We start from the raw sequence: 72,089 nt of genomic DNA on the forward strand, positions 1-72,089 counted from the left end.
GTGCATTGAGCTAGAATAAAGTGAAACAATAATAGTGCTGAATAAAGTGTAAAATCTACCAAAAACGGAAGTGCGGGTGAACAATAAAGTAGAAGATTAGAATGAGGTGAAGAATCTGTCTAATGGTTTCATTTCATTTTTAGAATCTTTTTATTGGTACATAATCTTCTACAACTATAAAATGATACAAAACTTCAACAAATTAATATGTATACAATTAATAAAGCCGAAGGGAAAAAAAAGCTGATCGTAATACATAAAAATGGGGAAAAAAAGTATATATAAGGAAAAGAAGGGAAAAAAAGAATCCCATCTAACTAAGAGAAAAAAACCCACTAACTACAAAAAAAAGGGAAAAAAACCATTAGGAATCAACCCCCCCGGAGCAATACGTCTTACCATCGTCTGTGTATATAAACGTCTGATGGTACAAGAGTCTGATAGAAGTTGGTCATGAGCCCGGTGGTACGTGCCTTTTGGGCTTTTGGACCTTCTGCTGAAGGGAGAGGGGAAAGGAAAGAATATCCAGGGTGGGTGGGTGGGTCTTTGATTTTGCTGGCTGTTTTAATCAGGCAGCAGGAAGTATAGAGAGAGTTCATGGACGTGAGGCTGGTTTCAATGATGTGCTGAGCTCCGTACACAACTCTGTAGCTTTTTGCAGTTACATTCTGAACAATTGCCATACCAAGCCATTATGCATCCTAACAGAACGTATTGAAAAATATTCTTAGAAGTCCGATGGGGACACGCCAAATTTCTTTAACATTCTGAGAAATTAAAGGCATTGGTGAGCTTTCTTGGCCAGGACAGGCTATTGCTGGTGTTCACAGCTAGGAACATGATGCTCTCAATCAGCTGATGTAGACAGGAGCATGTGCACTGCTCCCCTTTCTGAAATCAATGACCTTCTCTTCTGTTTTGTTGACATTGAGGAAAAGGTTGTCACTCAGCTCCTTATCTCCTTCCTGTACTCCAACTCATCATTCTTTGAGATGCAGCCATCTACAATGGTATCATCAGATTGAGTTGGAGCAGAATCTGGCCACAGAGTTACGAGTGTACAGTGAGTAGTGTAGAGGACTGAGGACACAAACTTGTGGAGCTACAGTGTTTAAAATAACCATGCTGGAGGTGTTCCTAACTAAGGCTCCAGATTGTGATGAAAGAGGAAAGATATAGCCTTCCTACCCCCAAAACCTTTGGACTTCCCTACCACAGGCCTTCTAGGACTCTCACCTCCAGCTTTATCCAAGGGTTGGGCAAGTCAGTCTTGGCCACATGGCTTTCCAAGACTGGCAGTTATTTCAAGTCCAGTCAATGTCAGAGATAAGCTGCGGTTCAAAATCATGGGGGCATCATACCACTGCAAGATGATAGAATACTGAATAAACCCATGATTTCCCACTAGAATCTCATTGATGATTAAATTTCACTTCCCAGCTCTAAGTACCAAACCTCTGCTTGATGTGGACACTGAACAGCTGCAAGATATCTTTGCGATCGCTTGTTCGCTACACAACCAAGCAAGACCACAGCTGTAGCTATCTAAATCTGTTTTGTTTCAACAGCAACTTTATTAATAAGTCAACCTGAAATACTGAGACCCATTTGATCCTTGCAGTTATGTCCTTTAACGTGAATGTCATTGAACTAAATAGAAACTGCCAAATGGAAAATGGCCATTTGGCCCAGCTAGTTTATGCTGGTATTCTATGTGCAATGTAAATTTGTTATCAAAGTATGTATCCTACCCTGAGATTCATTTTCTTGTGGGCATTCACAGTAGATACAATGAAATACAATAGAATCATTTAAAGACTACACACTAAAAGCAGACAAACAATCAATGTGGAAAAGTAAAGAACCTGTGCAGATACCAAAAAGAGAACAAATATTATAACACTTCTTCTATGTTAACCCTTCCATTCCTGGGATCATCCTCATGAACCTCCTCTGTACACTCTCCAATGCTAGCATATTTTTTCTTAGCTAAAGGGTCCAAAATTGCTCACAATACTCCAAGTGCAGTCTGACCAATGTCTTATAAAGCCTTAGCAATACATCCTCGTTTTTGTATTCTAGTCCTCTTGAAATGAATGCTAACATTGCATTTGTCTTCTTTACCCCCAACCTAACCTGCAAGTTAACATTTAGGGAATCCAAGGCTTCCAAGTCCCTCTGCACCTCTTATTTTTGAGTTTTCTCCCCACTTAGAAAATAAGTCATGTCTTTATTCCTACTGCCAAAATGCATGACTACAGTTCCCTACACTATATTCCATCTGCCACTTCTTTACCCATTCCTCAATCTGTCTGTTCCTCTGCAGAATCCCTGCTTCCTCAACAATGCCAGCCCCTCTTTCACCTCTTTTTAAGGATTTGATTTTGTTTTTCTAATCAATAGAACCATCCCACCCCCTCTGCTTAACTGCCTGTCCTTTGTACATAATGTGTATCTTTGGATGTTAAGTTCCCAATTATGACCTTCTTTTTCAGCCATGACTCAGAGATGGCCATTACATCATACCTGCCAATCTCTAACCGCACTTCAAGACCATCTCCCTTGTTCCATCTCCTGCGTCCTTTCAAATATAACCCCTTCAGTCCTGTATGCATCATCCTTTTTGATCTTGCTCACCACTCCCCCGGTTAAACTTAAACTCATCTCACTAACTGCAATTTCACCCTATCGTCTGCCTGTCCTTCCTCACAGTCTCACTGCACACTGCATCTAGTTTTACACCAACTGCCCCATCCTCAGCCCTATCAGTCTGGTTCCCATCCCCCTTGCCAAATGAGTTTAAACCCGAATTAGATTCTTGATTTGTCAGGGCATGAAGTGATATGGAGAGAAGGCAGGGGATTGGGGTTGACAGGAAAATGGATCAGCCATGATGAAATGGTGGAGCAGACTCAATGGACCAAATGGCCGAATTCTGTCCTGTGTCTTATGGTCTTATGTTCTCCCCAACAGCTCTAGCAACCCTGCCCACAAGGATATTGGTCCTTCTCAGGTTCAGGTGTAATCCATCCGTGTACAGGTCAAATCTCCCTCAGAAGATATCCCAATGATCCAGAAATTTGAAACCCTGCCCCCTGCAGTAATTCCTCAGCCACACATTCATCTGCTAAATCATCCTCTCACTAGCATGTTGCACCGGCAGCAATCCAGAGATTACTACTCTTTTTTCTCCTGTTCTGCCAAAGGGTTTCGGCCCAAAACATCAATTGTGCTTTTTTTCCATAGATGCTGCCTGGCCTGCTGAGTTCCTCCAGTGTTTTGTGTGTATTACTGCTCTGGAGGTCCTGTTTTTCAGCTTACTGCCTAACTCCCTATATTCTCTCTCAAGGACCTCCTCCCTTTTCAACTGACTATACGTCATTGGAACCAATAGGTACCAAACACTCCAACTGTTCTCCTTCCCCTTTAGAATGCTATGGACCCAACGGGAGACATCCCTGACCCTAGCACCTGGACGGCAACATACCATCCAAGCATTGTTAAGATTATCTTGAGGATAGTGAAGCAGTAAATCTCAGTGGTGTGCTGAAGCTTATGTGATTGGTTTAGAAGAACACATTATCCAAAATTTCCCCAAAACTAGCCACATACTTTTATCTTCACCAGCAAACTGCAGACCTGGGGGAGAGATGGCAGGTCAAATCAATAGAAGGATACATAATACCTGGAGGGAATGGACTTGATTATTGAAGTCCTTTCTTCCATCTGCTGTTTTAACATCATTTAACAGATACAATTAGAGACCATAAATTTAGGGTAACGAGGTAAGAGATTTGGAGAGGATCTGAGGGGGCACTTCTTCACCCAAAGTGTGCTTTCTGGAATACACGCCTGAGAGAGTGGTGGAAACAGGAACATTCAGCTGTCAAGATGAGCATTTAAATTAATTAAGTACACAATGCTAATGATCAATTACTGAAAGATGGGATTAATTAAAATGGTGCCCAATGGTCAGCATGAATATAATGGGTGGAATGGCCTGTTTCTTTGCTCTATGAATATCTGCTTTGGTTACAGAGAAAGTTTTACTTTGCAAAAGCATTCAATAAACTAATGACTGGAAATTGTTCTTCTCTCAGGAGCTGCTAATGGCACATTGATGAAAGAAAAATGGACGGCAATGTGGGAGGAAAGGGTTAGGCTACATCCACACTAGACCGGATAATTTTGAAAATGCAGGTTTCTCGTAAAAACGATAGGCGTCCACACTATACGTTTTTGAAAATATCTCTATCCACACTGAAACGGAGATTTTGGTGAATCTCCTCCTCCTGCGTATGCACAGGACACATCTACTGAAAACAAGCGACATGTTTGGTGTTGAATCTCGGTGTGAAAGTGTGCGTTTGTGTAGTTACAGACTAGAAAAATTTAAAACGACGGACAGCTGTTGGCTCTCATGCAGGAGAACTTAAAAGTAAAAAAAAACAAATAGTGGAGCGTACGGCAGCAACCGACGGACAGATTGACCCGGCTGACGAGGAACATTGAAAAACTGACTAACTCTGTTGCATTAATAAAGCACCTTGTTAAATGTATAAAACATGTCTGCATCAGTGTTGTATTTCCATACAATGTTACATTAGGCTGTTACACATCTATTATCAGAGAAGTACTTGCATAAATAGGTAAACCACCTTCATACGAGCAAAGACAGAAAACAGGGCAAAGTGAATACAGTATACTTATTTATTCAGTAAGTTATGGGTCAAAGTATTTGGTGAGTACATTTCTAACTCTTCTGTCTTCAGTCTCTTTGCCGTCTGTTCTGAAATTGTTAGGTTGCGTTCAAGAAAACAATGAAATAGCGTGCTGCCGTCTGATAGCGTTTTCAGAGGTCTCCAGTTACCCCGTCCACACTGATCTGCCCGAGCAGCATTTTCAAAAATACCCACCCTGGAAAGCGTTTCTGAAAAGCTCCGTTTTTGGGGGATGAAAACGCCGTTTTAGTGTGGACGGAGGGTAAAAACAAAGAGAAAAAGCTTTGGTTACGGATTTATCCAGCGTAGTGTGGATATAGCCTTAGATTGATGTCAAAGTAGGTTCAAGGGTCAGCACAATATCATGAGCTGAAGGACCTGTACTGTGCTGCACTTTCCTATGTTCTGTTTTTCACTATTTTCTGTTTCCAGCATCAACGGATTTATTTTGATTTTCAAGTCCAACACATGTTGAATTTAACTGAGAATGCATAGCCTGCATAGAGCCCATTGAAACCTTGGTTTGCACACTTTAATGTGCGTGATGTAGCTCCCCATGAAATGTACTGGACATACAGCAATGCCACTAGTCAATGCTCAACTGACGTAAGAACATAAGAAATAGGAGCAGGAATAGGCCATCTGGCCCATCAAGACTGCTCTGCCATTCAATAAGGTCATGGCTGATCTGGCCATGAACTCATCTCCACCAACCTGCCTTTCCCCCAAAACTTTTAATTCCCCTTCAATGCAAAAGTCTATCCAACCTTGCCTTAAATATGTTTCCTGAGGTAGCCTCCACTGCTTTGCTGCGACCTCATTGAATTATGGACATACATCAGCGAATCACTGTGCAACTGGAGGAACTCAGCGGGTCAGGCAGCATCTAGGGAACTGAATGAACAGTTGACATTTTGGGCCAAGACCCTTCAACAGGAAGCATATATGATCCAGGAACAGAAAATCAGGCCCAAAGAGGAGGAACGACACTACTGCTATGTGAATTGAAGGAACGGGTCACTGCTCCATCATGTTTTTTTCAGCAAGTATCGATAGCTTTAGCACAGATGCACTAATGAACGTTGGAGTCAGTGCGTTCCATCGGAGGTGGCGTGGCACAGCGTCCAAGCTGGGGTCAGTGCTGCCCTCCAGTGTTCACTCAGCAGAAGACAAGCCATACTGTGTTCAAGTGCAGCATTCATAGGATAAAGGGTCTTGGACTACATTTTTTTTGTGTGACTGTATTTTACTCATATCTTATATCTGCTGGCCTGCTGAGTTCCTCCGGCATTCTGGGTGTGTCTCTTATATGTTCTTGCTGCCTTATATGTGCTATATGTCCCTTGTGCTGTGTATGATTGCTGGTATTGTGTTTTGTACCTTGGCCCTGAGGAACGCTGTTTTGATGAGCTGTTTTTCACGTATGGTTGGATGATAATTGAACTTGAACTTGAACTTCAGTTTCTGATCCTTGTTCAGACAAGGGTTTCTGTATTCTTTTGAAGAGAGGTAATCTACTCTCCTCTCCAGATGAGTGTTCATGTCAACTGCCATGATCTCCAGTCCATGTTCTGGGGAGTAACAACGCTGTGCTCATGTGTGTCCTAACAGTGTTCATGATAGATCACGCCATGGCAGCCTGCATTCTGCATTCTGCATAGATCTACTGAAGACCAGCACTTTATCAGCTGTAATGGCATGTTCTGCTGTTAGTCAGAGGCTTACAAGTGAATCCTAAAAATATGTGTGTTTAATGTAGGCATCACTCATTTCAAATGTGAAAACTTACAGCAAAATCCTCCCCAGCAAACCTTGATCAAGCAGGAGTGATGTCAAAACTACACGATTTAGCTATATTTCTTAAAATGAAGACTAATTTCTGCACATTGAGGTAAAGACACTCTGGTTAAACCCAGAGATATTTGTATTTAGTTAATAGCTCACTTCTGGGCATATTATCAAATTTAGTGAAAATACTCTTACAGGTACACTATTTTAATTATGTCATAGATACCTCATCTGTTGTAATTTCTGTTTGTATTTTGTGTACAAATACCGAGCAGCTACACTCCACTTGCTGACAGCTGCTGCCTCAGCAGTCCTTCCATGATATGAATTGTGCAGGAGTGCTGGAGCCTTGCTGTGAAATTGCTTGCTATCATTTCTTTGTACCACAAAATCTTTATTCATATAGATAGTCATGTTATATAGATGTGATAGAAAGAAGAGTCTGTATTATTTGGAGATTATGTGTAATCCATAAATAATTAATACTACAGCCTGATCTCTGAAGAATGGGTTAACATCCAGCAATACTGGATGGTCTGCATCCTAGGGTACTAAAGGAGGTGGCCCTGGAAATTGCGGATGCATTGGTAATCATTTTCCAATGTTCCTTAGATTCAGGATCAGTTCCTGAGGATTGGAGAATGGCTAATGCTATCCCACTTTTTAAGAAAGGAGGGAGGGAGAAAACAGAGAACTATCGACCTGTCAGCCTAACATCAGTAGTGGGGAAGATGCTAGAGTCCATTATTATGGATGAAATAGTGGCATATCTAGATAGCAGTGATAGGATTGGGCCGAGCCAGCATGGATTTACCAAGGGTAAATCATGCTTGACTAATCTATTGGAGTTTTTCGAGGATGTAACCAGGAAGTTAGACGAGGGAGATCCAGTGGATGTAGTGTACCTCGATTTTCAGAAGGCATTTGATAAGGTCCCACATAGGAGATTGGTGGGTAAAATCAAAGCTCATGGCATTGGGGGGAAGACATTGACATGGATAGAAAACTGGTTGGCAGATAGAAAGCAAAGTGTAGCGGTGAATGGGTGTTTCTCGGAGTGGCAGGTGGTGACTCGTGGAGTGCCACAGGGATCGGTATTGGGACCACAGCTGCTTACAATTTACATCAACGATTTAGATGAAGGCATTGAGAATAACATCAGCAAGTTTGCTGATGATACTAAGCTGGGTGGCAGTGTGACATGTGATGAGGATGTTAGGAGAATTCAGGTTGACTTGGATAGGCTGGGTGAGTGGGCAGATACCTGGCAGATGATGTTTAATGTGAATAAGTGTGAGGTTATCCACTTTGGGAGTAAGAACAGAAAGGCAGATTATTATCTGAACGGTGTAAAGTTAGGTAATGGAGAAATACAAAGAGATCTAGGAGTCCTTGTTCATCAGTCACTGAAGGTGAATGAGCAAGTGCAGCAGGCAATGAAGAAGGCTAATGGAATGTTGGCCTTTATTACAAAGGGAATTGAGTACAAGAGCAAGGAAATCCTCTTGCATTTGTACAGAGCCCTGGTGAGACCACACCTGGAGTATTGTGTACAGTTTTGGTCTCCAGGGTTAAGGAAGGACATCCTGGCTGTAGAGGAAGTGCAGCGTAGATTCACGAGGTTAATTCCTGGGATGTCAGGACTGTCATACGCAGAGAGGTTAGAGAGACTGGGCTTGTACACGCTGGAATTAAGGAGATTGAGAGGGGATCCGATTGCAACATATAAGATTATTAAGGGATTGGACAAGTAGAGGCAGGAAATATGTTCCAGATGCTGGGAGAGTCCAGTACCAGAGGGCATGGTTTGAGAATAAGGGGTAGGTCATTTCGGACAGAGTTAAGGAAAAACTTCTTCTCCCAGAGAGTTGTGGGGGTCTGGAATGCACTGCCTAGGAAGGCAGTGGAGGCCAATTCTCTGGATGCTTTCAAGAAGGAGCTAGATAGGTATCTTATGGATAGGGGAATCAAGGGATATGGGGACAAGGCAGGAACCGGGTATTGATAGTAGATGATCAGCCATGATCTCAAAATGGTGGTGCAGGCTCAAAGGGCCGAATGGTCTACTTCTGCACCTATTGTCTATTGTCTATAATACATTTTTATCTGCTGTGAATGATGGCAACTTCCTTTTTGGGTCCTGCTATTGGCCTTGTTCAAGTCATAACCTGTTCAAACAAAATGGGGCTCGCAACACAGGGAAAGTGGACCATGGGACACTAAACAGAAAAATTAGAATTTAATTGTTTCTTGGGTCAGGCTTAGAAGGAAATGAAAAGAGTAAGTGATGAAGAACCATAATTACAAAGCATTTTTTAAAATTTCTAAATTGAAAGTTGTATCATTCATTAGGCCTGCATCAGCCTTCACTGTGGATAAAATAGCATGCCAGTCATCTCCTAATTTATTACTAAGTTATCAGAAAGTGAGGGTAAGTCAGTTTGTTTTATGACTTATGTATAATATGTAGCATCTTACCAGGTTCTAAACACCATATCTAATCAGAGATTTCCATTGAAAAAGTTCAAGTTCATGTTTATTGTCATTAAACTATACACTTGTGTACAGTTAAATGAAACAACGTTCCTCTGGGGTCAAAGTGCAAAAGACATTACATATAGCCACGTAAAGCTGGTGGGTAAACTGTTGTTGTTGAGTCTCAACGTCTCTCTCTGCAATTGGATCTGGACTTCTTCACAAAAAGACCACAGTCAGTCCATGCTGGCTGCAACATCTCTTGCTCCATTACGCTGAACACCCCTGCCCAATCTGCTGCTGTTCACTCCGCTGGCGCATGACTGCTAGATCCAGTTCCAACCAAAATAAGTTCATCAATGACACAATAGTGACTGGGCCATCGACGATGATGAGACAGCGTAGAGAGAGGAGGTAGGGCAGCTGGAGGAATGGTGCGACCATAACAAGTTGAATCACATTGTGGAAAAGACTAAAGAAATGACTCTGGATGTTATGTTTTGTAACTTCAAAACAGGAAACTAAAGGAAAGAAAAACACTAAGTTGAGAATAACGTGTACGCTTCTAGTGTTTTTACTTTCAGTGAGGCACACGTGTATAATGTGGTAGTTTGATGAAGTATGCCATTTAGTACTTTTAGGACTGGAATATAAAAGCAAGGATGTGGTGTTGAGGCTTTATAACACACTGGTAATGCCTCACTTGAAGTATTGTGAGCTGTTTTGGGCCCCTTATCTAAGAAAGGGTGTGCTGACAAAGTAAATTGGAAGGAGCTGCTATCAGGGATGTCAACAGAACAGCAATGGTGTGCGTTTCTGGGAAAAATGAGGAAGGTGCAGGACGTGTGTACTACAAAAATGAAGAAATACTCAAATGGTAACATAGTACAACCATGGCTGACAAGGGAAGTCAAAGCTATCGTAAAAGCAGAAGAAAGGGCATTCAACAAAGCAAAAATTAGTGGGAAGATAGAGAATTGGGAAGTTTTTAAAAACCTACAGAGAACATCTAAAATAATCATTAAAAGGGAAAAGATGAAATATGAAAGCAAACTAGCAAATAATATCAAAGTGGATTGTAAAAGTTTTTTCAAGTATGTTAAAAATCAAAGAGAAATGAGAGTGGATATAGGACCGCTAGAAAATGAGGCAGGAGAAATAATAATGGGGGACAAGGAGATGGCTGATGAACTAAGTGAGTATTTTGCATCAGTCTTCTCTGTGAAGACAATAGCAATATGCCTAATGTTATAGTGTGTGAAGGAAAAGAAGTGGGTGCAGTTACTATTGCAAGAGAGAAGGTGCTCAAAAAGCTGAAAGACCTAAAGGTATATAAGTCACCTGAAGCAAATGAACTGCACCCTAGGGTCCTGAAATATGTAATGTTAGAGATGGTGGTGGCATTAGAAGTGATCTTTCAAAAATTATTGGACTCTGGCATGGTACCAGAGGACTAGAAAATTGCAAATGTTACTCCACTCTTTAAAAAAGGAGGAAGGCAGCAGAAAGGAAATTATAGACCAGTTAGCCTGACCTCAGTGGTTGGGAAGATGTTAGAGTCAATTGTTAAGGATGAGGTAATGGAGTACTTGGTGACACAGGACAAGACAGTACAAAGTCTGAACGGTTTCCTTCAGGGGAAATACTGCCTAACGAACCTGTTGGAATTCTTTGAGGAGATTACAAGTAGGATAGATAAAGGGGATGCAGTGGATGTTGTATATTTGGACTTTCAGAAGAACTTTGACAAGGTGCCACACATGAGGCTGCTTACCAAGTTAAGAGCCCATGGTATTACAGGAAAGTCACTAGTAGGTACAGAGGAGATGTCAGGGGTAAGTTTTTTATGCAGAGAGTGGTGAGTGCATGGAATAGGCTGCTGGCGATGGTGGTGGAGGCAGATACAATAGGGCCTTTTAAGAGACTCCTGGATAGGTATATGTAACTTGGAAAAATAAAGGGCTATAGTTAACCCTAGGTTATTTCTAAAGTAAGTACATGTTCGGCATAGCATTGTGGGCAAAGGCCCTGTATTGTGCTGTATATCACGGCAACCTGAACCCAGAATAGTAATAGATGTGGCAATCCCAATTGACAGTAACATCAGGAAGAAAGAATATGAGAAGCTGGAGAAGCACCAGGGCTTGAAAGAGCAGATAGAAAGGATGTGGAAGGTTAAAGCCAGAGTTATCCTGGTGGGGATAGGAGCACTTGGGGCAATGACAACTGGACTGGGAGAGTGGCTTCAACAGATCCTGGGAACAACATCTGAGATCTCAGTCCAGAAGACCACCCTTCTTGCCTAGGAACAGCAAGGACAGTACAGAGAGCCCTCAAGCTCTCAGGTCTCCGGAACAGGACCTAAGATTGAGGGGAAAATACATAAGGTCACTCTTCTTGGTGATACTTGTGGCTTTGAAACAATCTCATGTTCTGGGGCCCCCTCCAAGCTGGTTGAAGGGGTTGACTCTGGGACTGCAGGAAGTGGTTCTGACAACTCTGAATATCTTTCTTTTGGACATGCTGGCATCCTGCACAGGGCATGGCAAGCTGCTCAATCTGCTGATCAATCCCAGGGCACCAGACAAAGCTTTGAGCCAATGCTTTCAGTTTGTCCACGCCTAGATGACTGGCATGTAGCTCCTCCAATACTTTAGCTCTCAGCTTGGATGGTACAATACCTCTCAATCCCCACATAACGCAGGCCCCATCAAAGGCATGTTCATCCCAGCCCTGGTAAAAATGGGGTAACTTGAGCTTCTGCTTCACATTCCAGCCATTTTGGGTTGCCATGTAGACCTGAGACAGTGTAGGGACTTTTCTGCTTTCCCTTTGGATTATCTCTGCCGTAACAGGGAGACCTTTGATTTGCATTAAGGAGAATGCGTTAAGAGGAGCGTACTCTTTTGTAATTTCTTCAGATATTTCCTTTTCCAAGGGTAACCAGGACAATCCATTAGCATTTCCATGACTAGCTGTCCTCTTGAATTTGATCCTGTAATTGTGTCCTCCAAGAAACAGAGCCCACCTCTGCATTCATGCTGCTAATGATAAACCATCCTGTGGATTGAAATTGGACACTATTGGTTAATCACAAACAAGAAAAAATCTGCAGATGCTAGAAATCCAAGCAACACACACAAAATGCTAGAGGAACTCAGCAGGCCAGGCAGCATCTATGGAAAAGAGTAAACATTCAATGTTTCCGGACAAGACCCTTCATCAGGTTGATGATCAGTAATGAGGGTAAACTCTGTCCCATATAGGTACTGGTTTAAAATATTCACAATTGTTGCATTGTGCTCTGAGCTTATAATCGTCTAATCTTTTTAACACTGTCTTAAGATTTTGGCGATGTTCCTTGTCATCATTATCAGTAATCCAGGTAACACTGAGTGCCTGGGCAGCCTTGCAGCACCTGGTCCATAGCTTTTTGCCAGAGTGCAGGTGAAGATACCACTCCAAAAATAAGTCTAATATATCGATAAAACCCTTTGTGAGTGTTAATGGTGAGAACACTTGGACTCTTCTTCCATTTCCATATGCAGGCAGACCTCTGCTAAGTCCGCTTTGCTGAAGTGTTTCCAACAGAAAGGTTTGCAAAGATATCCTCTATCCTGGGTAGAGAGTACTGATCTACATACTCTTAGTACTGGGTTGATGGTGACCTTAGAATCACCACAGATCTTGACAGACCCATTCTTCTTGGCTACTGGGAGCACTGACATTGTCCATGGGCTCCGCACAACCTTAACCTTGAAAAAAATTCCTTCAGCTTCCATGTAATCAAGCTCACTGGCTACTTTAGCACGGATGGCATAAGGAACCAAACAGACTTTCTTGTAATGCTTTTTTACCCTTGATGTGTTTGAGTTTTCCAATGTCATCTTTGAACACTGTTGTGGCATCATCCAGAACCTCTCTTAATTAATTTCAGTTAACTCTACTGCAGGGGGTGTGGCATACAAATGGTGGATGTATCTCCAATCCAGTTCTGGTTGTCTCGGCCTATCACAGCCCCATAATACTGGCCCTCCTGTTTTTTTGACATAAAAGTGCAATATGACTTGTTGGTTGTTGTATTTCACTGTGACAAATGCCATTCCCACAGGAGTTAACTTCCCTCCAGTGTAAGTTCTTAGTTGGATATCTGCAGGTTTCAGTTCAGCATCTTTGAAATGCTGTTCAAACTCATTTTGTGGAATAACCTTTACAGCCAAGCCAGTGTCCAATTCCCTTTCATTTCATTTGCTGTTCACTTCTGGTGTAAGCTATATTGCTTGCCTGTTGTTAGTTTTCACATTGTAAATCTCAAGGCTACCTTGACCTGTGTCACTCCCATCATTATCAGATTTTTCATGCAGGTTAGTGCTCATTTTGAAATTGCAACTTGATTTTTTAACTTTTTTTCTTCCCTGTGCAGTCCATTTATGTCTACCTGACATGCTCTTTGTATGTGTCCTACTTTATTGTATTTTCTGCAATTTTCACCTTTAAATCTGCATTGGTCTGGTGTATATCAGCCTCTGCCACAATGGAAGCATAACTTGTACGGCCAGGCAGATTTCTGTTTTGACATTGTAATTCTGTTCACGTTCACTTGCATTTCTGACTGCAAACCAATTGCATCTCTGCTGTTTTGTTTGAAACAGTGATTTCAACTACTCTTTTACATGTGAGTTGCACTTCAGATAGCCATTTTAGAATACATTCTTGTAAGATTCCTCAAGCCAAGCAATCTCTCGGTGCATCATTAATCCCATCACTGAACTGACAATGCTCAGGCAACTTCTTCAACTCAGCCATGTGCACTGAAATAGATTCCCCTTCCTTTTGATTCTGCTTATGAAACTTAAAGGGTTCTGCGATCAACAATGGTTTTGGTTCCAAGTGTTCCTGCATTACTTGCATGATATCAGCAAAGCTTAGTTCCACTGGATTGGCTGCAGCAGATAAATTTCTAAGCAAACTGTCTGCTCTCCCACCTAGCTGACTCAGTAAAACAGGCACAGGCTTTGCATTGGCTGTACCATTTGCTTCAAAATACAGCTCAAATCGTTCAGTATACAATATCCAGTTATTTCTTGTGTAACTGAACGCATTTACCTTTCTGATGTAGCCAGCCATTTATGCTTGCTTTTTTAAATTTATTATCATCACCTGGTACTCACTATTTATGAACCTATGAATCACATTAATTTTCTGGCTTTTTTTAACTTGAGCGCCTCTCTCCCTTCCCAAAGAAGTCCATGCAGCACTTTTTTAAAACTCGTACGTCTCGGTATGTTTTATTTAACTTGAATGTCTCGCTGCGCTTCAACAGGTAGGTAGTCTTCTCAAGTTCATTTAAATCTTCCTCATTGCCACCGTTATGTTTTGTAACTCCAAAACATAAAACTAATTTAAAACTAATTGAAATAAAGACACAGAACTGAGAATTATGTGCATACTTCTAGTTTTTACTTTTTTAGCGAAGCGCATACATATGACATGATAGTGTGATAACATATGCCCTTCATATACTTTTATATATAACCTATAATGTAAGCAACAAGAATGCCTAATCAAACAATATATTTACAATATTACTGAAATATTAAATACACAACAGTGGACTTTAAGAAGGTGCAGGCTGACCTCTCTGTACTGCACATAAATGGCTCCAAGCTTTTGGGAGGGCACATAACGAACTATCTCACATGCACCTGTTCATCAACTCCACCTCTTTAGTCAAGAAAGTACAGCATCATTGCCACTTCCTGAGGAGATTGAGGTGAGTGAGTGTCCACCACCCTCATTCTAACTGATTTTTATAGGAGCATCATCAAGATTCTCCTAACCAACTGCATCACTGTCTGGTATAGTTATTGCATGGACTGCTGAGAGGATGATTGGGCTCTCTCCTCCAACTATCCGAGGTATTTATTAGGAGCACAGGACCCTTAGCATTGTCAATGATTCCTTCCATCTGTCTAACAAACTCTCCCACCTCCTGCCATAAAGCAGGAGGCACCATAGCATTCAGAGAAGAACTGTTAGGATTGGAAACAGCTTCCTCCCCAAAGCCATGAGACTACTGAACACCCTGCCAGCACCCAGGTCTCACTGCGCATGAAGCACCAGTAGCGTTATACTGTTGACTTTTTAAACTTGTGATGTAAATGGATATGGTTAGTTGTTAATGTATGTGTGGTATTATTGTTCTATGTGCTGTGTGTGAGTTATACACCTCGGCCCAGAGGAACATTGTCTTATTTGCGGTGTACATACACATGGTTGAAATGACCATAAAGTTGAACATCAACAGACACGACACACAGAGTTACAATCTGGCACGCATAGTCACAAAATAATATCAACACAGGTCCCTAAGTGACATGGCCTGAAGATTAACAGTTACATAAAGAGCAAGGTGCATGTTTAAGTTACTGGCACTGTTGCAATAAAACAAGCAGTCATATAAATACGTGAAACAGCAGCAATAAAAGATGAAAAGTGACCGGTGCAGGATGAGAGTGTGTCAGTCAGTTGGCAAGTGGATGGGGTGGGTAGCAGGGCACTCAGACAGGGAGTACGTGTGCGCTGGGTGGTCGCAGGCTGAGAAGAAGCCTAGCAATCTGGGGAAAGAAATTCTGATTCTAATGCTGCAGTGTTTCTGCCTGACAGCAGGAGGTTAAAGAGATTGTGGGAAGGATGGAAAGGGTCTTTGACAATGCTGGAGGCACTGTGTATGCTGTGCTCAATTGTACTTGCCTCAAGCTCTTCCTCTTACCGCTGATTCCAGGCACATCCACATACCAACTTCTGTGTAAAAAAATGTTGCCCCTCAAGTTTCTATTAAACCTTTGCCCTCTCACCTTAAGCCCAGACCCTTGTGTTCTTGGTTCCCTAACCCAAGGCAAAAAGAGTGCATTCACCCAATCTATGCTCCTCATGATTTTACATTCCTCTCTCAAAATCCAGGAGCAAAAGTTCTACCCTGCCCAACCTTTCCCTGTACCTCAGTCCCTTGAGTACTGGCAATATCCTTGTAAATCTTTTCTGTATTCTTTCTATTTTAGTAACATCTTGCCTATAAGAGGGTGACTATAACTAAACAATTTCAATGCCCAAGGCTGGGACAAATGAAGGCCAGCATGTAAAACCCTTCTTCACCGACTTTCTACCTGTGATTCCACTGTGTACCTGAATTCCAAAATCCCTCTCTTCGACAAGACTCCCAGGATCCTGCCAAACACTGTGAAAATTTTCCTTGATTTGACTTTCCAAAATGCAACCCTTCACCCTTATCTGACTTAAACTCCTATTGCTAACCCTTGGCCCATTTAACCAGCTGATCAATATCCAGCTAATTCTTGATAGTTTTTATAAAATCAGGTAGGGATGGCAATTTTTCACTTCCTGACTGGATGTCTGATAGAAACTGTTATTGTTAATCATAAAAGTAAGGTTTATTTTGAATTTATGACTTCTTTGAAGTCACTGAATGAAAACGAGTGCAATTATTGTGGGCACCAATACTTTGCACATCTGTCTGTTTCATCAAGTAAGCCGTTGCTTCTGATATTTTTGCTTACCATTTGTGAAATAATGTTATAATGTTTCACTCCACAATTGTATCAGAATAAAAGATAATTTTGTAAAGGATTCCTGTTTTTGTTTTATTTTAAACTTAATGAAGAATAAAGGGCCCATTATGCACTACTGCAGAAGGTAATGAGACAATGACCTTAAAGTACAAAATTCCATGGATGAATTGAATTGCATTGAATTGACTTTATTTCTTACATCCTTCACATACATGAGGAGTAAAAATCTTTACGTTACGTCTCCATCTAAATGTGCAATCATAGTTATTTAAAATAATTTATAATAAATAGAACAGTCAATAGAATACACTCAAATCAGCGTGAGTTCATCAGTCTGATGGCCTGGTGGAAGAAGCTATTCCGGAGCCTGTTGGTCCTGGCTTTTATGCTGCGGTACCGCTTCGCAGCTGGAATAGATTGTGGTTGGGATGGCTTGGGTCCCCAATGAAACTTCGGGCCCTTTTCTCACACCCGTTCTCGTAAATGTCCTGATCACAGGAAGTTCACAACTACAGATGCGCTAAGTTGTCAGCTCTGCAGAGTCAAAGATATATCAAAAATATATGAAAGTGTAGTTTCTTAAACTCAGATCAGAATTCCAAAGGCAAGTTAGAGTAACCTGACAGGTAAAACTGAGAATAAATACAGGAAACTGTAAGATTCAGTGTGCTGTTGCCTATGGGAATTCAAACTGGGCACATTCCCATAGCTTTGTTCCTGTCCATTCATTTCCCAGAGAAGTACAGGGTGCTTGAAGTTCGCCATTTACTAATAATGGGTTAGTTTTCCATCCAGAAGTTTGCTTCCTTGATCATAAGGTCAGCATTACCGAAGGACCAACAGTCAGGAAACTACACTGTAATTCAGAACTCTCTTTCATGTTTCAAGGTATTCGAAAGGCCCAAAGGATTGTCCGAAAGGGGAAAGATAAATAAATAAGTGACATGTAACAGATGATGAGCCATTTTAGAAAGGGCTTGTAATCTTTATTGATGAGCTTGATGAAAGTTGATCCAGTCAGTTTTTACACGTCTTGGCTGAACTTATTTCATGTACAAACTTGCAATCAGCAAAATGTGGACAGGAGCTCTCTCATGTCAGCAGCAAAAACAGGGTGAAATAGTGAATAGCTAAAAGAATCAAAAAGATCAAATTTCCTTGAATGCACAACTCTTCGGTTAAACTATCTATATGTTGCTAGCAGCATCTTAAAATCTTATCTTAAGAACTGTTTATGAATTATCTAGAAGTATTGATTGGGGGGATCTTTATAATTTTTTACGATATTGATTCTAGTGCAGAAAACTACTTGAAAAACAGTAATAAATCTTATATTTATGATAGAGTTAAAGGTAATTACTAGCGAAAATGTGGTGTTGAGGAAAGAGTTGCTATTTTTCTGTAACAGCAACAAATATCGAAATATTTTTCAAAAATGTAAACATAACGTTAGTCAGATTAGCTGATCCCATGGTTTAGGCAGTGCACAACCATGAATACTTTTAACAAAATGCTTGAAGTTTTGCGCTTGAACTCATTCCAATTTGCCCCTAGGTCCGTGTCTTATTAGTACCATTTTAACTCATTGTTAGTTGTTTAGTATAGAGAGGCTGCATTCACAAATGTAACTGTCAGTGAAATGCAGACTCCCGACTTATGCAGATGAAAGAGCTGTTGGATAATCAGATGAGCTGGAGGAGTAACAAGTGGGTACGTGCCCGAATTGACTTTACACTTCAGTAAAGGCTAAACTAGATGCAATGATTTAACTGTCTCAATTACTCTCTCATAATTGGAAGGTAAAGGGACTAAAAAGGGAGATTTCTCAATCTTAATTCAAAGTTTAGAATAAGTTTAAAGTTACTACAAACTTTGCCCCTTGTGGACATTCCTTTCTCAGTTCATTGGAGGGGAGATCTTTAATGTGAAAAACCATACACACTTACAACACAGTAAACAATTCAGCTAGTGTGCTTTATGTGTTTTGTCATTTCAAACAACAACTCACGGCATGAGGAGAAATTGGGACAAAAGAAAAATAAAACAACACTGAAGTGATATGGGGAAAAGGCAGGTAGGTGGAGAGGAGTCCATGGTTGGATCAGCCATGATCTTATTGAATGGCGGAGCAGGCTAGACAGGCCAGAAAGCTTACTTCTGCTCCTATTTCTTATGTTCATATGTTTCTTATGAAACTTGGAAGGTCAAGTTGCATCTATGGAGAGGAATAAACAGTCACCATTTCAGGCTGAGACCCTTCATCAAGACTGGAAAGGAAGTGGAGAAGAAACCAGGATAAAAAGGTGGGGGAGGGGAGAGAAGTGGTACTAACTGGCAGGTAAGTGGTGAAGCCAGGTGAGGGTGAAGGCAAATGGATGGGGGAGGGGGGGTTGGAGTGAGAACATAGCAATCTACAGCACATTACAGGCCCTTCGGCCCACAATGTTGTGCCGACCATGTAACCTACTCTAGAAACTGCCTAGAATGTCTCTACCATGTAGCCCTCTATTTTTCTAAGCTCCATGTATTTATCTAAGAGTCTTTTAAAAAACACCATCACTTTACCACCATCACCGGCAGGGTATTCCATGCACCCACCACCCTCTATATGAAAAACTTACCCCTGATATCCCCTCTGTACCTACTTCAAAGCACCTTAAACTATGCCCCCTCGTGTTAGCCAGTTCAGCCCTGGGGAAAAAGCCTCTGGCTATCCACACTATTAATGCCTCTCATCATCTTATACACCTCTATCAGGTCACCTCACATCTTCAGTCACTCCAAGGAGAAAAATCCAGGTTCACTCAACCTACTCTCATAAGACATGCTCTCCAGCCCCAGGTGACATCCTTATAAATCTCCTCTGCACTCTCTCTATGGTATCCATATCCTTCCTGTAGTGAGGTGACCAGAACTGAGAAGCCTGGAGGTGATAGGTGGATAAGGAGAAGGGCTGAAGAAGAAGGAATCTGATAGATGAGGAAAGTGGACAATGGGAGAAAGGGAAGGAGGAGGGGTGCCAGAGGGAGGTGATGTGCAGATGAGGAAAAAGGGAAAGGGCAAGAGAGGAGCCAGGATGGGAAATGGACAAAAAGAGAAGGGTTGGAGGGGAATTACCAGAAGTTAAAGAAGTCAATGTTCATGCTGTCAGGTTGGAGGCTACCCAGACAGAGGGCAGTAAATCTGTGGAATTTGTTGCTACAAGTGGCTATGGAGGACAATTAATTGTGTGTATTTAAGGCAGAGATAGATAGGTTCTTGATTAGCCAGGGAGTCAAAGGGTATGGGGTGAAAGCAGGGGAGTGGGGATGACTGGAAGAATTGGATCAGCCCATGATTGAATGGTGGAGTAGGCTCAATGGACAGGCAGACAGACAGTCAGACATACTTTATTGATCCCGAGGGAAATTGGGTTTCGTTACAGTCGCACCAATCAAGAATAGTGTAGAAATATAGCAATATAAAACCATAAATAATTAAATAATATGTAAATTATTCCAAGTGGAAATAAGTCCAGGACCAGCCTATTGGCTCAGGGTGTCTGACACTCTGAGGGAGGAGTTGTAAAGTTTGATGGCCACAGGCAGGAATGACTTCCTATGATGCTCAGTGTTACATCTCGGTGGAATGAGTCTCTGGCTGAATGTACTCCTGTGCCTAACCAGTACATTATGGAGTGGATGGAAGACATTGTCCAAGATGGCATGCAACTTGGACAGCATCCTCTTTTCAGACACCACCGTCAGGGAGTCCAATTCCACCCCCACAACGTCACTGGCCTTACGAATGAGTTTGTTGATTCTGTTGGTGTCCGCTACCCTCAGCCTGCTGCCCCAGCACACAACAGCAAACATGATAGCACTGGCCACCACAGACTCATAGAACATCCTCAGCATCATCCGGCAGATGTTAAAGGACTTCAATCTCCTCAGGAAGTAGAGACGGCTCTGACCCTTCTTGTAGACAGCCTCAGTGTTCTTTGACCAGTCCAGTTTATTGTCCATTCGTATCCCCAGGTATTTGGGCAGAATGGGCTGCTTCTGCTCCTGTATCTTATGGTCTAATATGAGGTGTTGCTGCTCCAACCTGAAAGTCCCCTCATTCTTTCCCATTCCTTTTCAGTCCTTATGAATAGTCTAGGACTGAAACATCGACCGGTTATTTCTTTCCAATGATGCTGCCTGATCTGCAGAGCTCCTCCAGCATTTTGAGTGTTGCTCTGGATTTCCAGCTTCTGCAGAATCTCTCGTGTTCACGAAAGGACAAAAGCCTGATGAGTGTGAGAGATTTTAAGGAGCATTTTAAAGGAGGTAAGGGAGGTGATAGGTAGGGAGGGAATCCATAACCTGGGTATCTCAGCTGTGGAGGCACAATGACGGAAGCTCAATGTGCTAGAAATAAAGATATTGCAAAAGGTGGCTTGATGAGGCTACAGAGACGGGGAAACAAGTGACTTGGCAGCGAGTGTGAATTTTAAACTAAGGGATTTGCAGGCAGGATTTATTTCAGGGCAATGAGTAAAGGCTGGATGAGATTGGATGCTGAGGAGCAGCATGAGCTGATGACCTCATATGACTGGAGAACAGAGTGAAAGAGGTCAGCATGGGCACAGTAGAACAGTCAGGGCTCGAGGCAACAAAGAGAAAGGCCATGTGACAGACCTGGTAGTGAGTGAGCGTTTTGGGAACAGTGATTACAATTCATGAAGTTGTAAGATAGGTATGAGTAGGGATAAAATTAGATTATGTGGGAAGTTACTAAATTGGGGAGAGGAAATTATGACAAATGACTTGAATGAAACTGGAGATGGGTGAAAGAATGAGATTGCAGATAATACCAGGGCTGGTGGAGTTGTGGACGGTGTAAGTGACTATCAAAAATGCTGTGGCATATAGATCAGTTACAGATTGGTGCAAAGAAGTGGCAGGTGGAGTTAGTTTATTTATTTTACAATACTGCACGGATTTAGTTCTTCCAGCCCGTTGAGCCCCAGCAACCCCCGTCAAATCCGATTAACCCTAACCTAATCACGGGACAATTTACAATGTCCAATTACCCGCCCAGTACATCTTTGGACTGTGGGAGGAAACCAGAGGACCCATGCATTCTACAGGGAAGATGTACAGAGCCTCCTGTCAGAAAGGCACTGGAATTGAACTCTGAACTCTGGAATACCCCAAGCTGTAGTAGCATCACGCTAACCGCTACACAACCATCGCACCCATCTGGGCTAGGGTGAGGTGCTGCATGTTGAGAGGTTAAATGGAAGAAGAAATTAATTCCCTTTAATAGCACCGAAGTACAAGAGATTTCAAGGCTTACTGAAAGTGCCTATGCAAGTGGATAAGGAGGTTAACAAAAGAGGCATATAGCATGCATGCCTTCATTGGTAGGACTGTTGAGTGTCAGAGTAAGGAAATCATACTGCAGTTATATTTAACATAAGTCAGACCACACTTGGAGTATTGTGTGCAGTTCTGGTTGCTACATTATTGGAAGGATATGGAGACTCTGGGAAGACTGAAGCAAAAGTTTACCAGGATGCTGGCTAGATTCAAACTGTAAGGAAAAGTTGGAGAAATGCCGGTTGTTCTCTCTAGAGTGCTGGAGGCTAAACCGGAGACCTGATAGAGATTCTTTTTCAATTATAGGAGGCATAGATAGGATAGACAGTCTTCTTCCCAAGGGCAGATATGTCAAGTGTCACAGGACATGTTTTTAAGGTTAGAGGGGGCAAAGTTTGAAAGCAACATGAGGGACAAGTTTTTAAACAGAGAAAAGTAGGTGCAAGGAATTGGTTACCAGGGTAGTTGTGAAAGCAGGCAGTTTGGTGGAATTTAGGAGGCATTTAGACAGATACATGAATATAAAGACAGAGGGATATGGATAATATACAGGAGGAGAATATTTAGTACAAAAATTGGCATTATGATTGATACAGTACTGTATATGGGCTGAATGGTCTGGCCAGGGCTGTACTGATCCACTGTATGTTCCCTGTTCTAAAGACAAATAAACTGAGAAATAGACGTAATGGGAGGATTCGGCATGAATCCAGAATTATTCCTGCAACCCTTCTTCCTTACCACAGCCACACTTTTATATCTTCCCTTGAATTTTACTGCTGCGTTTTTCTTCCAGGATCCAAGAGCAATGTGAACCCAGCATTGATCTCTTGTCTTCAGCACACAAAAGCAAGAAGAAATATAATCATCTGACAAAAATGGCCAGGAACTGGGAGTCATCCAGAATCCAGAAACATGAGTAAAATTGGTGCCTGTGTCTCTTAGAGTAAGACTGGAGGGCTGCTAGCTCTGCTTGTACTGTTTACTGGCAGAATATTGATGCAAATTCCGTTCACTATAACATCACTTGAAGGCAATGTGTGATCCTCAAGGAGATGAACTTTAGTCAACACAGTGGTTTGCTTTAAACAAAAGGCTGGAAACACTCAGCAAATTAGTCAGAAGGAGAGCTGACAAATCCAAGACCTTCCATCAGAAGAACATGAAGGATCTCAGATATGAAAAGTTATTTGCATATTGGCATGATGCAAACATAAAATGGAGACAATTTTTATGGGTAGCTAAATTTGAGGGATGAATTGCATAGGCCCCCCTGCTGGGCTGTCCAGGGCTTCACTCAAGTTAGAAAAGGCCGTGTAGAATGGTTGGTGCTTCTCCCTACATTTCCTTTGGAGAGGTGAAAATTACGTCCGTTTTGCCTCTAGATGGACAGGATGCAAACTGTGATTCAGGAACAGCTCTCAGGTCTTTTGGAGTTAGTGAAAGGGCCTCTCTGAAGTCTCCATGGGCAATCATGTTCTCTGTGGCGGACTACAGAGTGACCCTTATTGATTAGTGAGGGTGTTAAGTATTAGAGAGAGAAGGCAGGAGAATGGGATTGAGAGGGATAGTGAATCGGCCATGATGGAATGGTGGAGCAGACTCGATGGGCTGAATGGCCTAATTCTGCTCCTATGTCTTACAGTTGCTATATTCAGAATTTTTTCTTTCTTGAAGATGATGTTTCTCCCATCCACAGCTGAACACCTTTCCAGACATGCACCAGGTGCCACCTCCCTGATCTCGGGCCCAGCACTCCGGCTGTGCTCCCGCCCTCTCACTGATGTTCTAAGGAATAGTGATCAGCAGTACCAGGAGCAAAATGTTGCACTGTGCTCCTATCTCTCTGTAGTCCACTATTTCCTCTTACACACTTGAGTTATAACTGACCGTCTTGATTGGTCTCTTGCATTGGATGCTACAAGGTTCTCTAAATAGCTTTATTTACTGTCACTGGTGTTTAGGGCAGCATTAAAGGTCCTTCATCTCTGACAGTGTTCAGGGCTTCCTTCGTCATGTCAGTACCTTCCTCTAGGTTTTCACTGCTGTCAGTCACACGTCCCAGCTGGACACTCAGGAATACTGTCATACTCAGATGTAGAAGGATTCGTTATTACTGTTTCCATAACAATTTTGTTTTACCAGTCAGGGTTGTTAGCCCTGAGCTGAACCCCCGAACCTGGAGGACTGGTGGACCACTCATAATTGGCCTCTACCCTTTGACCTGTTTGGCATGGGTGACCCTACCAAAAGCCAAAGCATAAATCTCTGATTCCAGCCAATATAGATCTCCAGGACATTCAGGCACTCTACCCTCCAAACCCTATGACAAGATTGTGGTCCTCTTGGAGGTCTGAACAGCTTTAATAAATACTTACTCATTTACTGAAATAACTTGCAATCAAAAGCTTATTTTTTACAAATCTCCATGCTGAGACTTAAACCTAGGAACTCCAAATGACCAATCCAATATTACAAACATTTTCTCCATGATCTCTATCAACACAGGTGCACCCCCTGCTCTACTTGCTTTACACCTATGACTGTATGGTTAAACACAGATCCAATGCCATATTCGAGTTTGCTGATGACACTACTATCACTGGCGGAATCAAAGGCTTTGGTGAATCAACATATAGGAGAGAGATTGAAAACCTGGCTGAGTGGTGTCATAACAACAACCTCTCACTCAACATGACTGAGGAATTGATCGTAGACTTCAGAAGAAAACCAGAGATCCATGAGCCAGTCCTCATTGGAGAATCATCGGTTGAGAGGGTTAGAACATAGAACATAGAACATAGAACAGTACAGCACAGTACAGGCTCTTCGGCCCACAATGTTGTGCCGACCCTCAAACCCTGCCTCCCATATAACCCCCCCCCCCAACTTAAATTCCTCCATATACCTGTCTAGTAGTCTCTTAAACTTTACTAGTGTATCTGCCTCCACCACTGACTCAGGCAGTGCATTCCACGCACCAACCACTCTCTCAGTGAAAAGCTTTCCTTTAATATCCCCCTTGAACTTCCCTCCCCTTACCTTAAAGCCATGTCCTCTTGTACTGAGCAGTGGTGCTGGCTGTCCACTCTGTCTATTCCTCTTAATATCTTGTACACCTCTATCATGTCTCTTCTCATCCTCCTTCTCTCCAAAGATTAAAGCCCTAGCTCCCTTAATCTCTGATCATAATCCATACTCTCTAAACCAGGCAGCATCCTGGTAAATCTCCTCTGTACCCTTTCCAATGCTTCCACATCCTTCCTATACTGAGGTGACCAGAACTGGACACAGTACTCCAAGTGTGGCCTAACTAGAGTTTTATAGAGCTGCATCATTACATCGCATCTCTTAAACTCTATCCCTCGACTTATGAAAGCTAACAGCCCATAAGCTTTCTTAACTATCCTGTCTACCTGTGAGGCAACTTTCAGGGATCTGTGGACATGTACCCCCAGATCCCTCTGCTCCTCCACACTACCAAGTATCCTGCCATTTACTTTATACTCTGCCTTGGAGTTTGTCCTTCCAAAATGTACCACCTCACACTTCTCCAGGTTGAACTCCATCTGCTACTTCTCAGCCCATTTATGCATCCTATCAATGTCTCTCTGCAAGCTTTGACAATCCTCTACACAATCTACAACACCACCAACCTTTGTGTCAACTGCAAACTTGCCAACCCACCCTTCTAACCCCACATCCAGGTCGTTAATAAAAATCACAAAAAGTAGAGGTCCCAGAACAGCTCCTTGTGGGACACCACTAGTCACAACCCTCCAATCTGAATGTACTCCCTCCACCATGACACTCTGCCTTCTGCAGGCAAGCCAATTCTGAATCCACCTGGCCAAACTTCCCTGGATCCCATGCCTTCTGACTTTCTGAATAAGCCTACTGTGTGGTACCTTGTCAAATGTCTTACTAAAATCCATGTAGATCACATCCACTGCACTACTTTAGCAACTTTAAATTCCTAGGTGTTATTATTTCAGAGGATCTGTCTGTCATGGTCCGGTCCGTGGGCTCCACATTCCAGTTATTTCCTTTTCTCCGTGTTCTGTTGGGCGCCTTGATTAAGGCACCTGATCTTCTTTTCGAACTGGCAGCATAAAAGGTTCCGGGTTGCAGTTACTCAGTGCCAGACCATCATCAGAAGTTTGTCACGGGAAGCCAGTCATCTCAGCAAGGCTGCTATGCTGGTCTTGGGGCCGCCGAGAACCGTGGACTCTAGTTGCTTCAGCGCCATGGCCGCTTAAGTGAATTCAGTCGTTTTCGCATCCAGCTGAGTCGCCAGCCGTTTTGCCGCTACTCCAAGTAAGATATGAATTCTGTCGCTTTCATGGCCAGCTGAGACTGGGCTGAACCGGGAGCCTGCTGTTCTCAGTTTTTGGGTCGATTCGAGAGCCTGTCGTCCGCTGTTCCTGGGTCAAGTCGAGAGCCTGCTGTCCTAGTCCTTCCAGCTAGGTAGTTCCGGCCATTGGCCGCTACTCCGAGTTGGGTATTCTGTCTCCTCATTGTCCAAGTCCTTCCAGCTGAGTAGGTCCGGCCTTTTGCCGCTACTCCGAGTTGGGTATTCTGTCTCCTCATTGTCCAAGTCCTTCAAGTCCAGGCTTGTGGTCTATGTCCAAGTCCAGGCTCCAAGCCATGTTCCACTTCCAGGCTTTGAGTCAAGTTCCGAGTCCAGGCTGAGTCCCAGTTAAGTTCCGAGTCCACGTCAAGATCCCAGTTCCGAGTCCGAGTCAAGATCCCAGTTCCGAGTCCAAGTCAAGATCCCAGTTCCGAGTCCACGTCAAGATCCCAGTTCTGAGTCCGAGTCAAGATCCCAGTTCTGAGTCCGAGTCAAGATCCCAGTTCTGAGTCCGAGTCAAGATCCAAGTTCCAAGACCGAGTCCAAGTCATCCAAGTCAAGTCTGAGTCCAAGTCCTAGTCCAGGTGTTACCGGTTTTTTATCCAATGTTTACGTCCATGTTGACACTTTTGTCCTCGCTCCCTGGCCTTCCTAATAACGATCAATAAACACTGCTCTGTTTATACTACCTCTGTGTCTGTGTCCTGCATTTGGGTCCGCTCCCAACACCCCCTTGTAACACTGTCTTGTGTTCAGCATGTAATTCAATTATGAAGAAAGCACAGCAGCATTCCTACCTCTTAGGAGTTTGTGGAGATTCGGCATGACACCTAAAACTATGACAAACTTCTATGAATGTGTAGTGGAGAGTATATTGACTGGGTGCATCACAGCCTGGTATGGAAACACCAATGCCCTGAATGGAAAATTCTACAGAAGGTACTGGATACAGTCCAGTCCATCATGGGTAATGCCGTCCCAACCATTAAGCACATCTACATGAAATGTTGTCACAGGAAAGCAACGCCTTTCATCAGGATTCCGCCCAGGATATGCTCTCTTCTCACTGCTGCCATTTGGAAGAAGCTATACAAGTCTTCACACTACCAGGTTCAGGAACAGTACAACCCCTCAACCATCAGGCTCTTGAACAAAGAGGATAGCTTAACTCAACTTCACTTGACCCATCATTGAAATGTTCCCACAACCAATGGACACACTTTCAAAGACTCTTCATTTCATGCTCTCAGTATTTATTGCTCATTTATTTATATGATTGTAAATTATTTATATATTTGGCCTGTTTGTTGTCTTCAGCACTCTGGCTGAAAACCCTAGTTTGGTGGTAGTTCATTGATCCTGTTATAGTTACTATTCTATAGATTTGTTGAGTATGCCCACAAGAAAATGAATCTCAGGGTTGTACATGGTGGCATATATGTACTTTCATAATAAAATTTAGGAACATAGAAACATAGAAAAACTACAGCACGATACAGGCCCTTCGGTCCACGATGCTGTGCCAAACATGTACTTACTTTAGAAATTACCTAGGGTTACCCATAGCCCTCTATTTTTCTAAAATTTAAACATTAAACGAATACTGCTAGCCTTCAGAGTCGGTTGACTTGAAAGTCCAATTTCTCAGGGTAGGTCGAAAGCGAACAGGCAGCAAAGTGTTGCTGTGTTCTGTCCTCCTCTCGACAAGCATTCCAACAACAAGTATGAAGTTAAATACTATCATGATTAAGCACAATTGTCATATCTACTGTGCTGCCGAATCCATGGTTGTGACAGGAATAGCTAACGTTTCAGCTCATGACTCCCGTATTAGGTCTGAGAGTGTGGCGGGAGGACAGCCAAGTATAAAGATGTGAGAGGGAGGAGTGCAACAGGAGTTGGCAGGTGAATGGTACAACCATATGAGGTGAGGGATGGTGGGCTGATGGAGCTAGGAGGGAGAGGGGGAAGGGAAGTTTAGAGATGGAGGACACTATGATAATTCTTTATGTCTTCTGATCTCAAGCAGAGAAGAGAAAGCAACAGAAGAAAAATCAGCATTATCCGTAACACCTAACATCCATCATGAATATTATCTAAATTAACTATGCAGTATGCATACTTTTGAAATTACCCTGCCCTTTATTTCATGCATGGACAGAAGCAAGAAATATATTATACCACAATAAGTTCTTTAGAGTACAGCTGTCAATATTTTGGAAGTATTTAATGGAATTATTGATCATTTTATTAAAACACATGATGAAGTACATCATAAACTTAAAAAAAACACTATTCTACAATTTGCTTCAAGGATAAACTCCAGTTTTCCTCGATCAAATTAAGAATAACCCAAAAAATCCGTAGTTCTATATGACTAAACTGAAGTGAAAAGCTGACATTTGAAAGAAGGAGTTTGCCAGCCAAGGGAGTTATGGATGGGCAACCCATTATTCATAATGTCCATTCATCACACAAATGGAAATCAATACCCTGGAAAAATGCTGAGAAGATAATTTGGGGATTTTCCATATCTGACAGCAGAATCACAACAATTTTGAGAGTTGAAAATTTAACAGTGTAAATATAGATGTCTCTTGATAGTTAAAAATACATTTTCTCTGGAGTATCATAACATGGTCTTTTCTTGGCCCCTGCTGTTATTCTGAAGTTTCAGTTTTACAGCAATTTTTAGAAGCTGAGATCAGAGAGGTTGTGTGGTAGTTCCATGGGATGATTGCAACAGTATGTTGGGATTGCACTCACTATGCTCAGGTCTTTAACTTTCAATTGTTCCCTATAAAATGAAAAGAAAGCTGCTAAAGGGTTAATAGTGAAGATATAACATTGGCTCAATATCTTTCATTAGTGTAAGTTTAAGGTTTCATCTGTCGTTTGATATTTAACACAATTTTAAAGACAAGGATTATATGCCAATCTTCATTAAACTCATCTTTAGGGTTGCTTTAACACAACTTCCATCATTAGAGGTCATAATCCTCTAGGACATGACCTTTTCTTATTACACCATCAAGGAAGGACAGGAGCCTGAAGACCCACACTCAATGATTCAGAAACAGCTTTCTCCCTATATCATTAACTTTTCTGAATGGTCCTTAAATTCATGAACACTACTACATTATTCCTTTGTACTTACAGTGTTTATTTATTTTGTAATTTATAGTAATTTTATGTCTTTGCACTGGACTGCTGCTGCAAAACGGCAACTTTCATGTCATAGAAACCTGATTCTAATTCTGATTCTGTCCTCATTTCAGATAAGATCAATGTCTTATTAACATAATTTTGGATAACATCAATGTCCAGACAAAGGAAACATTTGCTTTAGTACAATGATTGAATGACAATTGGGGTATGGGAAAGGAGCCTTAAAGTTTGGTGAGAGCAAAATCTAGCTATGATAGCTTTTTTTCTTAAACAAGTGAACAAGCAGAGCCTTTTCCTTATTAAGAAAGAAAATGATTCAATTAAATAATAATCTTTTCCATTGAGGATGTTAACATCATCTATATGGTATCTATAAATATCAACTTCTGTATAATATTTTGTCAAGTCTATAATTTGTTTTATTACTGGTATGGTATTTTCTCTAAAAGGGTTGAATTTAACTAAGTGTCACAGCCATATTTCAAATTATTACAGCTGACTTACTATACAAAGTAGATGCTATTATTAGTTTCTACTTGTAGTGACCCTATATGGTGTTACAGCAAAAAAGTGATGTAAATTGTCCAGCAGTCTAAAACTGCAATTACAAAAATAACAGGAGGCATACAGTGCATGAAATTAAAACAGGAAACAAATGTTTGTTGATCAAAGTGATGACAGGACTACAGTTATAGGAGCAGCTGTTTCCAAGTTACAATTTTAAGCCCGATACATTATAAATCACCCACCCAGATAAAATGGCTTCTAAATTAGATTAACTTATCTCGCTAAAAGTGCAGTTTCACTGAAGCACAATCAATGTTAAGGTTATTAAAATTTTGAAGAGTCAGTCATATTTTTAATAATACCACCTTGTTTGGTTTCCATGGAAATTCTTTGGTAGGATGGGCCATTTTCTTAAAGTAATGAAGATTTCACATTATAATATAAAAAAACATTTTTTATATATAGGCAGATTTGTAGAATTATGAGACAGATTTGGTGCATCATGACTGCATCAGTTTTTTTGTAAGAACCATCTGCTTAATCCCACTATCCCTGCAGGTTTTTAATTGTCCTCCATATATCAAAGACTCTTTTGAAAGTTGATATTAATTCTGCCTCCACCACTCTTCCAAGTGATCCATTCCATTGCTTAGTAACTTGTTGCACATGCAAAATAAACATCATCTCTCTCCCTGTGACTTTTGCTTGGAATTTAAGTATTTAATTTTATGGCATCGGCCATAGCTCATTTGGTACTGCCCTCACCTGCCTCAGAATGTCACGGGATCTAATTCAGCTTCAGAGGCATACACACAAAAACCCTAATGTGTACCAATGCATATGGCAAATTTCATTCCCAAATTTTGGCACACAACCAGCCTAAATGTGTCGTTGAACTGCAACTCTATTCATAGGGCACAATGTTATTCCACGGCTAAAGTAAAGGAATTGGAGCAAAACATAAATGCACAATTCGGGACATGTCACATTTCTGAGTTTTCTTAAATAATCTTCATTAAGTGAAATATTTCTGCTAATTACTTACTTGGGAACAGTGCTGTAATGAAAAAAAAACCCAAGAACAACATTTCCTAGTGAGGGTAGTCTTCCTTTAATGTTTCCAACACAGACTTGGAGGGGACATAAAAGTGAACATATTTGATCTGAACAAGGGTCCCAACACAACATGATTTAATTCCTTAAGCTCTTTGTACTTCACAAATTCCAAATGTACAGCAGCCAACACCATTTCAGTCTTCCTTTTCAACTGAGACCACCCAAGTAGCTTTTCACGTGAGCCATTCTGTGCCAGTTCAATTATGGCAGGTGGACCTGGCGCACTGCCCTCAAAACCAACGTGCATGTCACATTAAAAGCTCATCTAACCATGTGCCAGCATAAGTGTGGCTCCGTTCAAAAGACTCGCCGAGCTTTTTAAACAAGTTCAACCATGTGAAGTCAAGCACACTTTGGGCACATTAGACATCTCAGCTTGAAGTATGAGCAGTGGAACAGTAAGGTTAAATTAAACCAAATATTATAAATGTATTGACAAACTATCAATGTTCAAGATACTCACTAGAACTTTGTATTCATTGTTTTATAGCTATCTGAGTAAAATGAGTTTCAAAGTAAAATATTTCCATTCTAATTTGTAATCCCTATCTCACATTCAATTCCAAAAGCCCCCTTACAGGAGGTTATAATCCTTCCAGTGGCCTAATTACCTGTTACCCCCATGGCGTCTTCTCAACAAGCTCATTGCACCAGCCAGCAACCTCAGGGAAATACATAAACCATCAATCAAAGGTGATCATAGTTGCAGAGGATTATTTTAACTATTCATTAGCATAGTGTTAAATGCACTCTGTTATCTCATATTTGAACATAACTATTTATATTTTTGGTGTGGCACAGTAGTGTAGAGGTTAGCACAATGCTTTACGGTACCAGCGACCTAGGTTCAATTCCTGCTGCTGCCTGTAAGAGGTTTTGCATGTTTTCCCATGACCACGTGGGTTACCTTCGGATGTCCTGGTTTCCTCCCACAGTCATAAGATGTATCGGTTGTGTCACAAATCCTGTGACAAGTTGAAAAGGACCAACAGAAATGGAACACATCTGGAGTCTGGTTTACTATAAATTAACACTATATTTATTACTACTACGAATTAATATCACTAAAACCGGATAATACGATACAAGTTATAAACTATTATATACATATATATATCTCCGTAAATGTGTGTGTGTGGATACAAAGATAATAGTCCCGGAGGTAGATATCAGTCTTACGGTGTCAGGTAAGCTTGACCAGTTCAGTTCACTTTGTGTTGCGTCGAGTTGAATTGATGGAGAGAGAGAGTTAGTTGAGTTGATGTTTACGTTGGCAGCTTCAGTTGTTCTTGCTTCCAAAGTCTTTAGAGTCACTTTGTGTGGACCCCACACAGACACAAATGGACAGAGCCCCTTCTAGGGAACGGTCTGCTAACCCTTGGCACGGGTTCCCACAGGCAAGCTCTTACCTGCTTGCCTGCAGGTAATCACGGGTTGAAATTAATTGGTCCGTGGTCTCCACCCTCGTGGTGGTCTTAAACTCCACCAGTGGTTTCTCGGGTAGCTTCCGCACTTATCCCGCGTCGTGTCTCCTCTGCCGTTATCAGACCAAAAGCCTCAACTTTTTATATCCATTTGAAATTCCAGCCGTCCGTTAGCTCAACCGCTCTGAGCTGTTACCATAGTGACTTCCCAGCTCATGTCTCAGCTGGCGCCGTACTCTCTCTCTCAAGGTCACTATTAAAATTGTTATCAAAACAAAATCAGAGTCCTCTCTCTCTTTTAATTGCCTCGTTCATTAGACTGCTGAATTTTCTAGCAGTTTCTCACCTGCGTGACAGTTGGAAGGTTAATGGGTCATTTTAAATTGTCCCACAACTAGGCTAGGATTAAATCGAGGGATTGCTGCTCAGTGCAGCTCAAAGTGCTGGAAGAGCCTATTCCACACAGCATCTCAATAAATAAATTCATACATAAATAAATAAATTTTGAAAGACCATAAGACCAAAAGTTATAGGAGCAGGTTTGGGCTATTTGGCCCATCGAGTCTGCTCTGCCATTTCATCATGACTGATCCATTTTTCCTCTCAGCCCCAATCTCCTGCCTTCTCTCCAATCCCTTCATGCCCCAACCAATCAAGAATCTATCAGCCTCTGCCTTAAATATATGTAAAGTCCTGGCCTTCACAGCTGACTGTGGCAAAGAGTTCCAGAGATTCACCACACTTCGGCTAAAGAAATTTCTCCTCATCTCCATTCTAAAAGGACAGCTCTCTAATCTAAGGCTGTATCCTCTGGTCTTAGTCTCTACCACCAGAGTGGTGGGTATAGCATTGTCTATTTACAAATCCTCATTTAATTTACTTGAAATTCCTTTACAAATTTGTGTAAGGAAAATAGAACACTGTGATTTTTAAAGAATATTTTGTTGTTCAATTGCACATGGTTCCCGATGGTAGATATTTACATTAATAGCATTCACAGTTAATTGCTTCAGGATTTATTTTGTATTCATTAGATTATTGAAATCTGTTATGTGAATAGGTAGAATATTTAACAGAAAAGACTTCTACGTCACTTTTAAATTTTTTTAATAAATTACTTAATCTTTATTAATTTATTCCAGCAATCATTTGTGAACAAAGGAAGGAATTATTCACAGCTGCCTTTCACTTTGCCGTACTCAGCGAAGGAGGTTATTCACGGGAAGAATTATCTAACCGCCAGCCACCAGTTGTGGGAGAAGCTGCTGGTAATTACCATTGTTTCCAGTCAGAAGACGGCCAGTTTGACAGAGCAGCTTGCCAATCGATGAATCGCCAGGCTTGGAACCAGCTACTCACCAGCCAAGGTAGACCACGAGAAGCAGTAATATCCTGGCATTTACTTTGTTGGGTAGGCTCCGATACAGTAATCTAGGCTCTACTGAGAATATCTGGTGCATGTGGATCAGAAAAGGGAAGAGTGAGACTCTGCAAAAAGCCAGTCATACTTGGCTCAGACTGTGATTCACTGGGAATGAACCAGCTCAAAGTAGAAAGTCTGGATCAGAACCAGCAATAAATTAATCTCCATAGATGAAGAGTCAGAAGATTCAAAGCCATAATCTCTGATTTCTCTTCCTCTCACCCTTACAGTGACTGATATCTGCAACAATCTGTAGATAAAATAGTAAATAAAGAGATCTTACTAAACAACCAACTGGACTCTTGTTAATGATTAATTTAACCAAGCAAAAGTACCTTACTTAAATCATGTAAACATATAATGAGGAGCAGAATAAGACTTTTCTGCCATAGCTAGAAAAGACGATGCCAGAGGCAACTTCTTCCAGTTTGTTTGCAAAACAGCTTATTCTTTTTTACTCGTGTCTCTTACTTTTCTCAAGGTGGCTGAGGTCCTGTCAGAGTCTGTGATCTACAGCTGCAGTTCAAACTACGGTTCTCCACGGGTGGCGGGATCTCATTCTCAGACTCGCCATGCAGCCTGGCATTTTGATATCTCCAGGTGCAGCCTGGAAGACGTATGCCTTCAGGGTGCAGCCCTGTCGACAACCCGGTCCTCGTCGACGTCATCGACTGAAGTCACGGGAGACTAAGAGGTGGTCACGTGAGGCAAAGGAATGATTACAGGATTGCTTTGAGTCAGTGGACTGGGCCTATTCAAGCATTCATCTAGAGATCTCTTTGAATACACCATGGTTGTAGCAGACTTTATTGAAACAGCTGTGGCCGAGTGTGTCCCCACTAAGTCATTCAGAGTCTTGCCCAGTCAGAAGCCCTGGATGAACCATGAGATCCTACATTTGCTGAGGGTCAGGGCGGAGGCATTCAAGTCTGGAAACCAAGTAAGATACAAGAGACGTTGGTATGATCTCTGGAAAGCCATCTCACTGGCAAAGTGGAAATTCTGGACCAAACTGGAATATATGAGGGATGCTTGGTTGCTGTTGCAGGGTCTGAATGCTATAACCTTCTACAACGTCCAGTCAAGCAACATAGGGGGAAACACGGCTTTGCTTCCAGAGGAGCTCAATGAGATCATCAGAACATGGAGGAACCATCACAAACCCTCACATCTCCCGATGATCCTTTGATCTCAGTACCTGAAGAAGTGAAAGGTCAGAGTAGGGAATAGAGAAAGGGCGGGGGGGGAAGGGGGGAATTGTTCACCGGAAAGAGAAATCAATATTCATGCCCTCAGGTTGGATGGTACCCAGATGGAATATAAAATGCTGCTCTTCCACCCTGTAGGTGGCCTTATCTTGGCACAAGAGGAAGCCATGAACTGACATGTCAGAATGGGAATAGGAATCGGAATTACTACACGTGGCCACCAGGAAGCTGCACTCGTGGCGGATAGTGTTGACAGGTATCACCAATGTAGAGGAGGCCGCATTGTGAGCACTGGACACAACGGATGACCCCAGCAGATTCACAGGTGAGGTGTTGTCTCACCTGGAAGGACAGTTTGGGGCACTGAATGGAGGCGAGGGTGGAGGTGAATGACCAGGTGGAGCACTGAGGCCACTTGCAGGGATAAGTGCCAGGAGGGAGATTAGTCAGGAGGGGCGAATGTACTAGGAATCACGGAAGGAGCAATCCTTGCGGAGAGTGGATGGTGGGGGGGAGGGAGGGAAGGATATGTTTAGTGGTAGGATCGCTTTGGAGATGGTGGAAGGTGCAGAGGATAATGAGTCAGATGCAGAGGCTGATGGGGTGGTAAGTAAGGTCAAAAGGAGATGACGGCTCAGTATTTAATACCCCATCATCCCTTCAAAACGAATCAATAAGTTCCAACATCTTGGTGTCAATACCTCCTTGTGCAATTGGATCCTGGATTTCCTCACTTGTAGACTCGAGTCAATTCAGATTGGCAATAAAATCTCCTCCACGATCTCCATCAGCACAGGTGCACCACTCGGCTGTGCGCTTAGCCCCCCTGCTCTGTTCACTTGACACTTGTGTCTGTGTGGCTAAGCACAGCTCCAATGGTATCTTCAGGTTTGCTGAAGACGTCACTGTTGTAGCCTGAATCAGAGGTGGTGATGAATCAGCGTGCAGCAGGGAGACACTTAATGTCAGCAGGACCAAGGGAATGATTGGAGACTTCAGGAGAAGAAAGTCAGATGTCTATGAGCCAGTTGTCATCGGAGGATCGGTGGTGGAGAGGGTTAGTAACTTGAAATTCCTGGATGTTAGTATTCAGAGGACCTGTCCTGGACCTGACATATAAGTGCAATTGTGAAGAAAGCCCAGTAGCATCTCTACTTCATTAGGAGTCTGCAGATATTTGGCATAACATCTAAAATTTCGATAAACTTCTATAGATGTGCAGTGGAGAGTGTATTGACAGGCTACATCACAGCCTGGTATGGAAACACCAATGCTCTTGAATGGAAAATCCTACAAGAATGTAATGGATTCAGCCCAGTCTATCATGGGTAAAGCCCACCCAGCCATTGACCAAATCTACATGAAACACTGTCATAGGAAAGCAGCTTCCATTATTAGAAACCCTCTTTGGAGATTAGAGATGATATTTTCTCGCTGCTGCCGTCAGGTAGAAGGTACAAGAGCCTCAGGACTTGCACTACCAGGTTTCAAGAACAGTCCCTACCCTACAACCATCAGTCTTTTGAATAAAGAGGTTAACTACACTCACTTGCCCATCCATTGAGATGTTCCCACAACAAATGATCTATTTTAAGGACCCTTTGTCTTGTTATTCCATGTTCTTGTTGTTTATTACAACTTATTTATACTTCAATTTGGACAGTTTGTTGTCTTCTGCACTCTATTTGATCTTTCATTAATCCTGTTATAGTTACTATTCTATAGATTTGCTGAGTATGCCCACAGGAAAATGAATCTCAGGGTTGTATATGGTGACATATATGTACTTTGATAATAAATTTACACAATTTATTGGCCTGGTTACACAACAATGTTATTAATAAAAATGCTGGAGATGGGAGCTAAGGTTTATGGTTCTTTACTGGCAGAAACCAAACTCAGGACACACGTACAGATCAATATGCACCTTATAGCGCATGCAATGACATGTCCCTACAACATAAAGTAGTCCCTTATTATACTGTAGGCCATACAGTACAAGAACAATGCACATGCATGGGGGTCATTGCTCTAAAAGAAATAGTTCCATACATTACACTTGCTCCCCCTTTAGATTAAAGTGAAATAGAACTGTGTATATACAAAACATTGCATTTCCCTTTCATAAACCCATATTCCAAATAAACATACTTTCACAATAACAGTCTATAACTAACTTCACAGTTGTAAAGGTTCAGCCTTTTCGGTGGCACTCTGTTTCTTCCAGGATAGCACCTCTGGGTCTGCGGAATGGCATCAGGTTTGGTAGGTGTCTTATCAATGATAATGTTCTCAGTTTCTGGTGTCACATTCCTGTCAGTGACATCATCACTAAGAGGTAAGTCTGGTGACTCTAATGTGTTCAGCTTGTTGGGTGCAGTCAACTCAGGTGTGTTCTTCGGTTGAGCATCCAGTGTCTCGTCTACATGACGTCTCCATGTCTGATCTCCAACATCGACTGTGTTCATCAGTGGTCCAGTTCTTGTAGCTCCTACTGGGTGTCCATTTCCCTTCTCCATAATCACACGCTAGGGCTTCCTGTCCAATCTCAACGTTCCTTGTTGCTTCATTTGGCAACTGGCTGAACTGTTTATTCTGCACTTCTCTCTGTAGATCTGGTTTCAGGAGGTCTATGTGAGATCTCAGATTCCTGTTCATGAACATCACTGCAGGTGTTTGATTTGTTGTCGCTTGAATGGAATTCTGATACACAAAGGTGAGTTGTCCACCTTGTGCCATAGAGAAAGTCCTCCTTGTCCATCACTTTAATCGACTTCTTGAAGATGTAATAAACTTTTCAGCTAACCCATTAGTTGCTGGGTGGTGAGGAGCTGACTTGAAATGTTTACTGTTATTTTTCTTCATGAACAGTCAGAATTCTTCTGATGTGTATTGTGGTCGGTTGTCACTCACAATTTGTTTGTTCAGGTAAGCCGCTTCCAGCAAAAATAGTCCTCAGAGTGAAGACAGTCTTTGCTGAGGTGGTTGACTTCGTTGGTATAACCTCCAGGCACTCCAAATGAGCATCCACAGCAATCAGGAACATGGAGTCCATGAATGCCCCAGCAAAGTCAATATGTACTCTTTGTCATGGTGATGATGGACACTCCCACAGGCGTAACAGTGCCTGTGGGGTTGCATTTTGAACTTTTTGGCATCCCAAATAGCTTTTCGCCAAGTCTTCAATCTGTTTATCTATTCCTGGCCACTGTATGTAACGCCGGGAGAGACTCTTCATCTGGAACATGCCCAGGTCTCCTTCATGCAGATTTTCTAACACTCTGGTGTGCAGTTTAGAGGGAATCACAACACAAGATCCACTCAGCAACATTCTTTGACATACCGACAATTGGTCTCATCTTGCTGAGAACTCTGGAAATATAGAATTATCATGAGTTGACCATCCTTGCATGGTGATTTCATAGTCATTTGACAATTTCCAATCATTCCTTGTTTCCCTTAATATTTCGGAATTTGTTACCAGTAACTGGTCCACCAATGCGGTGTGGACCACTTCTGCTGGGTCACAGTATGAAGACTTGTCTTCTTCAGTTTCCAGTAGTGGAAGACGTGACAAGCCATCAGTGTTGCAATGTTGTTTGGTACCCTTGAACTCTAAGTCATGAGAGCTGGCTCCTAGAATTAGTGCCCAACGTTATAACCATCACTGATATTCCCTTCCTGGGATTGAAAATGGAAACAAGGGGCTGGTAATCTGTCACTAGTGTAAACGTTTGTCTGTAGAGGTAGTGGTGGAACTTCTTTGTTCCCCATACTAGACTAAGGGCCTCTCGGTTGATATATGCGTATCTTCTGAACTTGTCGGTGATCTTGAAGCAAATGCAATCGAGCGTTCAGATCCATCTTTCATAATGTGAGACAAAATGGCTGAAATGCCATAAGGGGATGCATCGAATGGCAGTCTGATGGGCAAGGATGGGAAATAATGGGTGAGATGTTCATCAGATGTTATTAGTCTGTTTGTTCCCTTGAATGCTCTTTCACATCTTTCTGATGATTCCCATTGTAGCACTGTAGCAATGTTTGGGAGAAACCAGTGTTAGTAAGTTACAAGGCCCAAGTATGATCTGAGTTGTGACACATTTTCTGGTTTGGGTGCCTGTAGCAATGCTTCATTCTTCTCTTGAGACTTATGTAGCCATGTTTGTCAATGACCTGTCCACAATATGAGGTTTTATTCTTGAAAAACTCAAATTTCTCTCTCTTTGCACATAGACTATACTCACCCAAGCACTTTACCAAGGTTCTGGAGATGCTCATTATCATTCTTGCCAGTCACGATGATGTCATCAAGGTAACATTGTGTTCCTGGGATATCCTGGAGCACTTGGACCATTGCTCTTTGCTAATTTGCTGGAGCTGAGGCGATACCAAGGATGAGGTGATTATACTGGAACAGTCCCTTGTGAGGGTTGTGTTACGAACCCCATAACTGGGTCACTTACCAGCAAAGATGGAGACGTCTGTTGAAGTCTGATGATACTATTTTTAACAGTATTTATTAGTAAAAATACACAAAAATAATATCAATGCAAATATACAGATAATATATGTCGTCAATACTAAATCTAAAAGTGCGGGTATAATAATAATCAATAAGAAATAAGCTCTATCGTTGTCTAGGGGATAATGTATTGTCCGATGGAAATATAAAGTTCACTCAGTTCATGCAGGCTGCAGCCGTTGGGGACCGCTGTGTTGCAATTGTTGGAGAGAGAGAGAGAGATAGGATGGGAACAGTTACCGCTACGGGTTTTTTTTCCAACCTTCCTTTATAGATAGATAGATAGATAGATACTTTATTCATCCCCATGGGGAAATTCAACTTTTTTTCCAATGTCCCATACACTTGTTGTAGCAAAACTACTTACATACAATACTTAACTCAGTAAAAAAATATGATATGCATCTAAATCACTATCTCAAAAAGCATTAATAATAGCTTTTAAAAAGTTCTTAAGTCCTGGCGGTAGAATTGTAAAGCCTAATGGCATTGGGGAGTATTGACCTCTTCATCCTGTCTGAGGAGCATTGCATCGATAGTAACCTGTCGCTGAAACTGCTTCTCTGTCTCTGGATGGTGCTATGTAAAGGATGTTCAGAGTTATCCATAATTGACCGTAGCCTACTCAGCGCCCTTCGCTCAGCTACCGATGTTAAACTCTCCAGTACTTTGCCCACGACAGAGCCCGCCTTCCTTACCAGCTTATTAAGACGTGAGGCGTCCCTCTTCTTAATGCTTCCTCCCCAACACGCCACCACAAAGAAGAGGGCGCTCTCCACAACTGACCTATAGAACATCTTCAGCATCTCACTACAGACATTGAATGACGCCAACCTTCTTAGGAAGTACAGTCGACTCTGTGCCTTCCTGCACAAGGCATCTGTGTTGGCAGTCCAGTCTAGCTTCTCGTCTAACTGTACTCCCAGATACTTGTAGGTCTTAACCTGCTCCACACATTCTCCATTAATGATCACTGGCTCCATATGAGGCCTAGATCTCCTAAAGTCCACCACCATCTCCTTGGTCTTGGTGATATTGAGACGCAGGTAGTTTGAGTTGCACCATCTCACAAAGTCCTGTATCAGTTTCCTATACTCCTCCTCCTGTCCATTCCTGACACACCCCACTATGGCTGTGTCATCAGCGAACTTCTGCATTATGATTTCGATCCATCGGAGTCTCGTTGCCGTGGCCGTTCAATTGTGACCTCTCCTTTAGCTAAACCGTTCTTCCGTGGTGAGCCCGCCACCCCAGGCAAGGGAGGACGCACACGAGCCCCCACCGGCTTTCGCTTTTTAACGCTGTCACGGGATCTCTAGCATTTCTCCTGGTGTGTCTAAAGGGGTTGTTCCCTAGACCCCTCTTTTATCCTTACTCACGGGGTCTCAGATGTCAATCAGGTTGGGATGATGCAATCCCTCAACCAGACCACTCTGGTTGTCCCCTGAGGGTTTCCAATGAATAGTATAGTACTCAATACACAATTCTGTCTCCAAGAGACAATGGCCATTATCAGTGGTTCCGTTCCGCTGAGGCCAGGACACATTCCAAACCCTGTGTATTCTGAGTGTCTCTCTCTCATTTCCTGGGTCCCAGACCCGAATTAATAGCGATCTTGCGATTCTCAAAAAGGAGGGGGCGACTTTGTACCCTTCGGCCCCTCAGAGTTGCTTCACATTCGTAACAGTTGGTTGTGAGGAACTTTCTGCTTGACACCCCAATCTGCATTTTCAGATAGGCTTGTGGCAAGTCAATCTTTGAAAACCTCTCCCTGCCTTGCAAAAATGCAAAACTGTCATCTATTGGTGACAGGGGATACTGCACAGTACATAGGTGGATGGTCACCTTGAAGTCCCCACATACGCGAACAGCTCCAACCTTCCCTTGATCACTGGGACAATGGGCATGGCTCAATCGCTCCACTCAACCTTGGAGAGAATTCCAGACACCTCCAAGCTCTGCAGTTCAGCATCCACTTTCGGACATAATGCATAAGACACCGGACGCATTTATGGAATCTTGGCATTGCTGTTTTATCCAGTTTAGTTCTGGCCTTCATGCCTTTGAGTTTGCCAATACCCTTCTCAGACACCTTCTCATTAGCATTAAGCAGCTGTGACACTCTCTGGTTGGTGCTACCATTTGAGTTGCTGTTTCCTGTTGATGTCACATTGAGAGCTTTGACTGAGTGCCAGTCTAATTGGATTTTTCTCAACCATTCACATCCAAAAAGTGCTGGCTCTCCACTTTTCAATACATAAAGCTCTAACTGCTGTGTTTGGCCTCTAAACGTCATCTTCACTTTCAGTTTGCCTTTGAGAGACACTTTTTCACCTGTGTAGGTCTTTAGCATCACTGAGGTCTTTTCTAATGGTAGCCTAGAAAACAGACTGTTGTAGTCAGCCTCTGGAATTCTGGAGAAAGCTGAACCTGTATCCAGCTCCATTTTCAGTTTTATACTAGACACATCTACTGTGATCCAGATGATTCTGCGATCCGCTTCGGTTATCCTCTGCAGTTCTAGGCATGACAGTTCACCTTTGTCAGACTCTATGTTGTCTAATTCTGCTTTACATTCAGTAACTTTATGCATTTGATTTGTTTTGTGTTTGAGACGTTTCACTCGGTTGTGCTTTTAGTCTGCCTTGCACACACACTTTATGTGACATGTTGTCATGTTACAATACAGTTCAATTCTCTCAATGTACAACTCCCAGCCTTCAATAGCGCTATCAAATTTGTCAGCTTTCCCAGCTGAAGTCATTGCCACGTTATTTTCACTTTAACTTTAGCAAGCCTTTCACTGTGTACAGTGCAGGCAGTTACCCACACTTCTGTTGGCATCCATGATGGCTTTCTCGTGCTGCTTAGCTCTCGCTCGTAACTGTACGTGCAGTTTGTGATATTTTCTGAGGTTCAGGTTCATACTCGTTGCTAATTTTTTAGACTCCTCATCTTTTTCTTACTCCAGTCCTGTTGAAGAGTCTCAGCCCAAAACATTGACCGTACTTTTTTCCCTAGATGCTGCCTGACCTGCTGAGTCCCTCCAGCATTCTATGAGTGTTGCTTTGGATTTCCAGATTCTGCAGACTTTCTCTTGTTTGCGATTGCACGTTGTCGATTCCTGTAGCACCCCTGCTGTTACTAACTGCCAATCCAAAAGCAAGCCATTACAGTACACCATCTCTCTTTTAGTTAATCAATCTGCTGTCCTAATTTAGTCACATTTACTCAGATGTTCATGAGGAGAATTGCTTAGTAGCCTGGGTATGCCTTTAGTGTGCCTGAATCTGATGCCTGGGTTTTATTCTGCTTTAAGAAAAAATCTTGGCACAGTGGAGGAGTTTTCTCAGTTATTTCAGAGGGCAGGTAAACGTTAACACACTGTTGTAAACCCAGACTCACAAAAAGGCTAGACTGGATAAGGATGGCACATTCTTTTCTGCAAAGGTGCATGACTGAATCAGCTATACTTTCAATACATTGCTAATGTTTCATGAAAACATGTTTTGTTTCATTCATTTAATTAAGTCAACTTCAATTCCCCAGCTCCTTTGTGGGATTTAAACTCAAAGCTCCAAATCATTTTTTCAGGCTGCTGAATTACCAGACCAGTAACATAACCACTTAGCTACTGTTCCCACAAAATCGAAACATAAATTAGCTGAGGATAATAATGCAGAAGAGTATACGATAATAAAAGGTATGAATGGAATTGTCTCTCAGATACGTTTTCTCAAGTTGGAAATGGCTAATACAAGGGGCATCATTTTAAGATGGTTGGAGGAAGGTATGAGTGGATGTCAGAGGTAGGTTTTTACACAACGGTGAGTGCAGAAAACACGCTGCCAGTAGTGGTGATAGAGACAGATACATTCCGGACATTTAAGAGACTCTTAGAAAGGCACAATGCAGAGCTGTGCAGGATGTAAGGGTTTAAATTGATCTCAGAGTAGGTTAAAAGGCTGGCATAACATCATGGGCCAAACGGCCTGTACTCTGCTGTACTGTTCTATGTTCTATGCCCCCTTTAAATGATTTTCTTTATACATCTGTGAATTATTTCTGTTCTATCATTTATCTCCCCATGACCTCTCACGCCCCATTAAACAGCTTGCACTAAATGTTGGACTATCTGCACTGTAAAATTAGCAAAACAGTAAGAATTGGGCAGAAACTTAACATGGTGCCATCACAATTCACTACGGATATTTAAAGGCTTAGGAGAGAGGAAGTTTACGATTCTCAATACTTCAGAAGTTATCTGAACCTTGGATAGGGGGAAGCTCACTGACAAGCGGGAGTACTCTGTCATCAGCAGCTTGGCCCAAAGCTCTCGAATTCCCTCCCTCGCACTTTAATCGCTCCCAGCCTTCTCAAAGCTTTCCTTAAGCAGACGCCTGTTTTCAGTCACATATCCTTTTACCTCTTTATTTGAAGCCAACAAGTCGTGCTTTATATGTCCCAGTGAAGATGTGGTATCCTAACTCACTCTACCACACACTACTTTTAATTACTGTAACATTTCTTCATTTTTTTTTCCAGTTTAGAAGTTCTAGTGGCATTTTCTTTTTACACAATAGAACTTTAAGCCACAAACTCTATCTCTGCAATTGGCTGCACACCGGGTGGGCCGGCAGCACGCTTCAAGATTTCCTTCTGCATCCGCCCTTTGTAAAGGGCAGATACACATGGAACCTACTGGGAATGTGCCGTGATGACAACCCGTGCACTAGCTGTCATTTGCACACAAGTGTGGACTTCACATGAAGCCATGCACTCCTTGAGTGGATGCTTGAAGCCTCCCTCGATGTTACTCTCAGGCTTCTGTTCCACAGGATCATTCACCATCAGCAACACTGCTGTAAAAAAGTTGGCTGACATTGGATAATTCTCACACTCAGCGCACATGGAAGCTGAACACAAGAGTTTCAGTTAACTTTTTAAAATTATACTCAGAGTGCAAAACAGATTTCAGAAACTAGGAACTGACATATTTATGAAATATAACATGCAATCTTCCAAAAGATAATTAATTTTAAAGGGAAACTCATTTCAAATGGGAGGATCTGAGAGCGTTGCATAGCAGTGATCTCATGTTAAACTCTTCCTCTCAAATTTATTCTATTGATTTTCATGGAACTGAAATTTGAATGAAAAATGTGCACAGCTGTCATCTATAGCTTGCTATAGCTAGTAACATGGGTTGAACTACATATTTTGAAGCGTTTGGAACTGAACTGGGGTAGAATCAGAATCAAGCATAATATCATTGACATACATCATGAAATTTGTTATCTTGCAGCAGCAGGACAGTGTTTTTCATCCGTCTGTCTTGAAGGATAATGAGTGACGATCCTCAACATCGCAAGACTGGGTGGAAGGTATGGAGATCCTGAGATGCCCAGTCATCAAGATCCCCCTCCCAGCCTTACCAGTGTAGTCCAGAGGAAAGCTTATGAGGCAATACATTTGGCACCGTCTTGGCTACAGGAGCTGCCAAAAGGATGTTCAATGACGTCCAGCCGCCTGAGGGGCTCCACTCCACATCTGCTGTCTGGGTTTACTCCCGTAGCAATCGTCTCTCCTGAGGCCACCCACAAGGTGGTGGGACTGTTTACCCATAGCTGGGCATTTGGTTCATGAGCACCAGGGTGTGTCCTGTGGGCTTGCATGCTACATGTGCAGGGGCCAGACCCCCTTCCCGTCCTCTGTAGTTCCGTTTCCGTATGTTGCATGCGAGGAGGCACTACATGAGGCTTGCTGCTGGAGAGGCTATATACTGGCAGGGAGAGACTTACACATTCAGCTCTCCTTTTCATAAGACTGCTAGCCTGTGGTGGAAGTTGAAAGTGAGAGCGACAAGCACTACCCACTACACTACCGCACTAATGCATCACAACAACCATTTTGACATAGTACATTAAAAAAGACTATAAATTACAATAAGAAATACATAATAAATTCTTTCAATTAGAGAGTAGTGCATAAAGAGCAAAAATACTGAGGTAATGTTCATGGGTTCATTGTCATCTCAAAATCTGTTGGCAGTGGGGAAGAAGCCATTCCTGAAATGTTGAGTGTGTGTCTTCAGGCTCCTGTACCTCCTCCCTGATGATAGCATTGTGAAGAGGACATGTCAAAGTTCAAAAGTTCAAGTATATTTATTATTAAAGTACCGTAGATTCCGGACTACAGAGCGCACCTGATTAAAAGCTGCTGGCTCTAATTTTAGAAATAAAATCAATTTTTTAATTGTAAAGGCCGCACCGGATTTTAGGCCGCACCGGATTTTCGGCCGCAGGTGTCCCACGTTGTAATATGAGATATTTACACAGAAAGATATTACACGTGAGGATTTTTTTAACTTTTAATTAAATCCATATGGTAACAAAAACAAATACATATTGCAAATGCTTTTTTTCGAACCGTGCCCGTAACGCGGCTACTTTTAAATATACGTTGCGTATACTTCTTTACTGAACAACATTCCAATATCTCCTGACGACTGGTAAAAAATATATATACTGCAGCCTACCAGGAAAAGTTATTGATCACCTTTAACTTAAAAGCAGCGTTCGCTCAGATCCAAAGCCGCTCGCGTAATGCGCTCCCTCCCTCCGTCCCGTTTCATCGCAAACCGGCATTTTCCCACAAGACACCGCGAAACCGGGTGTGACGTCATAGCATCCCGCGATGTAGTACAGAAAACAAATATAGTTAAAACTCTTCTAACTTTAACTAGAAAATGAATTACTAAGCGAAAATATTATAAACTAAGTAACTGCCATAAGGCAGCACAATGCTTCGAGTGTTTTCCATGTTGATGAGGGTGAGTACAAATGACTGATTTACAATAATTTAATTGTGAAAGTGCGCTTGATTTATCGTACAATTTCATTGGACCTCTGTGAACTACTCATCAATTTTATTGGTCTACTGTTATGAGGCAAAATGTTTACGAGGCGGCATGAAAAAAAATCATGTATTAGCCGCTCCGGATTAAAGGCCGCAAAGTTCAAAGCTGTTCAAAATGTGGGAAAAAAGTAGCGGCTTAAAATCCGGAATCTACGGTATGTATAAATTATACAATCTTGAGATTTGTCTGCTTACAGGCAGCCACAAAACAAGAAACCCAAAAATTTTTAAATTGCCAATCTTTAAAAGAAGACCAACACCCAATGTGCAAAGAGAAAAATAATCAAATCCAAGCATGCAAACAATAAAGCCAGCATCAGCATTCAGAATGAAATTGAGTCCATAGACCCAAAGCCCAGAGCAGCCGGGACATGACACAGCCCCAGCCTGAGGAGAGCGGATTAAAACAATATGGAGCAGAGCCAGGCCCAACCCTCACCTCCAGTCCCAACATCCTACCTTTTCAGTCTATCTGGCCCAGCACTTAAATTGCCCAAGCACTGGGTTGTCCCCTGCACTAAGACCCAGACCCCACCACAGTGATTCGATCCAGACTGGCCCATACTCGAAGATGGCAAATCAGCCCGGCACTGGTTTAGGTGGACAGGCTCTGAAACAATTCAGCTCTGCTCTCTCCAACTACGTCTCCGACTTCAACTCAAACCTCACTCTGACTCCGTCTCACACCCTTGCGCCTCGACCCTCAGATCAGCCTCGCCTTTGATCGCCTCTTCATTGTTTGCGTTGATCAAGAGGATGAGCCATGTGAGAATAGGACCAATCAGGTGGGACAGTGGAAACGTGTGCATGGAGTCAGAAGAAGTAGCGGAAGTACTTAATCTGCCAACACAGATGCCTTGTGCAGGAAGGCACAGAGTCGACTGTACTTCCTTAGAAGGTTGGCGTCATTCAATGTCTGTAGTGAGATGCTGAAGATGTTCTATAGGTCAGTTGTGGAGAGCGCCCTCTTCTTTGTGGTGGCGTGTTGGGGAGGAAGCATTAAGAAGAGGGACGCCTCACGTCTTAATAAGCTGGTAAGGAAGGCGGGCTCTGTCGTGGGCAAAGTACTGGAGAGTTTAACATCGGTAGCTGAGCGAAGGGCGCTGAGTAGGCTACGGTCAATTATGGAAAACTCTGAACATCCTCTACATAGCACCATCCAGAGACAGAGAAGCAGTTTCAGCGACAGGTTACTATCGATGCAATGCTCCTCAGACAGTTATTAATGCTTTTTGAGATAGTGATTTAGATGCATATCATATTTTTTACTGAGTTAAGTATTGTATGTAATTAGTTTTGCTACAACAAGTGTATGGGACATTGGAAAAAAAGTTGAATTTCCCCATGGGGATGAATAAAGTATCTATCTATCTATCTATCTATCTATCTAATGTATACTTTGCTTCAGTATTCACCAGGTAAAAGGACCTTGGCAATTGTGGGGATGACTTACAGTGGACTGAAATGCTTGAGCATCTAGACATTAAGAAAGAGAATGTGCTAGAGCTTTTGAAAAGCATTAAGTTAGATAAGTTAACACAAACTACACCGCAGATGCTGTGGTCAAATCAACACGTACAAACAAGCTGGATGAACTCAGCAGGTCGGACAGCATCCGTTGAAATGAGCAGTCAACGTTTCAAGCCGAGACCTTCGTCAGGGTAATCTCCAGCCCCTTGGTATGAACATCAAATTCTCCAACTTCCGGTAATTTCCTCCCTCTCCCTTCCCCTATCACACTTTCACTCTGCCTCCTCTTCTAGCTGCCTATCACCTCTCTCATGATTCTGCCTTCTTCTACTACCCATCGTGCTTTCCCCTTACATTCCTTCTTCACCTCTCCGGCCTATCCCCTCCCTGCTTCCCCTGCCCCACCCCTTGATCTTTCCTCTGATTGGTTGTTCACCGGCACCTTCCCCCTCCCCCCCAACCTTCTTTATAGAGCCCCTGCCCCCTCCTTCTTCAGTCCTGATGAAGGGTCTCGGCCCAAAATGTTGACTGCTCCTTTCAACGGATGCTGCCTGACCTGCTGAGTTCCTCCGGCTTGTTTGTAAGTTAAATAAGTTAACGGGACCAGACAAGGTATACCCCAGGCTACTGTTGGAAGTGAGAGAGGATATTGCTGAGCTTCTGCCGATGATTTTTGCATCATCAATAGGGACAGGAGAAGTACCAGAGGATTGGAGGGTTGCAAACATTGTTCCCTTGTTCAAGAAGGGGAGTAGGTATAACCCAAGAAATTATAGACTAATGAGTCTGACTTCAGGAGAGGGCAAGATGTTGAGAAGATCCTGACAGGCAGGATTTATGAGCATTTGGAGAGATATAATATGATTAGGAATAGTCAGCATGGCTTTGTCAAGGGCAGGTCATGCCTTACGAGCCTGATTGAATACTTTGAGGATGTAACAAAATACACTGATGAAAGTAGACCAGTGGATGTAGTGTATATGGATTTCAGTAAGACATTTGATAAGGTTCCCCATGCGAGGCTCATTCAGAAAGTAAGGAGGCATGGGATCCAAGGGGACATTGCTTTGTGGATTCAGAATTGGCTTGCCCACAGAAGGCAATGGGTGGTTGTAGATGGTTCGTATTCTGCATGGAGAATGCTGACCACTGGTGTTCCAAAGGGACCCCTCTTCCTTGTGATTTTTATGAATGATCTGTATAAAAAAGTAGAAGGGTGGGTTAGTAAGTGTGTATTTGACACAAAGGTTGGAGTTGTTGTGGATAGTCTGGAGGGGTGTCAGAGGTTACAGCAGGATGTTGATAGGATGTAGAACGGGGCTGAGAAATGGCAGATGGAGTTCAACCCAGATAAGAGTGAAGTGGTTCATTTTGGTAAATCAAATTTGAAGGCAGAATATAATATTAATAGTAAGACTCTTGGTAGTGTGGAGGATCTGAGAGATCTTGGGGTCCTTGTCCATAGGACAATCAAAGTTGCTGCACAGATTGACAGTGTTGTTAAGAAGGCATATGGTGTGTTGGCATTCATCCAGTGAGATACAGTTCAAGAGCTGTGAGGTAACGTTACAGCTATATAAGACCTTGGTCAGACCCCACGTGGAGTACTGTGTTCAGTTCTGGTCACCTCACTACAGGAAAGATGTGGATACGGGGGGGATTTACAAGGATGTTGGCTGGATTGGAGACCATGCCTTATGAAAATAAATTGAGCGAACTTGGCCTTTTCTTCTTGGAGTGATGGAGGATGAGAGGTGACTTAGTAGAGGTGTGAAGATGATGAGAGGCATTGCTCATGTGGATAGCCAAAGTTTTTTTCCCAGGGCTAAAATGGCTAATACAAGTGGGCACAGTTTTAAGGTTCTTCGAAGTAGGTACAGAGGGAATGCCTGGGGTAAGTCTTTCACACAGAGAGTGATGGGTACATGGAATGCACTGCAAGAGACGGTGGTGGAGATGGATACAATGGGGTCTTTTAAGAGACTCTTAGATAGGTACATGGAGCTTAGAAAAATAGAGGGCTATGCAGTAGGGTAATTCTAGGCAGTTTCTAGAGTAGGTTACAAGCTTGGCACAACATTGTGGGCTGAAAGACCTGTAATTTGCTGTAGATTTCTATGTTCTATGTTTACCATAATTTTCCACAAATAAAATGTTATTACTAGAGTACTTAGTCATATTTCTTGCTTTGAAAACCACCAGTAAGCTGTTGCCTACCTTCAGTAGCGCCTTCTTAAACCGGAAACAATGGTTCACAACTGCTGGCTGATGGGGATCTATCAATGAGTACTCTATTTTATTGTATTTTAGAAACAAGTTTGGACATATAGACAGCCAAATCTTAGTTCAAAATGTATACACTGCAGAGCCAGGGCTACCTTGTTTATCATGATTATGCTGGACTACTGAGTCACTTAACCTCACATCCCCACTTTCTGCTTTACTCTTCACCCTGGCCAACTTCCTCTGCTCTCTTGCTGAAGCTTTTACTGAAGTGATCCCTAAAAGTATCCATAATTCGATTATTAAGTTCTGGTATGGTCTTTCTTTATATATTTGATTGTAATATTTATAATTGTATATATTCATAATGATTTTAATCAGCCTGTAAAATTTCCAGCAAACTTAATTGATGATAATACTTTCTGATCACCTATTTTCCCAAATGGTGCCCTTTGCAGTTTTCACTATTAGTACTCCAAATTGGCTCCGTTCATGTCTTTTACAATTCTGCCTTATTCAAACTGTCATGTCATCCTGAATCTTGCTGGGAGATCCAGCATTTCTATGGTGGACGGTCAGTATGCATGCAGAACCAGATGCAGAAGTTTCAAAACTGTGTGCAGGTTCCAGTAATCAAATCAGTCAAGAGGCTCAGTTCAAAGTCAATTTATTATCTAACTACTTAGATGTTAAAATATATTATCTTGAGATTTATTTTTCTTGCAGACATTTACAGGAAAATAAAGGAATACGATTTATGAAAATATAAATTACACACTTGACAAACAACCAAAATGCGAAAGAAAATAAATCATGTAAATAAATAATGCAGAGAACGAGATTTGTCGAGTCCTTGAAAGTGAGTCTAACACTGAGTTAGCTCAGTGTTGAGGTGAGTGAAGTTACCCTCGCTGGTTCAGGAGCCTGATGCTTGTAGATTAATAACTAAATGTCCTCAATGATTGCGAAGGCTTTGCCTGCCATTCACCACATTCTGTAAACTTTTCTGTCCCTGGGCATTGGTGCTTCCATTCCAGGCCATGATGCAGTTATTGGGGATACTCTCCACTGTGCATCTACAGAAATCTGTCAAAACTCTAGATGCTTTAGATGGATCCCACAAGCAATCTGGTTGCAAACTGTGTGTGACTCCATTGTACTGACACTGGAGAGTTTGCACAGGGATTCTACAAAAATGTTCACAAATTCATTAATTTAAATAGAAATTTTATAACTGCAAGAAAGAAAAATGGGTGAAAGTGTCTTTATTTCAATTATTCATGTAATGTTTTTAATTTTTAAAAATTGTTTTGCCATGAAGTTCAGGGGCATTCTTAAGTTCTGCAAACATGATAATTTTGACACGGCTTGCCAAAGATTTTCCCTGCAGTTTGTGTGCGGAGCATCATCTCACCTGCCTTTGTCTCACAATACCCTGGCGCCCACACAGGGCCTCTCCATTGGATCCAGGGCCCTTATGGCCAGAAAGTCTGCTCTGCAGATCTGGAATGGGCAAGTAACGGACAATCGGCAAAATGAGGTCCCATAATTATCCTAAGTGATAGGTTTAGTAATGTCCACTGACCTTATTCTGTTGTGTCATTGCATTTGTAAAACAAAATACTCATGGTGCATTGAAAGTTTTAAATAATCATATTGATCTTTGGGTTATTTGATATTCTTTTCAACCAGCCTAAATCCACATGATGAAGAATTAAGGACCCATTAGCAAAAATACAAAGCAGTCATTTCTCAAACATTCTGAAGATTTGTGCGATTGATTTTAAAGTTATTTTTTACTGAAACTCCTGTTCAGAGGAGTAAAAATGGAAATATATATAAAGTTATATTAGACTGGGGTTATAGCCCTGTAGCATATTGATCTAAAGTTAGATTCTACAACATTACTAAGGCCCAGATATTGCATTAGACAAGTAAATACAAAAACCAGCAAAGTTAACATGAAGTTTGTGAATTCAAATGGGCACCTGAGACCTGCTGCAAAACTGTACTTGAGTGATGACATGAGTCTAAATGTAAACACTGAGGCTCTGAATTTCATCTGGTGTATTCCTGCACTGTGGGGATTACTGAGGCAAATACTTGTTCCTGCATTGTTGAGGCATGGACTTATAGAACAATACAGCACAGAAGCAGGCTCTTTGGCCCAATTCATCCATGCTAACCAACATGCCCACCTAAGCTATTCTCATTGGCCTGCTAGCCCCATATGCCCAGGTACTTACCGAGCTTTCGATAAGTCATGTATGCTGATAAGCAATTCAGTCACTGCCAGAAGCATCATCACTGAGTAATTCAGTAATCATATTGATAACATTTATCCAGATTAGATGTTAGTTTTCTCAGGTTATGAGAAAATAATTCATACATAAGTGAAATACTACTGTATAAATTAAATAAAGCAGAAAGTGTTTCAAATACTTGACAGGACAAGCAGTGTTTGTGGAGAGAAAGAGAATTAATGCAGCTACAATTAAGGCGGTATGACTTTTACATTTTGCTAGGAGATCAAACTGATCAACATTGAACAAAAGGCTATAACCCCAGCCTTACATAACTTTATATATATATATATATATATTTTTTATTTTTATTTTTATTTTATTCCTTTGAACCATTGAACCTGCATCCACAAAATATTGTTCACATCGGAGCAGGTGTCAAACACCCACGAAATGTCAAATAAACTGCACAGTTATCTTTGGGATGCTTCCAAGCCACTATGTTCCAGAGAAAATAGTTCAACCATTCTGTGTTTCCATTTAAACTAGAGATAATGGAATGATGGGTAACTGTACCACCTGCTTTTAGCAAGCTTATGGGAAAGTCGGTAGAAGGAGGGGGATTGTAACACTGGTAATTGAGGATGGCAGAATATAGGAAATGATTTTACAATTAATGCCACAAGACCAAATTGACCGGATGAGTTATAACTTTGGAATTTTCACCAATTCCAAAGTTTTACGCGTACCCTGTTTGCTGTGTATCAGATGTAATACACTGGTAGACAAACAGCATCCTTAAGGAAAGCAGACTTCTTAGAGACAGAATCAGCAAAATGCATCAGCAGGCCAATGCCCCAGTTTCCTCAACCCTCATCTGTTCAAACATTGGTCCAGGCATCTCGGTACTTCAGTAAAATTTCTGGTCCCAAGTATTCATATGTGACCCAACTGGTCTTTGTAAGGGGGTTCCACACTGCCATTGTTATAGTAGCAAAGGAAGATTATGCATCTTTGAAGGCCCTTAATGAATTCTGCACATTTTAGGCTTGTTCCAAAGAGAAAGGATCTCAGAAAGGGAATCCAATTGTTTTTTTTTATTTATTAAATTTTAGAAATTACAAGGAATAAATGTGATAATAAAATAGTAAGAAAAATAATGTTAACCCTCCCCCCTCCCCTTAACCCTCCCCCCCTTAACCCTTATCTAAAGAAAAGAAAGAAAAAAAAAAGAAAGAAAGAAGAAAAAGATTGCCTGGATATCGGAGGACCCCCACATGCTCCATGGAGTTCAAAATAATTTTGATATTTATTTTTACTTTCCTCAATTACTATGATTTTATCTTCAAAGGACCTGTGTATTTAATCCTATCTTTTGTAAGTATGGGAGCCAAATTTTCAAAAATATATCATATTCATTTCTTAGATTATACGTAATTTTTTCAAATGGAATACAACTATGTATTTCATTGTTCCAATGATCCATAGTTAAATATAAATCAGATTTCCAACTAACTGCGATAACTTTTTTGGCTACTGCCATTGCAATTTTTATAAATTTTTTCTGATACTTGTTCAATTTAAGTTTCGGTATTGTCCCTTCAATGTCTCCTAATAAAAATAATAATGGACTATGTGGGAGTTGTACTTCAATAATTTGTTCCAATAAAAGTCTTAAATTTATCCAAAATGGTTGAATTTTAAAACAGGACCAGGTAGAATGTAAAAAAGTACCAATTTCTTGACTACATTGAAAACATTGGTCAGACATATTTAAATTAAATCTATTTATTTTCTGTGGTGTTATATATAATTGATGTAAAAAATTAAATTGTATTAATCTAAGTCGAACATTTATTGTATTTCTCATACTATCAGAACATAATCTTGACCAATTTTTTCCATCAATTTTAACATTCAGATCAGATTCCCATTTTTGCCTTGATTTATGAATTCCTAACTTAATTGTTTGCTTTTGAATCAAATTATACATACAAGATATAAATTTTTTAATTTTTCCTTTCTGAATTAATATTTCTACTTCACTAGGTTTTGGCATCAACATTGTTTGTCCCAGCTTTTCTCGTAAATAGGCTTTTAATTGAAAATAACAGAAAAGAGTATTATTTGATATTTTATATTTATTTTTTAATTAATCAAATGACATCAATATACCTCCTTCAAAACAATCACCTATATATTTAATCCCCTTTTGGAACCAATTATGTAAAAGTTTATTATCCATTGTAAAAGGAATAAGCCTATTTTGAATTAAAGTTCTTTTTGCTAATAAAGATTTCTTTATCTCATCGTCCATATTTACCTTATTCCATAAATCAATCAAGTGTCTTAATATAGGAGATTCTTTTTTTCCCCGTATCCATTTGGATTCCCATTTATATATAAAATCCTCTGGTATATTTTCTCCTATCTTATCTAATTCTATTTTAATCCATGCGGATTTTTCTTCATCAAAAAAAGATGCAATAAATCTAAGTTGATTTGCTTTATAATAATTCTTAAAATTTGGAAGTTGTAACCCCCCTAAATCAAATTTACATGTCAATTTTTCCAATGATATTCTTGACATCTTACCTTTCCAAAAAAGTTTCCTTACATATTTATTCAGTTCTTGAAAAAACTTCTGAGGTAATTGTATTGGTAAATTTTGAAATAAATATTGCAATCTAGGAAATATATTCATTTTTACAGCATTAACTCTACCTATTAATGTTATTGGTAACATTATCCATTTATCAAGATCCTCTTTTATTTTTTTTAATAATGGCAAATAGTTTTGTTTATATAAATTTTTAACATCGTTATCAACTCTAATACCTAAATATTTTATCCCATTCATTGACCATCGAAATTGAGTTGCTAATCGACATTGATTATAATTTCCTTTGGTGAGAAGCAAAATTTCCCTTTTATCCCAATTTACTTTATAACCTGATACTTTCCCATATTCTTCCAATCTAAAGGTTAATCTTTGCAAGGATTGCAATGGGTTTGTTAAATAAATCAAAACATCATCAGCAAATAAATTAATCTTATATTCTTCTTGATTAACTCTAAAGCCCCCAATATCTGAATCTGTTCTAATTAGTTCTGCTAATGGTTCTATTGCAAATACAAATAAAGCAGGTGATAATGGGCAGCCTTGTCTAGTTGACCTCGTTAAGCAAAATGGTGTTGAAATCTGACCATTTGTAACTACTTTAGCTTGAGGATTAGTATTTAAAGTTTTAATCCATTGTATAAAAGATTTTCCTAACTCATATTTTTCCAATACCTTAAATAAAAAATCCCATTCCAACCTATCAAATGCTTTTTCTGCATCTAAAGCAACTGCCACACTCATTTCCTCTCTTTTTTTTGCCAAATGAAAGGGAATCCAATTGTTAAAAGAAATCCTCCTCCAAATAATTATGTTGCAGCCTGACTTCAGTGGTTGGGAAGATGTTGGAGTCCATTATTGAGGATGGCATTTCCAGAGTAGGGAATAAAGAGGGCCTTTTCTGGTTGGCTACGGGTGACTTAATGACATTCCCTAGGGGTTGGTATTGGGACCTCTTCTTTTCACGTAAATGATTTAGATAACTGTATTGATGGCTTTGTGGCCAAGTTTACAGAGTATATGAAAAAGGGTGAAGGGACAGATAGTTTTAAGGAAACACAGAGTCTGCAAAAGGACAGACAGATTGGGAGAAAGGGCAAAGTCGTGGCAGATGGAACATAATTTCACGAAGTGTATGTCCTTCCAGTCAAGATGGCACCTGTGTACAATGCTTCCACAGTCAACATCTTCTTTATAGAACACTATTGATTTTGCTTCTTTTACATCCTTTACGTTTTTTTTTGCTTGAATATGTTTCTGGAACTGGGAGTTGCAGTTTGCAGATTGTTTGATCCAGTGCTTTGCTGTGACTGAGAAGATTCCAGGAGGCAGTGAGAACAAGCCTCGTGGCAAGGAGATTGCGGGATGGGCTGCGGACCGATATTCGACTCCATTGTGCTGACCAAAGCTTCTGTTGTTTGCCGATTAAAGCAACGAGGGAGATGGAAACGTGGAGGCGAATGCAGAGGGTGAACGCCGACTGACTACCCTGCTGGTGGGATCACTCTGCTGCCAGAGAGGTGAGCCTGCATGACCTGTCGCTGTGCCCAAAGGATGTTACCGACATCTTCTGTGTTTATGGATGCAGATATGGATATGGATTTGGACTATGGACTGTTGACTTTATTTCAGTCTTATAGTTCTCTATATTCTGTGTTTTTGCCCATTCCTTCTCGTTTTTTTGTGTTCAGGAGGGGGAGGGGGTCTTGGGGGTTGGGTTAGGGGTGGGGTTGCTGATCACGTTGCTCTTCTTTTATTCTTGGTTTCATACCTATCTGGAGAAGAAGAATCTCAGAATTGTATACTTTGATAATAAATAAACCATTAAACCTTTTTGAACCTTTGAACTTTGGTAGGAGGAATAAAGGCATAGAATACTTCCTAAATGGAGAGAAAATTCAAAAATCAGAGGTACAAAGAAACTTGGGAGCCCATGACCAGGATTGCCAAAGGTTAACTTGCAGGTTGAGTTGGGGTGGTGAGGAAAGCAAATACAATGTTATCATTCACTTCGAGACAACTAGAATATAAGAGCAAGGATATGATGCTAAGGATTTATTAAGCATTGTTCAGACCACATTTGGCACATTGTGAGCAGTTTTGAGTCCCTTACTTAAGAACAGATGTGCTGGCATCGGAGAGAGTCCAGAAGAGGTTCCTTAGAATGATTATGGTAATTAAAGGGTTAACGTATGAGGAGCGTTTGATGGGTCTGGGCCTGTATCTGCTGGAGTTTAGATGAATGAGGGGGGAAACCTCATTGAAACCTATCAAATATTGAAAGGCATAGACAGAGTGAACTTAAAGAGGATCTTTCGTGTAGTGTATGAGTCAAGGGCCAGACGGTACAGCCTCAGAATAGAGGAATGTCCATTTGGAACAGAGGTGAGGGGGAATTTCTTCAACCAGAGCATGGTGAATCTGTGGAATTCATTGCCATGGATGGCTCTGGAGGCCAAGTCCTTGAGTATATTTAAAGCGGAGGTTGATAGGTTCTTGATTAGTTCAGGAATCAAGGATTATGGGGAGAAGGTGGGAGAAAGGGATTGAGAGGGATAACAAATCAGCCATGAGGGAATGGTGGAACAGACTTGATGGGCCAAATGGCCTAATTCTGCTCCTATGTCTTATGATCACAGCCTACTATTAAAATTTTCAAGCCCATTCCTGCTAATGAACCAACGGTTCTTCCTTCAGCTGTCTTTTCTTTCCAGCTAACTCAGTTAAATATCAAAAATGTGCACATTACCACTAAATAGATTATACATAATTGGTAATAATGAGCAAAGTCATACTTCATCACAGAACTAGGAGTATTGGTATCAAAATCACAAATCTGTTCTCAACCTGGGTCACCATGGCTATTGTTATTTCAGAATCAGGTTTATTATCATGTGATGTGAAATTTATCATTTTTGGAGCAACACAATGGGGTGGTTTCTTGATGGAGCACAAAATTTTCACAGATAGCACTACTGCAACCTGAGGATTAAGTTTCAACAGAGCAATTGCAATGCACTTTATAAATTCCTTTTCCACCTCAATTCCATGGCAATATTTAGAATGTAAACCAAGAACGTCAACTTAATCAATCATTGGATGGGGAACCTGATTAATTTTGGCATTCTGTAAATTCCAAACAGGTTATGTGATCTTCTTTGGGTGAGCTATAAATTATAATCTGTCATGTCTGTATTTCAAACCATCAGGCTAGAGGCAGTACAAGGTAAATCTATTTTGAAATAGGAGAGAATACCTTGGTTAAAAGATGCATTAAAATAACCGTTTTACACAAAGTCATCCCTGAAAGCATTTTAATGTGTCCATGTGCTTTGAAATACTGACATCAAACCATCAGTGATTGATTTTGTGCATTATTCTGGATGCACATACTGGCCGTGGTTACCCATGCGCATTTATACGAGAGAACAATTCCTTGTTCATATTTAGTTATCAAGATGGCCTTTCTCCAATCAATATACTGAGCCAGGCTGCACTACGCTAAATGAATGAAAGACACCCAGTATTCATCGGACTTGCACCTTCCCATTCGATAACCATGGATTAGTGAAACATCAAAGTAGCATGACAACAACAGAAGCTAATGTAATCAATCAGATTTGAGAATTCTTCATGTAGTGATTCAGAAAGTGGAGTCAGAATAACTAATTTAATCTGGTACAAAAAACAAAATAAAGGGAAATAAAATGCAAAAGTTAAAGCGAGAAATAAATGAGAAGCTTGTTCCAATGTGACGTTTGTTTACAAAATTTCAGCATTTAAAGAAGCTCCTTGTAAAAATCAATTTTAATTGCTCGATAGATTGTTTTGTGGTAATTGTGACATATTACACCCTTGTAAAATTATTTTTGAATACTTTAAAATGAATAAACTTTGGTAACAAGATGGATAGAGAGCACAGAGAACTAAATCTGCCAATGCTTTTTTAAAATATCCTCATATCTCCACTTCATGCTTTGGGAAATTTGCAGATCACTACAGAGAACTTGTCAGAAGCACAGCATCACACACTACATTCAGAGTTTCATGAAGGCTCTGGTCAATATTTCAACTTTGCCATTTATTATCTATACTGTGTACCAAGTTAGATTATTCCAAACAGGTTCTTTTGTAAAGGAATGGTGGATCCTCAAGTTGTATGATGTGGGACAGAACCACATGTGCCTTGTTGGGCACAAGCGAATTAGAAAAAGATCTTTTTAAAATACCATGTGATGAAAGCAAAGTTCCTTAAGGGTTAAATCCAGATAAGCAGGGAGCTTCTATGACTCCTACATCTTAGAGGAGGAACTCTTTGGTGAGACAGCATAACGAAACTCCAATGGTACATCTTCACTTCCCTAACTCTTTCATCTTGATAAGTGTACTGTATCTAGATAGATAGATACTTTATTCATCCCCATGGGGAAATTCAACTTTTTTCCAATGTCCCATACACTTGTTGTAGCAAAACTAATTACATACAATACTTAACTCAGTAAAAAAAAATATGATATACATCTAAATCACTATCTCAAAAAGCATTAATAATAGCTTTTAAAAAGTTCTTAAGGCCTGGCGGTAGAATTGTAAAGCCTAATGGCATTGGGGAGTATTGACCTCTTCATCCTGTCTGAGGAGCATTGCATCGATAGTAACCTGTCGCTGAAACTGCTTCTCTGTCTCTGGATGGTGCTATGTAGAGGATGTTCAGAGTTTTCCATAATTGACCGTAGCCTACTCAGCGCCCTTCGCTCAGCTACCGATGTTAAACTCTCCAGTACTTTGCCCACGACAGAGCCCGCCTTCCTTACCAGCTTATTAAGACGTGAGGCGTCCCTCTTCTTAATGCTTCCTCCCCAACACGCCACCACAAAGAAGAGGGCGCTCTCCACAACTGACCTATAGCTGAACGTAATCATAGCAGAGAACAATAGCTGTGCAGTTCGATTCAACCATATGGGTTGTCTGTATCCTTATCACTTCTCAGTAAACCTTTTTCAGATTTTAAATTGTGAATGTCTGACTTCACATCAGCCCTCCTGTTGACTGGTGTTAAAACTCTGCCCTGCCTTGTGCGTTTTCTTTATATTCCAGCCTTCTCATGTAGGGTTTCTTCTTTGACTATGGTATAAAAGAAAGAAATATCTTTAGTTTCTATAGTGCCACTTTATGGAAGGTTCCCTGGGCCATGCCAAAATACAAAGCTTCCTAAATCAAAGCGAAAGTTAGGAAAGACAGCCCTCTGTCCACATTTTTGCCTTGTGTTGTACTAATCCTTTAGCCATGTCCTTTAGGAAGGATGCAGGCATATAAGCAATGACAATTTTAGGCAGAAGATCTGGTCACGTAAAAAACCTCCCTTTCCATGGGTTGCATTGCTTTCTTTGGTTCTAGTACTTAGGAGCCAGTGGATGTGGTCTACATGGACTTCAATAAGACATTTGACAAGTCCCACATGGGAGAATGCTCAAGAAGGCTCAGTTGCTCGATATTCAAGATGAGGTAATAAATTGGATTAGACATTGGCTTTCTGGGAGAAGCCAGAGAGTGGTAGTAGAGGGTAGCCTCTCTGACTGGAGGCCTGTGACTAGTGGTGTGCCACCGGGATTGGAGATGGGTCCATTGTTGTTTGTTATCCATATCGATGATCCGGATGATAATGTGGTTAACTGGATCATCAAATTTGTAGATGACACCAAGCTTGGGGTTGTAGTGGCTAGTGAGAAAGGCTATCATGGCTTGCAAAAGGATCTATATCAGCTGGAAAAATGGACAGAAAAATGGCAAATGGAATTTAATGCGGATGTGTCCGAGCTTTTGCACTTCAGTAGGGTCAACCAGGGTAGGTCTTACACAGTGAACAGTAGGGCACTGGGGAGTGTGGTAGAACAAAGGGATTTGGGATTACAGGTCCATAAATCATTGAAAGTGATGTTTCAGGTAGATAGGATTGTAAAGAAAGCTTTTGGCACATTGGCCTTCATAAATCAGTGTATTAAGTACAGAAGACTGGATGTTACGTTCAGAATCAAAATCAGGTTTAATATCACCAGTATGTGTCATGAAGTTTCTTAACTTAGCAGCAGCAGTACAATGCAAAATATGGTAATACAGAAAAAAATAAGTAAATCAATTACAATAAGTATATATAGATGCATTAAATAGTTGAATTTAAAATAGTGCAAAACATAAATAAAAATGTGAGTTAGTGTTCATGGGTTCAATGTCCATTTAGGAATCAGATGGCAGAGAGGAAGAAGCTGTTCTTGGATCACTGAGTGTGTGCCTTCAAGCTTCTGTACCTCCTTCTTGACTGCAACAATGAGAAGAGGGCATGCCCTGGGAGAGGGAGTCTTCAAAATGGACACTGCTTTTCTGAGACACAGCTCTTTGAAGATGTCTTGGATACTACGGAGGCTAGTACCCAAGATGGAGCTGACTAATTTTACAACTTTCCGTAGCTTCTCCCCTGCCCCCATTACAGATAGTGATGCAGCCTGTCAGAATGCTCTCCATTGGTCATTGGTAGAAGGTCTCAAGTGTTTTAGATAACAGATCAAATCTCTTCAAATCCCTTATGAAATATAGGTGCTGTTGTGCCTTCAGTGTAACTGCATCGATATGTTGGGACCAGGTTAGATCCTCCAAGATCTTAACGTCCAGGAACTTGAAATTACTCATTCTCTCCAATTCTGGTCCCTCTTTGAGGATTGGTTTGTGTTCCCTCATCTTACCCTTCCTGAAGGCCACAATCAGCTCTTTGGTCTTACTGATGTTGAGCGCAAGGTTGTTGCTGTGACACGACTCCACCAGCTGTATACCTCGCTCCTGTAAACCCTCTCGTCTCCATCTGAGATTCTGTCAACAATGATTGTATCATCAGAAAATTTACTGATGGCATTTGAGCTAAGTCTAGCCACACAGCTGAGTTGTATCAGATATTTGCGAGGTCTAATTTGGAGTATTGCGTGCAATTTTGGTCACCTACCTGCAGGAAAGATGCAAACAAGGTTGAAAGAGTGCAGAGAAAATTTACAAGGATGTTGCAGGGTCTGGAGTACCTGAGATATAAGGAAAGATTGAATAGATTAGGACTATATTTTTTAGAACGTAGAAGACTGAGAGGAGATTTGAAAGAGGTATACAAAATTATGAATGGTGTAGATAGGGTAAATGCAAGAAGTCTTTTTCCACTGAGATTGGGTGGGACAACAACCAGAGGACATGGGTTAAGTTGAATGCTGAGAAGTTTAAGGGGAGCATGAAGGGAAACTTCTTCACACAGAGGGTCCTAAGATTGTGACATGATCTGCCAGCACATCTGGGTCATGTGAGTTCAATTTCAACATTTTAAGAGGAGTTTAGATAGGCTCATGGATAGTAGGGATCTGAAGGGCTGTGGTCCCCGTGCAGATCAATGGGAGTAGGCAGTTTAAGTGGTTTTGGCATGACATAGATGGGCCAAAGGGCCTGTTTCTGTGCTGTACTTTTCTATTATAACACTAACGTGAAAAATTCCACGATTTCATCAGCTACTTTACTTTATAGTCAGTTTTCCCTTTTGAGCAAATGTAAAATACCACAAGTTTTTCACTCAATCACCAACCAAAGGAAAGTGACTTTGACTCACTGCCATTCTTCATTAATTAATAGTTACCAGCTATTTGCGAAGTGTACCGAATGAACAAATCTCTAAGTGATTTCTACTGCCTTTCCCATGTTCTTTGCTCTCGCCTCATTTCTCTTTCTGTCAAAAAATTAAAACAAGAATTTTGGCCAAGCTGTTCCTAGTACAGCAGCCATTACATTTAATTCAGGTTGAAAAATCGAGCAAGTAATATACTTCCTCTACTATCAGATTTCAGCCTGAAAATACGTCATACATTATCACCAAGAGCCCTTAGAGTGCTATACATCACTGGTGACTCCTTACATTCCTAACCAAAGGCAATCTTTTTCTTTTGAACATGTTTTACTAAAACCACTAATGACATTGCAGTAGTTTAGTTTTGAACCGCCGATTTGTAAAATGTGTTTGTCTCGTTGGAATGTTCAGGGGATCCATATGTTTAATATCCCTGAGACCAAAGCTTAGCCAAGTATCTGCCAATCTTCTCTGGGAAGATCTACTTTTCAATTACATGTGCTCAGATCAACCAGACAATGAGGGATACTGTGTAAGAATAGGGTAAATAATGAAATAGCAGAACACTGCAATAAAATCAAGAGTGGGGCCAGAGTAGCACATGAGATTATTTGAAAATCAGTATAGCCAACATAACATGTAGACATTTAGCAGTCCCTCTGTGTAAGGGTATGTAATCAAATAAACAATAAATGATATGGTATTCTGGTATTTTGGCAAGATAACTTCTCATGCTGAGGAAGATCTATTTAATTTGCTCATAATCCAGTTAATTATTCCAGGGGTGTGTGCTTAGCCCACTGCTCTACTCTCTATATACACATGACTGTGTGGCTAGGCATAGCTCAAATATCATCTATAAATCTGCTGACGATACAACCATTGTTGGTAGAATCTCAGGTGGTTACAAGGGGGCGTACAGGAGTGAGATATGCCAACTAGTGGAGTGGTGCCACAGCAACAACCTGGCACTCAACGTCAGTAAGATGAAAGAGCTGATTGTGGATTTCAGGAAGGGTAAGACGAAGGAACACATGAGAAGTGGAGAGAGTGAGCAGTTTCAGGTTTCTGGGTGTCAAGATCTCCGAGGATCTAACCTGGTCCCAACATATCGATGCAGCTATAAAGAAGGCAAGACAGCAGCTATACTTCATTAGGAGTTTGAAGAGATTTGGTATGTCAACAAATACACTCAAAAACTTCTATAGATATACTGTAGAGAGCATTCTGACAGGCTGCATCACTGCCTAGTATGGGGGGGGGGGGGTGGAAGGGGGCTACTACACAGGACCAAAAGAAACTGCAGAGGTTTGTAAATCTAGTCAGCTCCATCATGGGTACTAGTCTACAAAGTACCCAGGACATCTTCAGGGAGCAGTGTCTCAGAAAGATAGCACCCATTATTAAGGACCTCCAGCACCCAGGGCATGGCCTTTTCTCACTGTTACCATCAGGCAGGAGATACAGAAGCCTGAAGGTTCACACTCAATGATTCAGGAACAGCTTCTTCCCCTCTGTTATCCAATCCCTAAATGGATGTTGAACCCTTGGACACTACCTCACTTTTTAAAATATATAGTATTTCTATTATTTGCATGATTTTAAATCTATTCAATATATGTATACTGTGATTTATTTATTTGTTTGTTTATTTATTTATTTATTTGTTAATTATTACTATTATTTTATTTTGTTTCTTTTCTTCTATATTATGCATTGCATTGCGTTGTACTGCTGCTGCTAAGTTAACAAATTTCACCTCACGTGCCAGTGATAATAAACCTGATTCTGATTCTGATTCTAATTAAGATGTGAAAGAAGAAAATTAAATAAAATTCTTTACTGCAACTTTTGTTTCAATGAAAATAAAAAGAAGCTTCAAATCTCGAGATCTGAAATGAAAACAGAAGGTGCTGGAAGTTCTCAAGAAGTCAGGCAGCATCTGTGGAGAGAGAAACATAATTAATATTTCTAGTTCATAAGCCTTCATCAGAACTGGGAAGGAAAGAAAACAAGATCGTATCAAGCTCAAACAAGAGAAAATCTGAAGATGCTGGAAATCCAAGCAACACACACTAAATGCTGGAGGAACTCAGCAGGCCAGGCAGCATCTATGGAAAAGAAAGCAGTCGGCGTACACTTTTCCATAGATGCTGCCTGGCCTGCTAAGTTCCTTCAGCATTTTGTGTAAGTTTCTTAGTATCAAGCTGCAGGTGGCATGGCAGAAGGCTTGTTAGGACAGAGAATTACCTTTGGTAAAGTGAGGACAGAGTTGCCTTGAAGATAAGCTATCACTGTAAGACTGTTCAGTGGTAAGCTGGCCTCTCCTCACAAAAGCTACCTGATACACTGAGAACCTCTGGAATTCCCTGCCCTTACACAAGCACAAGATGAAAAGGTTAGTTAACTTATACTGTTGAATTTAATATTAATCCACCAAAGGCTGTAGCATGCCTGCAGGGAAGATGAGATACTATCCTTTGAGTTTACATTGGGATTTGTTTACATTGGGATTTGCAGTGTAAACAATCAATGGCAGAGAGATCAGAATGGGAGTGGGTGGAGAATTGAACTGAGAGGAACGAGAAACTCTAAGTGTCACTCTTTTAGATTGAAGGGAGGTTTCTACAGTGCGATCTCCTAATCTGCATTGGAGGAGACCTGTACCGTGAGCACCAGATTCAGTGCACAGAACTGTTAGACATAGAAAGCATTTGGTGCTTCTCCTCAAAATAATGTTTTGGTGATTGGATGGAGGGAAGGGAAGAGATAAAAGTGCAGCTGTTGCATTAGACCATAAGAAATGGGAGCAGAATTGGGCTACTTGCCTCACCCAGCTTGCTCCTCCATTCCATCGTGGCTGATTTTGTGCATCTCTTGCCTCACCGAGCTTGCTCCTCCATTCCATCGTGGCTGATTTTGTGCATCTCTTGCCTCACCCAGCTTGCTCCTCCATTCCATCGTGGCTGATTTTGTGCATCTCTTGCCTCACCCAGCTTGCTCCTCCATTCCATCGTGGCTGATTTTGTGCATCTCTTGCCTCACCCAGCTTGCTCCTCCATTCCATCGTGGCTGATTTTGTGCATCTCTTGCCTCACCCAGCTTGCTCCTCCATTCCATCGTGGCTGATTTTGTGCATCTCTTGCCTCACCCAGCTTGCTCCTCCATTCCATCGTGGCTGATTTTGTGCATCTCTTGCCTCACCCAGCTTGCTCCTCCATTCCATCGTGGCTGATTTTGTGCATCTCTTGCCTCACCCAGCTTGCTCCTCCATTCCATCGTGGCTGATTTTGTGCATCTCTTGCCTCACCCAGCTTGCTCCTCCATTCCATCGTGGCTGATTTTGTGCATCTCTTGCCTCACCCAGCTTGCTCCTCCATTCCATCGTGGCTGATTTTGTGCATCTCTTGCCTCACCCAGCTTGCTCCTCCATTCCATCGTGGCTGATTTTGTGCATCTCTTGCCTCACCCAGCTTGCTCCTCCATTCCATCGTGGCTGATTTTGTGCATCTCTTGCCTCACCCAGCTTGCTCCTCCATTCCATCGTGGCTGATTTTGTGCATCTCTTGCAGTTGCATGGGAAGGTTCTGTGTGAAGGAGTGTGCGTGTTGGTGCAGATGGAAGGATGAATCTGGAGGCTGAAGAGAAATGATGAAGGCAGAGGGGAGAGGAACAATGTCTGGTGGTGGCATCAGGTTGACGGTGTTGGAAATTATGGAGGGTGCTTGTTGTGGAAACTGACTGGCCCTATCCTGTCCTGGCTGGGAATAGTCACAGAGAGTAACAGCACAGAAACTGTGCCTTTCATCACTGACTCTACACCTATCATCATCCTCCCTGTTAATCCAATATTAATCCCATTGTTTATTCTTCCCACGTTTTGATTAATTTCTCCAAGGATTTAACTACTCACCTACACCAGGGAAAATTGCAGTGCCCAAATAACTTACCAACAAGCAGGTCATTTAGATGTGGAAGGTAACTGAAGCACCCAGAGGAAGCCCACACTGTGTTAGAGAGAACACTCCAACTCCACACAGACAGCACCAGAGATTAGGGTTGAATCCAGGTTACTGGAGCTGTAAGACATTGGATTACTGGTTGTGGCACTTTGCTGGAGAAATTCAGAAATACAGAACATAGAAGAGATAGATGTGGTCACATTATAAACACAAAGAGATGCTGGAAATCCAGAACAACACTCACAAAATGCTGGAGGAACTCAGCAGGTCAGGCAGCATCATTGGAGAGGATTAAACAGTTGACGTTTTGGGCCGAGACTTTTCCTCAAGGCTGGAAAGGAAGGGGGAAGAAACCAGGAAAAAAAGGCAGGGATTGGGAAAGAATGTGAGCTGGAAAGTGATAGGTGAAACCAGGTGAGGGTGGGGGAGGTACAATGAAGTGAGAAGCTCAGAGGTCATATGTGGAAGCAGTAAAGGGCTGTAAAAGAATAAATCTGATAGGAGAGGAGAGAGGACCATGGAAGAAAGGGAAGGGAAAGCGGTGCCAGAAAGAGGTGAAAAGAAGAGATGGGGTGAGGGAACAGCCAGAATGGAATGGAAAAGGAGAGAAGGAGGAGAGGGTGAAATTACCAAAGTCAGAGAAGTGATGTTCATGTTGTCAGGTTGGAGACTACCCAGACACAATATGAGGTGTTGTTTCTCCAGTCTGAGTTTGGCCACGTCATGGTGATAGAGGAGCTCATGAACAGACATTTCGGAGTGGGAATGACGAGTGGAATTAAAATGGTTTGCCACTGCGAAAGTCTCCTTATGTGGCGGACAGAGCGAATGTGTTCTCAAAGTGGTCCCCCAATCCACATTGAGTCTCAGTGATGTAGAGGAGGACACACTGGGAACAGCGGATACAGTAGATGACCCCACCAGACTCACAGGTGAAGTGTTACCTCACCTGGAAGGGTTGTTTGGGGCCCTGAATGGTGGTGGGGGTAAACATGAATGGGCAGATGCAGCATTTGTGCCACTTGCAGGGGTAAGTACCAGGAGGCAATTCAGTGGAGAGCAACAAATGGACAAAAGTGTGATGGAGAGAGCAAAACCTTGAAAGGTGGAAAGCAGAGAATTGGGAGGTTGCAGGTAAAGATGCATTTGGTAATAGGATCCCATTAAAGATGGCAGAAGTTGCAGAGAATTATGTGCTGAATGCAGGGGCTTGTAGGGTGGTAGACAACTCACATTGTTGTTTGTGAAAATTGGCAAGGATATTTCCTGTGTTTCAACAGGGAGAACATTTCATAAAATACCTCACATCAACTCCAGTAAAATGACTCAACTTCAGGAAAGGATATGGATAAACATGTTTTCTTTTCTTCCAACTAGAAAGTTCTTTGTTGTATGCTATTTCCAAATCATTCAATAGCCCACAATTCATTTTATCTCTACACACCTAATGCAAAGCATTCTGCATTTAACTAACACACACTGAGTTAAAAAAGAACTGAAATTAAAAATTGTTTTGGAAAAATGCTTCCAAAGTTAGATAGTAAATGTCATCCTTTACAAAGGAGAAAATAGAATGGGCAACGCTGAGAGATGGATTAAAAACCGTGTAAAAGTGCAGTGTGTGTTTACATTCAGTGTCTAAGACACGTAGAAACAAGTAATTTTTTTTACTGAATTTATTATGACTTGTTCAAAATGTGTGAGATTTGCAAGTCTGTCAGAGATCATGTTTCAATTTATTGCATACTTCCTAAAATCAGATTGTCGTGGATTTTTGAGGTGCAGAAAAGAAAAGCTGAAACTGTCAAATACCTTACAGAAAAATAAACTCCAAGCTCCAAAAGTCTTGAACTCAGTCCAAAAACTACACCTTCTATATCTGGTATCTTAACAATTATGCAGTATTACTGATTTATCCACACAGGAAAAACAAGCTTCAGAAGTGAAGCTTTCCACTTATTGAACTGCCACAATTTCATACCGCTTTACCTGGGTGTCATTGTCTGGAGATTCCATGGTGCTTGTATATGGCTATTTCTATCAGAACAAATTTTCTTTTATCTTTTATTGTTAAAGATGCATCTGCCTTCTTTCAAATTAATCTTGTAAATGAGCTCACACCCTGTATATGAGAAAGTGTTTCTCCCTGCCAAATGAGCCTAATTTTTTTAAGTGCCCGAGGAATGAACTGAGAACTTAGTGTCCTTGGTTTATTCTTGCTCTAGTTAATTGCATATATTCACATCATCATCCTTTTTGTTTCAGAAAGCAGTAGAAAGACATTTTGACAGGTGTTAATCACCAAGCAGAAGTACAGAGCAGATCCTTGTGATCACAATGATCTTAATTAGTCATAAATTATATCAATAAAGTAGCAACATTAATATGCTTTGAAGGTTTTACTCTTTATGTGATTGTGAATAGTGTATCAAAATTCCAAGTAAATTTATTATCAAAGTACATATATGTCACAATATACTGTTCAAACTTGAGATTCATTTTCTTGTGGGCATTCACAGTAACTAGAAGAAACACGATAGAATCAATGAAAGACCTCCGCCAACAGGACAGCCAAACAACCAATGTGCAAAAGACAATAAAATGTGCAAATACAAAAAGAAAAAAAATAGAAATAATAAATAGATAGATAGATAAATAAACAAGCAAGCAAGCAAGCCCAGATGAAGAGGCCTTGAAAGTGAGTCCATAGGTTGTGGGAACAGTTGAATGACAGGACAAGTGAAGTTGAGTAATGTTATCCTCTCTGGTTCAAGAACCAGATGACTGAGTGATAATAATTGCTCCTGAACCTGGTGGTGTGTGATTGTTCGTAGCTACATCACAATCCTTTGTTCTAAATGAACATAAACACCTACAGATGAGCCTTATCTCAAAATTCATAATATGATTTGTGGAGTCCACTGCTAACATATCCTCACTGAATAACATTGACCAATAGCAATAAAGATCCATACAAGACCCTGGTAAACAGTATCATCCCATATCTCATATGATTATTTTAAGACACACATAACAAAGTCTCTTCAATGTATGTCTACCCTGAAGAAGATTAAAATCTTCTCTTTGATAGGATTTCAGTGTGACCCTTTTTCACTGCCCCCCCCCCCCACTCCGTGATCAATGCCACTCCTTCTCCTTCCCCATCTTCTTATTCTGGCTTCTTCCCCCTCCCTTTCCAGTCCTGATGAAGGGTCCTGGCCCAAAATGTCAACTTTTGAATTCTCTCCATGGATGAGGCCTGATGTGCTGAGTTCCTTGGGCATTTTGTGTGTGTCTCTGTTAAGAAAGAAATCCGTGATGAAATTCACCAACACCTTCAGCATATCAACATTGTCATTGGACATTGAGGAGAAGAGTGCTGGAAGATCAGGATCACAAGCATCTGCTCTGTACTTCTGCTAATTAGACTATCTATAGCAGACACCTTAAAGCCCCTTATAATTTCAGTAAGATATCCTTACTCACACACACAAAATGCTGGAGGAATTCAGTAGGTCAAGCATTATCTATGCAGGAAAATTAATAATTGATGTTTCAGGCTGAGACTCTTCATTAAAACATCTTTACTCCTGCATTCAAATCCTCGTGTAATAAAAGCCAATGTAGAATGTGCTCAGGTTTTATTCTACAATGCCTTGATTTCTTCCAAACTTTATTTAATAGTTTTAAATGATAAAAAGTTAAAGAGCGCATGTAAAATAAACTTCCATTCTAGGACATGTGAGATACACCCCATTTTCAGGAAATGAGGCTACTCTGCCCTCAATGGAAGATCTCATTCCAGCCCTGATCAAGGATTCTGGCCCAAAGACATTGATTCTTTATTCCTCTCTGTAGATCTGCCTGCCCTGCTGAGTTTCTCCAGCATTTTGTGTGTGTCAATCTGGATTTCTAGCATCTGCAGATGTTTTCCTGTTGGAGACTTCCCCACAACTATAGTGGACGGAACTCACACCCATATCTCCTCTACTTCACACACTTTGGCTCTCACATAAGGCTGAACATGGATAGTGTTCCCTTGGTCCTTACCCATGCATCCATCACATCTTTACTTTGACATTTCCATTCGCGTGATTCCATCAAATGCAACATTTTCCCACCCTCACCCTGTTCTGCTTTTCACAGAGAAAATTCCCTCTCTGATTCCCTGGTTCTCTCATCCACCCATTGTTCTGCCTTCCCCACCCTCTGTGGAAAGAGGAACAGTACATATTTTGAGACAGAGACACCAATCCTAATTGAGGGGTCAATGGTGGAAAGGATGAGCAGTTTCAAGTTCTTGGGTATCAACATCGTATGAAACGTATAAAATTCTATAGGGATTGGACAGGCTAGATGCAGGAAGATTGTTTCCGATGTTGGGGAAGTCCAGAACGAGGGGTCACAGTTTAAGGATAAAGGGGAAGCCTTTTAGGACCGAGATGAGGAAAAACTTCTTCACACAGAGAGTGGTGAATCTGTGGAATTCTCTGCCACAGGAAACAGTTGAGGCCGGTTCATTGGATATATTTAAGAGGAAGTTAGATATGGCCCTTGTGGCTAAAGGGATCAGGGGGTATGGAGAGAAAGCAGGTACAGACAGGGTTCTGAGTTGGATGATCAGCCATGATCATACTGAATGGCGGTGCAGGCTCGAAGGGCCGAATGGCCTACTCCTGCACCTATTTTCTATGTTTCTATGTTTCTATCTCAGAGGATTTATCCTGGGTATACCATATTGATACAATCACAATGAAGACATGCCAGTGGCTTTACTGCATCGGGAATCTGAGGATTCAAGGTTTTATAGATGCACCATAGAAAGTTCTCTAGACTGACAGAAACACTGCCTGGCATGGAGGCTTCAAACGGTTGTAGATGTAGCCTGATCCATCGGTGGCACAAACCTCCCCACCATTCAAAAGGCAAGTGCCTCGAAAAGGAAGCATCCATCCATCTCGCACCCTCAGCATCCAGGACATGCCCTCTTCTCATAGGAGATACTGGAGCCTGAAGACACACACTCAACATTTTGGAAACATTTTTAGGGGTAGTTTGTTAAGCTTGCACTGTACTCTGCTACAAAAACAACAAGTTTTACAACTAATGCCAAGGACAATAAACCTGATTCTGACTCTAATCATCAGAACTCAGAAAGAGGGAAATAATAAACTAGTTTTAGGTAGTAGAGAACGGCAAGGGTGATGGGTGGATCAAAGGAAAAGAGATCATTGAGATGAAAATGTGGTAATTAAGGAGTAGATAAAATCAAATTAAGATTCTTTGTCTGTGTAATGTGCTGCTAATGGTAATTACATGAGGCATTCTCAGCAGGTTGGTCTATTTGGGGAAAGAAAAAGAGAAC

At 41.3% G+C, this 72,089-nt stretch overlaps 1 long non-coding RNA gene across 1 annotated transcript; it reads left to right on the plus strand.

Annotated features, from left to right (window-relative positions):
• The first annotated feature begins 33,690 nt into the window (after positions 1–33,690).
• Positions 33,691–45,767, plus strand: LOC140726922 (uncharacterized). Its single transcript, XR_012098757.1, has 3 exons — positions 33,691–33,851; positions 35,254–35,440; positions 44,946–45,767. It is a non-coding gene; the product is annotated as an uncharacterized lncRNA (long non-coding RNA).
• The last annotated feature ends 26,322 nt before the right edge of the window (positions 45,768–72,089 follow it).

The sequence above is a fragment of the Hemitrygon akajei genome, chromosome 4 (assembly GCF_048418815.1).
Source record: "Hemitrygon akajei chromosome 4, sHemAka1.3, whole genome shotgun sequence".
Classification (NCBI taxonomy): Eukaryota; Metazoa; Chordata; class Chondrichthyes; order Myliobatiformes; family Dasyatidae; genus Hemitrygon; species Hemitrygon akajei.